Source organism: Ranitomeya variabilis, chromosome 4, assembly GCF_051348905.1.
Source record: "Ranitomeya variabilis isolate aRanVar5 chromosome 4, aRanVar5.hap1, whole genome shotgun sequence".
Classification (NCBI taxonomy): domain Eukaryota; kingdom Metazoa; phylum Chordata; class Amphibia; order Anura; family Dendrobatidae; genus Ranitomeya; species Ranitomeya variabilis.
In genome coordinates, this window is record NC_135235.1 from 449243722 (window position 1) to 449315810 (window position 72089).

General features: G+C 45.1%; 1 protein-coding gene across 1 annotated transcript; it reads right to left on the bottom strand.

Annotated features, from left to right (window-relative positions):
* Positions 1 to 7048: 7048 nt before the first annotated feature.
* ACTR5 (actin related protein 5) lies at positions 7049 to 56520 on the bottom strand. The gene is made up of 9 exons (XM_077251529.1): positions 56061 to 56520; positions 28611 to 28840; positions 28298 to 28467; positions 27908 to 28125; positions 22861 to 23022; positions 22672 to 22779; positions 22401 to 22540; positions 7923 to 8055; positions 7049 to 7790 (listed from the first exon to the last, which is right to left on the bottom strand). Exons 1-9 carry the CDS (start codon positions 56448 to 56450, stop codon positions 7530 to 7532), a joined length of 1812 nt encoding a protein of 603 aa, XP_077107644.1. The 5' UTR covers positions 56451 to 56520; the 3' UTR covers positions 7049 to 7529.
* Between the last annotated feature and the right edge of the window lie 15569 nt (positions 56521 to 72089).

A 72089-nucleotide genomic window follows, 5' to 3' on the forward strand; every position in this document is an offset into this window, starting at 1 on the left:
CAAAATCCTGAGGATATAACCATAGTATATTTCCATTTATTTCTGAAGATACTGTACAGTCTATGAAGAAAGTGAAGGGGACGATAATGGGGAGCAGCACTGTAAAGGGAAAACAAGCAGGTGTATATAAATGATAGTTGAAACCAAGTAGAGGCGCTCGGTGCTTCAATCATTGTGTTCTGACAGTCCCTTTAAAAAAAAAAAAAAAAGTACGGTATCTGCTGTTGAAAAAGCAGGGACAATTATTTTATTTACCAAATGATTGTCACCCAAATTTCCCTATGTGCCTAAACAGTAAATCCGATATGTCCTGTCTTGCATTATAGTTGACTGAAATGATTTTAAGGAATAATAGGGAAAAGAAAACTATAGATCTGAGCATTGAGACAATCAGCAAGAATTGAAACAATGGACTTCAATCATTATGAAGAAAATTGCTCCTTACGGATTAGATCATGACTACGTGGCAAGCACTGGGTGACCGCCAGCCACATAAGTTGTCAGCAAATAACATATCATGATTGTTAGTGCAATATATGTATAATTACAATAAAGTCCTCAGCAATGTCCTACCCGACAGACTCAATGCAAGGATTGATGAGAATACAGGCCTATAGTACATGACAGGGGTCAGCAATCTTCAGCACTCCATCTGCTATGAAACAAACCCCAATTGTGACTAACCATTATGTCTGTTATTATTGTGGGTTGACTTCCTGACCTTACTCTTTCACTAAGGCACTTTCTGTGACCATCTGAGAAGTAGGATATTGTAAAAAATGTACTGCATTAAGTCCAAGGAGTGGAGGTGCTGGAGGCACATGTGTAAAGGAGGAGAACACAGCAGTCTTTACAAGAACATACAAATTCAGGGTGCTGACCTCCAACAGCAGCAGGGGCTCAGAGCAGAAATGATAGGAATGTGTCGTTATTTATAGAAATCTTAAAGTATGTTTAGCCCAAAGCAAATGCCTCCTCTATTAGTTTGTTTGCATTAGTAAATAGTCCATTTGAAATAAGATTTCTGGAGCAACCCTTCTTAAAGCTTTGTGTTATGCTGCTCCTCTGTTATTCCTTTTGGAAATATATGAAACATACAAATAAAGTGACAATAACCTATGCAGAGGCTATTTTCACAAAGGCTGGACCTGGCAAAAAAAAAAAAGGAATCAAAACTGCTGTGCGAATCAGCAACAAATCTTAAATAGGCAGGTGATACAACACGAGTAGATGGAATGAATGACTTATTACAGAGTGTCAAGATGGGAAGCTACTCAACACAAAGATGTTGACTACTGCCAGGTACGCCCGGGACTCATTGGAGATGGACGGATGAGCTAGAAGTTGTTAAGAACTTCAACCTACTCGGATAGATGATCACTCAAGATGCAGAGACGACACAAAATCAATAGGAGAACAGCTATGGGCGAATCAACAATGAAGACACTGGACAAGATTTTCAAACTTGAACATTTCACTGGCGATCAAGACACGGCTCGTACATAGTCTGGTGATTTCTGTGGCAACATACAGTTGCGAAACCTGGATGGTAAAGAGACAAGACGAGAAGAATACACACCTTGGAAATGTGGAGCTGGGGACAGATGTTATCAATACCATGGATGGCAAGAGGAACAAATAGTAATCAAAAGGTGTACATAATTATTGCTCATAAATGATGATAAAGTTCATATGTAAGGAGCTCCACTGGTGATAAATATGCTGGGATGTGACGGCCTCCTGAATGGGACAGAAAGTATTTGGTGTCATGACTATTCTCTGTATTTTTAATTACTTTTTAATCAGTCAGGTAAATAATACCACAATACAAATATTTGTTGTGGCACTCATTTTTAAAGTTTTACACATTGCACAGTCACAATTCCCTTATAGTCCCATGTGGAAAGGCGGTCACATGACCAATGTATACGATTTAGATTCTAGTGGTTTCGTGCTGACTAGACCCATCAGGCTTCTCTCAACGGAAGATGATCGAGAGGTGCATCTAGTGGGTACGTGATGCAAGTGTGCAAATAGTGTACATGTGGTCACTGCCTACCTGCACAGGAATATATGAGAATCATAACAGTGTGCAATGTACACTTGTCAGGAACTGAAAGTCTGGACAACCGCTTTAACCCCTTAACAACCGCCGATACGCCTTTTAACGGCGGCCGCTAAGGGTACTTAAACCACAGCGCCGTTAATTAACGGCGCTGTGGAAAAAGTGAATAGCGCCCCCCAGAGTCGGATTTTCTCTGGGGTCTCGGTTGCCGAGGGTAGCCGAGACCCCAGAGAACATGATTCGGGGGGGTTTTACCGACCCCCGAGTTGCGATCGCCGGTAATTAACCGTTTACCGGCGGTCGCAACAAAAAAAAACAAAAAACGCGATTTGCCATTTCATTTCTCTGTCCTCCGATGTGATCGCACATCGGAGGACAGAGAAATAGGGTCCCCGATGGCTCCCGATAGCCCCCCAATACTCACCTATCCCCCCAATACTCACCTATCTCCCCCGGTGCTCCTCGTGGCTCCCCATGGGCGCCGCCATCTTTTTTCCGGGAAAAAAATGGCGGGCGCATGCGCAGTGCGCCCGCCGCCCGGAAGATCTTTGGGGTCTCGGCTGCCGGGGGTAGCCAAGACCCCAAAGAACATGATCGGGGTCGGTTTGCACCGACCCCTGTTTTGCGATGGCCGGTAATTAACAGTTTACCGGCGACCGCAAAAAAAAAAAAAAAAGCGATCTGTAATTCTCTGTTCTCTGATGTGATCACACATTAGAGGACAGAGAAATAGGGGGATTCGGGGACCCTGTCATACTCACCCGGTGTCCCTGGGTCCTCTTCTGTCTGCTCCTGCCGGCCTTTGTCCTCATGGCGGGCGCATGAGCAGTGCGCCCGCCATCTGCTGCCATCTGCCGGCCGGCAGGAGAAACGAGTTGGGGCTAAAATTAGGGTTAGGGTTGGGGCTAAATTTAGGGTTAGGGCTAGGGTTAGGCTATTTTCACACCAGCGTTTTTTGGCTTCCAACGCAATGCGTCGTTGGATAAAAAACGCATCCTGCAAAATTGCTTGCAGGATGCGTTTTTTCTCCATTGGCATGCATTAGCGACGCATTGCGACGGATTGCCACACGTCGCATCCGTCGTGCGACGGATGTGTCGTGCTTTGGCGGACTGTCGGCACAAAAAAAGCTACATGTAACTTTTTTGTGCGACGTGTCCGCCATTTCCGACCACGCATGCGCGGCCGGAACTCCGCCCCCGCCTCTCACAATGGGGCAGCGGATGCGTTGAAAAAACAGCATCCGCTGCACCCGTTGTGCGGCGCTTACAACGCTAGCGTCGGTACGTCGGCCCGACACACTGCGATGGGCCGAGTACGACGCTAGTGTGAAAGTAGCCTTAGGCTTCTTTCACACTTGCGTCGGTACGGGGCGGTCGCAATGCGTCAGCCCGACGTACCGACGCACGTTGTGAAAATTGTGCACAACGTGGGCAGCGGATGCAGTTTTTCAACGCATCCGCTGCCCAGTCTATGTCCTGGGGAGGAGGGGGCAGAGTTACGGCCACGCATGCTCGGAAATGGCGGACGCGACGTACAAAAAAAAGGTTACATTGAACTTTTTTTGTGACGACGGGGCTAAAGTTATGGTTAGGGTTGGGGCTAAAGTTAGGGTTGGGGCTAAAGTTAGGGTTAGAGTTGGGATTAGGGTTAGGGTTTGGATTAGGTTATGTTTGGGATTAGGGTTACGTTTGGGATTAGGGTTGGGATTAGGGTTAGGGGTGTGTTGGATTTAGGGTTTTGATTAGGGTTATGGTTAGGGTTGAGATTAGGGCTGTTTTGGGGTTAGGGTTGTGATTATCGTTAGGGTTGTGATTAGGATTATGGATCGGGTTGAGATTAGGGTTAGGGGTGTGTTGGAGTTAGGGTTGGAGTTATAATTTGGGGGTTTCCACTGTTTAGGTACATCAGAGGGTCTCCAAACACGACAGCCAATTTTGCGCTAAAAAAGTCAAATGGTGCTCCCTCCCTTCTGAGCTTTGCCGTGCGCCCAAACAGTGGTTTACCCCCACATATGGGGCATCAGCGTACTCGGGATAAATTGGACAACAACTTTTGGGGTCCAATTTCTCCTGTTACCCTTGTGAAAATAAAAACTTAGGGGCTAAAAATCTTTTTTGTGGGAAAAAAAAACATTTTTTTATTTTCGCTACTCTGCATTATAAACTTCTGTGAAGCACTTGAGCATTCAAAGTTCTCACCACATATCTAGATAAGTTCCTTAGGGGGTCTAGTTTCCAAAATTTGGTCACTTGTGGGGGGTTTCTACTGTTTAGGTACATCAGGGGCTCTGCAAACACAACATAACACCCACAGACAATTCTATCAAAGTCTGAATTCCAAAATGGCGCTCCTTCTCTTCCGAGCTCTGCCGTGTGCCAAAACAGTGGTTTACCCCCACATATGGGGTACCAGCATACTCAGGACAAATTGGAGAACAAATATTGGCATCCAATTTCTCTTGTTACCCTTGTGAAAATAAAAACTTGGGGGCTAAAAAATCTTTTTTGTGGAAAAAAAAATATTTTCTATTTTCACTACTCTGCACTATAAACTTCTGTGAAGCACTTGGGCATTCAAAGTTCTCACTACACATCTAGATAAATTCCATGGGGGGTCTAGTTTCCAAAATAGGGTCACTTTTGGGGGGTTTCTACTGTTTAGGCACATCAGGGGCTCTCCAAACGCGACATGGCGTCCGATCTCAATTCCAGTCAATTTTGCATTGAAAAGTCAAATGGCGCTCCTTTGCTTCCGAGCTCAGCCATGCCCCCAAACAGTGGTTTACCCCCACATATGGGGTGTCGGCGTACTCAAGACAAATTGTACAACTTCTGGGGTCCATTTTCTCCTGTTACCCTAGGTAAAATAAAAATTTGGAGACAAAAAAATCATTTTTGTAGAAAAAATGCGATTTTTTTATTTTCACGGCGCTACGTTATAAACTTCTGTGAAGCACCTTGGGGTTTAAAGTGCTCACCACACATCTAGATAAGTTCCTTAAGGGGTCTAGTTTCCAAAATGGTATCACTTGTGGGGGGTTTCCACTGTTTAGGCACATCAGGGGCTCTCCAAACGCGACATGGCATCCGATATCAATTCCAGCCAATTCTGCATTGAAAAAGTCAAACGGTGCTCCTTCACTTCCAAGCTCTGCGGTGCGCCCAAACAGTGGTTTACCTCCACATATGGGGTATCGGCGTACTCAGGAAAAATTGCACAACAAAATTTGTGGTTAAATTTCTGTTTTTACACTTGTGAAAATTAAAAAAAATGGTTCTGAAGTAAAATGTTTGCAAAAAAAAGTTAAATGTTAATTTTTTTCTTCCACATTGTTTCAGTTCCTGTGAAGTACGTAAAGGGTTAATAAACTTCTTGAATGTGGTTTTGAGCAGCTTGAGGGGTGCAGTTTTTAGAATGGTGTCACACTTGGTTATTTTCTATCATATAGACCCCTCAAAATGACTTCAAATGAGATGTGGTCCCAAAAAAAACATGGTGTTGTAAAAATGAGAAATTGCTGGTCAACTTTTAACCCTTATAACTCCCTAACAAAACAAAAAAATTGTTTCCAAAATGTGCTGATGTAAAGTAGACATGTGGGAAATGTTATTTATGAACTATTTTTTGTGACATATCTCTCTGATTTAAGGGCATAAAAATACAAAGTTTGAAAATTGCAAAATTTTTGCCATATTTCCATTTATTTCATAAATAATCGCAAGTAATATCGAAGAAATGTTACCACTATCTTGAAGTACAATATGTCACGAAAAAACAATCTCAGAATCAGCGGGATCCGATAAAGTGTTCCAGAGTTATAACCTCTTAAAGTGACACTGGTCAGAATTGTAAAAATTGGCTCGGTCATTAAGTACCAAATTGGCTCTGTCACTAAGGGGTTAAAACACACACGTCAAAAGAACTAATAGTACAAGAGTGTAAAACAAGAAAAGGAAATATTTAGTAGAGTGAAAATTACTTTGGGAAAGTGATAACAGATTTGGAGGTCCAACAGATAAAATGAGTCCACCTTAACCAGAAGAGATTTATTTTCATTGCATCTTAAAGAAAAAATGAAGCATCTGTGCAACAGCACTGTTAAGAAATAACCATATGCTATGTTTGTGCAGCCCCTATACAAGGCTCTGCAACTCCATGGTAACAGAAATCTAACAGACCCTCATGCAGACGTGCGTATCGTTGCCTTATTTTGCATCTAACAAAAAGAATCCGGCACTCCAATAGTGCTAACGAAAGTTGTGTTATCTTATTAGACCAGGCAATCTAAAGCGTAACCTGTTTCGGTCTATTTTTTAGATCCTCCTCCTCAGACACGCGTAGTGTAGACAGTCAGGAGTCAAATAGCAAAAAAAATGCTGCGTCTATTGCGACAGCCATCACTGTAGAAGAGGCGCTATTTCTACAGTGCTGGCTGTCACCCTACTCAAAGCACTTTTATACCTGTGTCCCAGGAAGATTTGATTGCCTGATCTAATCAGTGAACACAACTTTCTTTAGCACTTTTGGAGTGATGGATTCCTATAGTCTGTCATACCTACAGGGTGGGTTCCTATATCAGCTACAGGAGTACCATGTATCTAAGAAAGCACAAAGTATTTCGTTTTTGTATGGCAAGCTAAGACTGGGACACAAAACATATTATAAGAGACCAGCACATCTTCAGAGTCACTCCTGCCTCTGGTCTAATGATAGTGATGTCAAAAAAGAAACTAAATATACATGAACGAATGAGGCCCAACTCTGCAGTGCGATCCCGCAGTCATATCTTACTTATTAGCCTCCTAAATGTGCACAGATTGGATTTGGACCCGAGTGCCAACCAAGGCCAACGTCTGTATGGAGCTCGAACATGCTTTACTCTAGTGTCCTTAGGTATACAGATAAGCTTTGTATGTGTGATAGAAATAACGACATTAGACCGGCCACTGATCAGAGAAATTACACACTGTAGAGAATTACTGAGGTTTTCAAGTTTTATTAAAAAAAAAAAAATAAAAATAGAAAAGTAGAAGAATGACTGACATGTATCTGGATTACATGTTACTTAAGAGGTTTTCCACTATCGAATAAAACCTTTAACTGGTGTCCTCATAGAAGATTCTAGCTCCACTTGTTTCTTACCTCAACACTCCAGTTCTAGGCCCCATACTGGTCATGGATCTGAGGACCACCACATCTATAGTACTCAACATGGCAGCAGTCACGTGCTTTACCCAGGTGGCCACTTCTTTAGCGGTGCCCTAACTGGTGCCGGCAGTGAGAGAGTTCAATGCATGATCAGATAAATTAGATAGGGATAGCTTTCTGCACATGCATAGAAGGGTCAGAGTAAAGGACATATGCAGAGTAGCTGTCTTGTGGGCACATCTGGACAGGGCCTGCTAATCTGGTTCCAGGGTCTCTTATGTACAATGTTCAATAGGCATAAACCATTAGTGGCCTATGAAGGAGCAGCACCCGAATGACTCTGTGAAGCTGTCTCCATCTCTGGGTTGTTGGTTGGCGCTATGGTACGGGAAGCGGGTTTAGGCAATCGAATGGCTGTGTAGCGGTTCGATGCCACATGTTCTTTCAGGTACTCCCCTCCCATCTCTTCATATTCTTTACGACTTATCCAACCCTCCTCCTTTTCCAGATTCTGGAGAGCCCATTCAGAGGCTCCCTGCCATGCATCCAAAACAGGGTGAGCGGCCAAAGACACCTGTGCAATTAAATACGATAAAACAAATTACATACGGTATGTGAACATAATGCAATCCAATGTACACCATCAGTAAGCAAGGACTCGTTAGTAGAGAATGCCAAGGGCTATTAATATGCAGAATTATCATACATGGAAAGTGGAACCAAAAGGCCTCATCTGCAGCAGCTCCTTCTCCATCCGTGCCTTTATTCCTGGATACATAACATTGCCACCCGTCAGGAAAACATTCTGCACCAGCTCCTGCTGCACTTCTCGTGGGTAGCTGAGAAAGATAGAAATGGGTATAGAAATGCAGTATATACACTGTTCCACAACCTGCCATTAAAACATTACATTTCTGAATATCTCCATATTAAAACCAGAACAAAACATTTCCACCTAAACATTAAAAAAAAAAAAAGGGGGATTGTGGGTTTGTTCTTTCCTTCTTGTTTTTTGTCTGCCATAAATTCCTATAAAACGCCAGGTACATATAAAATTTTATAAAAATGAAACTATTATATAACGACATAAAGGTAGAAAGAGTAATTCCAATATGACTTGTTCCATATGTTGTGCCTCAGATGAGAATATTTGTTTTTTTGTGTTACGGCATTATCTTTTATAATTAAGTGTATTTTTTTAGTATATTTTTAGGACCTTTAGGTGATTTTTGTTCTTTAAGGGAATCTGTCACCACAATTGACCGATGTAAACTATTAATAAAGGCATACAGGTTATAGAGGAGAGTGATGCTTGTATGTCTCATATCAGATGCCTTACTGCTGAGAAATCATCTTTCATCATTTTATATAAATGACCTCTTCCAGGATCTGAAACAGATGCTTCCTGGAGATAACTCTGCCCCCAGAGCTTGTTTTAAATATAAATTGTTTATACTCACCTCTTTCGACAAGCCTGCAGTAATCCTCAACCTACTGAACCGCCACACAACCAGCTCTACCCTCTCCTGGTGTATCCTCACCCATCCCCTGCAGATTGAGCCCTCGCGGGCAGGGTCCTCCCTCCTTATGTACCTGCGTGCCTTGTTTTGTTGCTCATGTTCAATTGTATTTGTCTATATTTGCCCCCTTTTCACATGTAAAGCGCCATGGAATAAATGGCGCTACAAAAATGTATAATAATAATAATAATATTTAATATATAGTATATATTAACAGTTTACATAGGTCAAATGTGGTGACAGATTCCCTTTAAGGAAAAAAATTACATCTTACATTGAAGTAATAGAAATGTATTTTAATGTCTACAGGACAGCACTTTTTTTTTTTTTTGACTGCGCATATATAAATACCATACCTGGATAACCCTGGGGTCTTTTTTAGCTGGACTAACAAACTGGGCAAAGAGACTCATAGGCATAAACGTCCAGGGTCAGGGTTTTCTCTATTTCCTGCCCCACTCTATATATACACAGGTACTTCTCACAAAATTAGAATATCATCAAAACGTTAAATTTCAGTTCAATACAAAAAGTGAAACTCATATCTATAGCTCTATTTCAAGTGTTTACTTGTTAATGTTGAAGATTATGGCTTACAGACAATGAAAACCCAAAAGTCATTCTCTCAGTAAATTAGAATAATTAACACCTGCAAAAGCTTCCTAAGCCTTTAAAAATATCCTGAGGTCTGTTTCAGTAGGCTCCACAATCTTGGGGAAGACTGCTGACTTAACAGATGTCCAGAAGGCAGTCATTGACACACTTCACAAGGAGGGTAAGCCATAAATGGTCATTGCTAAAGAATCTGGCTGTTCAGAGTGCTGTATCCAAGCATATTAATGGAAAGCTTAGTGGAAGGAAAAAAAAAAAAGTGTGGTAGAAAAAGGTGCACAAGCATCCGGGATAACCACAGCCTTGAAAGGATTGTGAAGAAAAGGCAATTCAAAAATTTGGGGGGAGATTCACAAGGAGTGGACTGCTGCTGGAGTTATTGCTTCAAAAGCCAAAACACACAGACGTATCCAGGACATGGGCTACAAGTGTCATATTCCTTGTTTCAAGCCACTTATGACCAATAAACAACGCTAGAAGTGTCTTACCTGGGCCAAGGAGAAAAAGAACTGGACTGTTGCTCAGTGGTCCAAGGTGTTGTTTTCAGATGAAAGTAAGTTTTGCATTTCATTCGGAAATCAAGGTCCCAGAGTCTGGAGGGCGAGTGGAGAGGCCACAATCCAAGCTGCTTGAGTGTTGAGTGCTAGTGTGAGGTTTCCACAATCAGTGATGGTTTGGGGAGCCATGTCATCTGCTGGTGTAGGTCCACTGTGATTTATCAAGACCAAAGTCAGCTCAGCCATCTACCAGGAAATTGTAGAGCACTTCATGCTTCCCTCTGCCGACAAGCTTTTTAGAGACGGAAATGTCATTCTCCAGCAGGACTTGGCACCTGTCCACAATGCCAAAAGTACCAATACTGGTTTAAAAACAACAGTATCACTGTGCTTGATTGGCCAGCAAACTCGCCTGACCTTAACCCCATAGAGAATCTATGGAGTATTGTCAAGAGGAAGATGAGACACCCCAGACCCAACAATGCAGACGAGCCGAAAGCTGCTATTAAAGCAACCTGGGCTTCCATAACACCTCAGCAGTGCCACAGGCTGATCGCCTCCATGCCACGCCGCACTGATGCAGTAATTGATGCAAAATGAGCCCCGACCAAGTATTGAGTGCATTTACTGAAACATACATTTCAGTAGGCCAACATTTCGGATTTTAAAATCATTTTCAAGCTGGTGTTATCTCAGCAAATTCCTTTATAATGACTTTGGGGATATTCATTGGCTGTAAGCCATAATCATCAACATTAACAGAAATAAACACTTGAAATAGATCACTCTGCAATGACTCTCTCTTATATATATATATATATATATATATATATATATATATATATATATATATATATATATATATATATATATATATATATATATATATATATATATATATATATATATATATATATATATACATACATATATATATATATATATATCTCTCTACAGGTGCTTCTCACAAAATTGGAATATCAAAGAGTTATCGTTATTTATTTCAGTTCTTCAATACAAAAAGTGAATATATATATATATATATATATATATATATATATATATATCACCTTTTGTATTGAAGAACTGAAATAAATAACGATAGCTCTTTGATGATATTCCAATTTTGTGAGAAGCACCTGTAGTTGTATATAAATGTCATAATATGAGAAGGATAATTAATATTATATACGGTAACTACTTCTAAATTCTGAATAATCCTGTAGTACCAATATCAAGAGTTTACAGTGCACATGCAGGGTTTAATTCTCCAGCATCTCCCTGACTTTACAGTAGTTTTCCCAGTTGGTAAATAAACAAGAAGTAGTGAGTGAACAGTGCCAGACAGCCCAGGAGGACAGATAACAGTAAGGCTGGGGTCACACTTGAATGTGCAATGTGAGTTTCTCGTATTGCACACGCAAGTGTGACCCTGGCCTAAGTGTAAGCCTCCCATACACATCAGATGGCTGTCAACCGAATGATGCTTTGGCCGACTGTTGTCTCTCCCATCCTTACACAGGAGCGCTCGTTCAGCTGAGCGTTCCTGTGTCCTCTATGAGAAAGCCATCAGCTCTCAGAGAGAACCAAATGGTTGGCAATCTGAGAACGCACCTGCCAGATCAATGCCTTCTTCCGACAATTAGTTGGCTAGAGTCGCCATTCACAATAGTCAATATAGGTGGGTGTGGCCGATATTAGTTTCAGGTGTATGGGGGGCTTAACCCCTTCCCGATCTGTGACGCCACATAGGCGTCATGAAAGTCGGTGCCAATCCGACCTGTGATGCCTATGTGGCGTCATGGAGGGATCGCGTCCCTGCAGATCGGGTGAAAGGGTTAACTCCAATTTCACCCGATCTGCAGGGACAGGGGGAGTGGTACTTCAGCCCAGGGGGGGTGGTTTCACCCCCCTGTGGCTACGATCGCTGTGATTGGCTGTTGAATGTGAAACAGCCAATCAGAGCGATTTGCAATATTTCACCTATGAAAACTGGGGAAATATTACAATCCAGCCATGGCCGATGCTGCAATATCATCGGCCATGGCTGGAAACCCTGATCTGTACAGTACCATGTAAGCCTATGGAAAACCAAATCCGCTGTGCCCATGGTGCGGAAAATACCACGCGGAAACACTGCATTGTATTTTCCACAGCATGTCAATTCTTTTTGCTGATTCCGCAGCGTTTTACACCTGTTCCTCAATAGGAATCCGCAGGTGAAATCCGCACAAAAAAAACCAAACACTGGAAATCCGCAGTAATTCCACAGGTAAAACGCAGTGCATTTTACCTGTGGATTTTTCAAAAATGGTGCGGAAAAATCTCACACGAATCCGCAATGTGGGCACATAGCCTTAGGGTTGGAATTAGAGTTAGGGTTGGAAATAGGGTTAAGATTAGGCTTGTGGTTAGGGTTATGGGTGTCTTGGGGTTAGGGTTGTGGTTAGTGTTGGGATTAGGGTTAGGGGTGTGTCGGGGTTAGGGTTGTGATTAGGGTTATGGCTAGAGATGGGATTAGGGTTAGGGGTGTGTTGGGGTTAGTGTTGGAGTTAGAATTGAGGGGTTTCCACTGTTTAGGCACATCAGGGGTCTCCAAACGCAACATGGCGCCACCATTGATTCCAGCCAATCTTGCGTTCAAAAAGTCAAATGGTGCTCCCTCCCTTCCGAGCCCCGACGTGCGCCCAAACAGTGGTTTACCCGCACATACGGGGTACCAGCATACTCAGGACAAACTGGGCAACAACTATTGGGGTCCAATTTCTCCTGTTACCCTAGCGAAAATAAAAAAATTGCTTGCTAAAACAATTTTTGAGGAAAGAAAAATGATTTTTTATTTTCACGGCTCTGCGTTGTAAACTTCTGTGAAGCACTTGGGGGGTTCAACACACATCTGGATAAGTTCCTTGGTGGGTCTAGTTTCCAAAATGGGGTCACTTGTGGGGGGGTTTCTACTGTTTAGGCAGATCAGGGGCTCTGCAAATGCAACGTGACGCCCGCAGACTATTCCATCAAAGCCTGCATTTCAAAACATCACTACTTCCCTTCCGAGCCCCGACGTGTGCCCAAGCAGTGGTTTACCCCCACATCTATATATATAATTGTCTAAGGGTTTTTCTGTCTGTCTGTCTGTCCTGGAAATCCCGCGTCTGATTGGTCGAGGCCGTCAGGCCTCGACCAATCAGCGACGGGCACAGCATGGCGACGATGATGTCATAAAGGTTGCCTCAACCAATCAGCGATGGGCACAGTCTGCCGCAAATTGTGGAATCATCATTGTCCATATACTACGGGGACATGCATATCCTAGAATACCCAATGCGTTAGAATCGGGCCACAATCTAATATATATATATATATAAATAATTGTCTAAGGGTTTTTCTGTCTGGTTGAGGCCGCCTGGGCCTCGACCAATCAGCGACGGGCACAGGGTTTAATTGTCTGTCTGTCCTGGAAATCCCGCGTCTCTGATTGGTCGAGGCCGCCAGGCCTCGACCAATCAGCGACGGGCATTGTCCTTCACTGCTGTCAAGTGCCGCCATTGTGTTGTCTAAGGGTCTAATTGTCTGTCTGTCTCGGAAATCCCGCCTTGCTGATTGGTCGAGGCCAGCCGGCCTCGACCAATCAGCGACGGGCACAGTCTGCCGCGAATTCTGGAATCATCATTGTCCTCCACTGCTGTCAAGTGCCGCCATTGTGTAGGGTGTGTGCCTGCGTCTCCCTGTATGGGCGGCATCTCCCTGTGTTTCTATCTTAGAATGGGTCGTAAACGAAAATACGCCAATGAGTATGACAAAAGCAGCAGCAAGAAAACTACAACATCGGGAACAGGAGACACCACAACAAACTGCCGCCAGACAAGCCCAGGATGTGGAATCTCACAGACAACGTCGCCAACAGGAGACACCAGCAATATACTACGTGGCTGGGCAATATACTACGTGGACATACATATTCTAGAATACCCGATGCGTTAGAATCGGGCCACCATTATATAGTAGATAATTGTCTAAGGGTCACGTCCGTCTGTCTGTCCTTCTTTCTGTCACGGATATTCATTGGTAGCGGCCTCTGTCTGTCATGGAATCCAAGTCGCTAATTGGTCGTGGCAATGGTTGTGGGCGTTTTGCCACGACCAATCAGTGACACGCACAGTCCGGAAGAAAATGGCCGCTCCTTACTCCCCACACTCAGTGCCCGGCGCCCGCATGCTCCCCTCCGGTTACCGCTCACACAGGGTTAATGCCGGCGGTAACGGACCGCGTTATGCCGCGGGTAACGCACTCCGTAACCGCCACTATTAACCCTGTGTGACCAAGTTTTTACTATTGATGCAGCCTATGCAGCGTCAATAGTAAAAATAATCTAATGTTAAAAATAATAAAAAATCATTATATACTCACCTTCCAGTGGCAAGGATGGTATCCGCGAAGGACCTGCCATGACGTCACGGTCATGTGACCGCGACGTCATCACAGGCCCTGCGCGAGAAGGACCTTCCATGACGTCACGGTCATGTGACCGCAACTTCATCACAGGCCCTGCGCGAGAAGGACCTGGCATGAAGTCATGGTCATGTGACCGTTATGTCATGGCAGGTCCTTCTCGCGCAGGTGCGAAGAAGCTGCGGTACCATGGGACAGCGTCAGGAGCGCCAGGAGCAGGTGAGTATTTCATAGTCACCTGTAAGCGTTCCATCCGCCGGGCGCCGCTCCGTCTACCCGTCCTCTTGCAGTGACTGTGCAGGTCAGAGGGCGCGATGACGTATTAGTGTGCGCGCCGCCCTCTGCCTGAACAGTCAGTGCGGAGAGACGGGACGCTGAGGAGCAGCGACGAGAGGAGAGTATGTGATTTTTTTTTGATTTTTTTTTTTTAATTGCAGCAGCATTACATGTGGCACAATGCTGTATGGAGTGTCTATGGGGCCATAACTGCATGGAGCATCTATAGGGCCATAATGAACTGCATGGAGCATTATATGGGGCATCTATGGGGCCATAATGAACTGCATGGAGCATTATATGGGGCATCTATAGGGCCATAATGAACTGCATGGAGCATTATATGGGGCCATAATGAACTGCATGGAGCATTATATGGGGCATCTATGGGGTCATAACTGCATGGAGCATTATATGGGGCATCTATAGGGCCATAATGAACTGCATGGAGCATTATATGGGGCATCTATAGGGCCATAATGAACTGTATGGAGCATTATATGGGGCATCTATGGGGCCATAATGAACTGCATGGAGCATTATATGGGGCATCTATAGGGCCATAATGAACTGCATGGAGCATTATATGGGGCCATAAAGAACCGCATGGAGCATTATATGGGGCCATAAAGAACTGCATGGAGCATTATATGGGGCATCTATAGGGCCATAATGAACTGCATGGAGCATTATATGGGGCCCATAATGAACTGCATGGAACATTATATGGGACATCTATGGGGCCATAACTGCATGGAGCATTATACTACGTGACTGGGCAATATACTACGTGGACATGCAGATTCTAGAATACCAGATGCGTTAGAATCGGGCCACCATCTAGTGGGGTATAAGCGTACTCAGGACAAACTGGGCAACAAATATTGGGGTCCAATTTCTCCTGTTACTCTTGTGAAAATAAAAAATTGAGGGCTAAAATATAATTTTTGAGGAAAGAAAAATTATTTTTTATTTTCACGGCTCTGCGTTATAAACTTCTGTGAAGCACTTGGGGGTTTAAAGTGGTCACCGCACATCTAGATAAGCTCCTTGGGGGGTCTAGTTTCCAAAATGGGGTCACATGTGGGGGAGCTCCAATGTTTAGGCACACAGGGCTCTCCAAACGCGACATGGTGCTAATTTTTCATTCAAAAAGTCAAATGACGCTCCTTCCCTTCCGAGCCCTGCCGTGTGCCCAAACAGTGGTTTATCCCCACATGTGAAGTATCGGTGTACTCAGGAGAAATTGCCCAATAAATTTTAGGATCCATTTTATCCTGTTGCCCATGTGGAAATGAACAAATTGAGGCTAAAAGAAATTTTTTGTGAAAAAAAAAAAAAAAAGTACTTTTTCATTTTTACGGATCAATTTGTGAAGCACCTGGGGCTTCTAAGTGCTCACTATGCACCAAGATAAGCTCCTTGGGGGGTCTAGCTTCCAAAATGGGGTCACTTGTGGGGGAGCTCCAATGTTTAGGCACACAGGGGCTCTCCAAACGCGACATGGTGTCCTCTAAAGATTGGAGCCAATTTTTCATTGAAAAAGTCAAATGGCGCTCCTTCCCTTCCGAGCCCTGTCGTGCGCCCAAACAGTGGTTCTCCCCCCATATGAGGTATCGGAGTACTCAGGACAAATTGTACAATAACTTTTGGGGTCCAGTTTCTCTTTTCACCCTTGGGAAAATAAAAAATTTGTTGCTAAAAGATAATTTTTGTGACTAAAAAGTTAAATGTTCATTTTTTCCTTCCATGTTGCTTCTGCTGCTGTGAAGCACCTGAAGGGTTAATAAACTTCTTGAATGTGGTTTTGAGCTCCTTGAGGGGTGCAGTTTTTAGAATGGTGTCACTTTTGGGTATTTTCAGCCATATAGACCCCTAAAACTGACTTCAAATGTGAGGTGGTCCCTATAAAAAAAAAAATAGAATTAGTCTTACCGGTAATTCGGTTTCTAGGAACCTTCCACGACAGCAGTATCGGAGGTTGTCTCCACGCCCTAATAGGGGACAGGAAACAAAGAGGTTAAATACCCCTCCCCTTCCTGCAACCACCAGTGTTTTTTCTGGACACAGTAGCATGAATAGTTACCACTTAAGTGCAGGAAACAATTAATAAATACATCAGATAGGGAGGGAAATTAGTGCCGTCGTGGAAGGTTCCTAGAAACCGAATTACCGGTAAGACTAATTCTATTTTCTCCAGTCACCTTCCACGACAGCAGTATCGGAGTAATACCAACCGCTAATTTCTTTAGGGAGGGACAACCGCTTGGAGAACGCGTCTGCCAAATGATAGGTCCCTATTGAAGTTGAGCCTGTAGTGTCTGGTGAATGTATGGACTGACGACCGGTTGGCGGCTCTACATATCTGCTCCGATGATGCGTTTCCCCTCTCTGCCCAAGAAGTTGAGACTGAAAGGGTAGAGTGCGCTTTTAGAGAAGCTGGAGGTGTAAGCTTCTGGGATGAGTATGCAAGAGTAATTATTTATACAATTAGCAATTGTGCTTTTGGCTGCTTTCTTGCCCTTATTTCGTCCTGACCACTGGACGAACAGGTTTTGGTCCAACCTCCAACTTTCTGTCTGTTGGAGGTAGAATAGGACTACTCTACGGACGTCCAGGGTGTGAAAGGCTTCTTCTTTTGGATTAGAAGGGTTTGGACAGAATGAGGGTAATATGATGTCTTGATTTCTGTGGAAGTCCAAAACTACCTTAAACATACCTTAAACATAAAGGAAGGGTCTAATTTGAGGATTATACTATCCATAGTTATGGTTAGGAATGGTTCCTGGACTGATAAGGCCTGTAGTTCCCCTATACGCCTGGCGGTAGTGATAGCCACCAGGAAGACAGTCTTAAGAGTCAGGACTTTCAAGCTGAAGGCTGAAAAGGGTTCAAAGGGGTCACCGGTCAGCCCTTTTAAGACAAGATTTAAGTCCCAAGGAGGGGTGTGGACGTGAAGTCTCGGACGGATTCTGGTTGCCGATGTTATGAATCGCCTGATCCACCATCGGTGGTTTGCTAGATCTTGGTCGAAGAAAGACCCCAGAGCCGACACCTAAACCTTTAAGGTACTAGGTGAAAGCCCCAGTTCCATGCCCTTCTGGAGGAATTGAAGGATCTGCGCAATATTTGGGTTGAATGGATCCGGCTTATTGGGAAAACACCATGACGAAATTTTTTTCCAGATTTTGCCATAAATGGCATTAGTTATTGGCTTCCTACTCTTCTGTAGGGTTTCAGTTACTTCTTGTGAGAGACCTCTGGCTTTCAGGATCTCGGCCTCAGTAGCCAGGCAGCCAGTTTTAGCTTGCGTAGATCCGGATGGACCAGGGGACCCTGTTGAAGGTGGTCGCGTCTCTGGGGAAGCAGAATCGGGCCCTCTAGACACATGCCTGTTAGTGTGCTGAACCAGCTTCTTCCTGGCCACCATGGGGCTATCAGAATCGTTGTAGTTTGATCTATTCGGATCTTCTGTAATGTCCGGGGTAGCAATGGGATTGGTGGGAAGGCATATGCCAGGGTAAACTCCCAAGGGTGGGAGAAGGCGTCCAGTCCCCGTGCCTCGTTTGAGGGGGTCAGGGAGAAGAAGGTATTTGACTTTGTATTCCGGTTGTTGGCAAACAGGTCCACATCGGGAGTTCCCCACCTCTGGACTAAGGACAGGAATACATCCTGGTTTAGAGACCATTCTCCTGGATGGAAATCCCTCCTGCTGAGGTAATCTGCCTGGGAGTTGTCCAATCCCTTTATATGGACTGCGGAGATGGACAGAAGGTGATTCTCTGTCCAGGAAAAAATCCTTCCAGCCGTTATCTTTAGGCTCGAGTGTCCTGTGCCCCCCTGGTGCCGGAGATAGGCCACAGTGGTCATTGTCGGACATCACCCGTACATGGCATGGTGACCTTGAGCTGTCTCTTATGTCTTGGGGCCCACAGCCCCTGAAAGTGGGAGCCTTCGATCACAGCGCCCCAACCTCTCTTGCTTGCGTCTGTCGTGAGTATTCTGAGAGGAGTTTGATCCCAATTGACTCCCCGGTGTAGGTTTTGGGAGTTCAGCCACCATAAGAGGGAAGATCTCACCCGAGAGGGAAGGGGAATCTTCCTGGTTAGAGCCATCTGGTGTCCCCTTGAATATGTCAGGATATTTCTGGTTTGCCCTCCTTTGGGGTAGCTCCACCGTCCCGATTTGCCTTTGCCCCTGTAATTTTTACGAAAAAAACGCTTCTTAGGGTTCTTTTGTTCTGGAAGGATTCTCTTCTTATCCGAAGCCTTGGCCAAGATTTCATCCAGGACAGGCCCAAATACATAATGCCCTTGGAAGGGTATACCACAGAGCTTGGATTTTGAGGTAATATCCCCTCCCCAGGACTTAAGCCACAAGGCCCTCCTAGCCGAATTAGTGAGGACAGCTGATCTGGCGGCTACTCGTACTGATTCAGCGGAAGCGTCTGCGAGGAACCCAGTCGCCTTCTGAAGCAAAGGGAGAGAATTAAGAATCTCTTCCCTAGGAGTACCTTGTACAAGGTGATTTTCCAAGGTACACAGCCAGAGAAACAAGGATCTGGCTACACATGTTGAGGCCACGTTAGTTTTTAGCAAGTTGGTTGAAGTGTCCTAAGATTTCCTCACTAAGCTCTCAGTTTTTCGATCCATAGGATCTTTCAGCTGAGAGGAATCTTCAAAGGGTAGAGCCGTTTTTTTGGTTACCCTTGACACCTGAACATCCACTTTGTTCTTTCTTAGAAATGCCCAGTCTCCCTCAAGGGGGAAACGATTCTTAAACTTCAATGGGACGTTTAACCCCTTTTTCAGGTAGGCCCCACTCATGGAGGATAAGACTCTCAATATTTTCGTGAATGGGGAATCCCTTCACTGATTTGGGTCTCAAGCCCCCAAACATGTCATCCTGTACTGAATGGCCCTCATCTTCTACTCCCATGGTGCCCCTCACCATAGACACTAATTCTTCCATGTCTTCAGAGGAGAAGAGATATTTTTTATTGTCAGATTTGGGAGCGGAAGTAGAACCTTCATGCCAACTGTCTTCTGAACCCGTGTTATGTATCTCGCCCGAGTCAGAGTCGGACACTACCGGGGCCATTTTCCTTTTCTTAGGAGGGGGAGGCTGCGGTGTTGGGTTTTGAGAGAAGGCCGCCACAGAGGACTGAACCTCCTGCCTGATGAGGGTTCTTATGCTGTCCATGAGTGAGGGCTGTTCATTACGCAGAACTTCGTCTGTGCATGGTTGGCATAACTTCTTTTTATGCGTAGAGGGAAGCTTGGATGCACATGCAGCACACTTGCGGCTGGGCATTTTATCCTTCCTAGGGGCAGGGACCTTGTCTCCCTAAAACGAGAGAGAAAGGTGGATTAAGTCACTTGAATAAATAAATAAATGGACAGCAAGGGACATCATCCCACTACTTACAGTAGGGGGGTGTACGCTGGGCTCCGCAGAAGCAGAGAGTAGGGGTTTGTCACCGTCCATGTGGTAAGTAGTCCAGTCAGAGAGTCACCGACAGGGGGTCTTACCTGGAGGCTTTCCCAGCCAGGAATAAATAGTTATCGAGGCTCCCAGCGAATTTGGTGCTCCTCCTCCTTCTCGTTGGCGTCCGTGGGGGGTCAGAGACGCCCGTCATGGCTGCCGCTGAATGTCCTGGGTGCAGGGGAGGCCGGCAGGCGCGCGCGGGAGCTCCAGCGTATGGAGCCGAAGCAAACCGGATGTCCGGGTGCGCGTCACTTCCGGTGCGCGCGCGCCACCATCAGCAGCAGCGTGGAGGAAGGAGGAAGCCAGGGAGCTGCAGGGGGACCCCGGCGCACCGCACCGCTTTGCCTACCGAAACAGGCGCGGGAAGGGTGGGTGGAGGTCCCAAGTCACGCGGTGGACGCGGAGATGGGACAGTCCAAAGGAGGAGAGCGGAGCTCACGACCTCAACTGCCCGACTTCAGGTAACAGAGCTCCCGATCGCCGGCCACGGCAGCACTATCAGAGAACCTCTTCATGCCCCATAGGGCGGGGAGACAACCTCCGATACTGCTGTCGTGGAAGGTGACTGGAGAAAAAAAGGTTTTGTAAATTTCGTTGTAAAAATGAGAAATCGCTGGTCAAATTTTAACCCTTATAACTTCCTAGCAAAAAAAATTTTGTTTCCAAAATTGTGCTGATGTAAAGTAGACATGTGGGTAATGTTATCTATTAACTATTTTGTGTCACATAACTCTCTCGTTTAACAGAATAAAAATTCAAAATTTGAAAATTTTCAAAATTTTAGCCAAATTTCCATTTTTTTTTTTTCACAAATGAACGCAAAAAATATCGTCCTAAATTTACCACTAACATGAAGCCCAATATGTCACGAAAAAACAATCTCAGAATCACTAGGATCCGTTGAAGCGTTCCTGAGTTATTCCCTCATAAAGGGACACTGGTCAGAATTGCAAAAAACGGCCAGGACATTAAGGTCAAAATAGGCTGGGTCATGAAGGGGTTAACGTTGTCAACTACTTGGACAACGCCTTGCTATACTCCCCGGCACTGAAAATTGAAAAGATAAATAAATAAAAAAGCTTATACTCACCTCCTGTGCTGGTGCAGTTCCTGCAGTGTCCACACTCGCTCTCCCCTGTGACATGCGACTCGGCACCCAATCAGTGCTGGCGTCACTGTCCCCACCTTCTGTTCAATTGAATAAGAAGAAGTCAGAGCTCAGCTGCAGCCCGGACTTCCTACTCGTGTTCAAATTGACAAAAGGCAGGGACACCAGCGCTGATTGGGCACCGGGGGTCACACATCATAATCGCACGGGACGGCTCCACTGGAACGGCGATGGTACGGGAGGCGAGTATAAGCTTTTTTTATTTTATCGGGGCCAAACATTCAGATCAAGAAGGGGTTGTCCTAGTAGTGGACAACTTGTGTAAGGTGCAGTTACGTATGGCCTAAACTGTTTGTATAATCAGCAAATATAAAATACAGCACCTTTGGAATATATGTTTATCCAGTATAGTTTTGCATTTTAGCTTTTGTTATTCAGTGTGGCTTCACTTTTACAAGCCGGCAATATGCTGATGACTGATCTTTTTATGGATCTGTGTTATTCCTATAATTATTAATACATCATTAAACTGTATATATCCAAACAGTGTGACTGGTATATAAGTAGACAGTGCTTGCATTCAGATAGTATATAATAAGATACTGGTGATGTGGAAGGGGGGGATGGGGGGGGGGGGTTAGATAAGCCAGAATCACAAACTATTCACACAAATCTAAAAGTAGTAAAAGACGCAAGTTTAGAACTTTCTGCAACTGAAAAATCCATTTACCTGAATGGGGCGATTTATCCAACAGGAGCATGGATTTTACCAACCCCAAATCAGATTAATGATGGTTACAGAAATTAATGCATCAAATAAGCTGCACTCTAGTGTAACCAATAGTTTTAATGACCACAAGCTAAGAGACTTCTGCCAGGATCTCCCAATAGGACTCCAATGCATAGCATATACCAGGTGGTCACTTTTGGCATATGCTGGGTTAATGACGGCCAATGTAGCATATGCACGGAGAGCTTTCCTGGGCAATTTGCCGAACACAGAGCCAAAATGAGAAAAGTGAGCAGACCCCAAGGATAACAGATCTGTAAGAGGCATCTTATTTAATATACAGACGTGCATTCTTAAAAAATAAAAAGCAGAATTTTTTTTTTGAATATGTAACAAGAACTATTAATTTTACATTTACAGACAACACGCAACGATAACTATAAATTAACATATGTAGCATTCATCACTAACTAATGCTATATGTATAACTGCAATCTGTACTCACCGGTCAAGCATATATTGTATTGTCTCAGCCAGGCCGGCCTGGTCTTCCCCGATTAGAGACGGCTGAAATAAAACTTCAGGAACACGAATTCGCTCTGTTCCCAGATACATCTGATGATACTCTGCGACGTTAAACATGGGCTGGCAGGAATACAAAAGGATATATTGGTATGAATACAAATGATATATTGTCAGATAGAATAACTAAGAGAAGTTATGTTATTAACACAATGTAAAGGGGGGAAAAAAAAAATAAAAATCATCATCAGTACCTGGACATTTGGTGTCTTCTCAGGTTCTATTTGCTCCTCAGAGTCAAGAGGTTCCAGTTCAGAAATAGCCTCCATTTCGTCCATTTCTCCCCCCACTGTTTCTGGTGTCTAAAAGGTAAATAAATAAATGACAGCCAGTGCAAAGCCTGCACTCAGTAGCAGGATGGATCCTTGGTGTCAATGACATACCTGTGGTTTGCTGTCGATTGAATATCCCAGCACCCGATGCCTGCCCAGCTCAACGGCAACACTGAGCTTGTGAATGTAAGACTGTAGCTCCTCTGCAGAGTCCATATTCAGCTCCATCAATGCTTTGTGGAACTGCTCCACTTGTCCATCCTCCAAAAGTTCCTGTTCATCAAAACTAAAACGTTATGGAGGCAAAAAAAGTGGGCAAATCAGGAGTCTCACCTACTAGAACCATTGCCAGGCAAAAAAAACTAAAAACTTTAGCCTATTTAAAACTAGTGTTCAGGGCACTTTTGACCCCATTTAAAGGGAAGGTGCCGCAATTTTGTTTTTGTATTAAAAATGATTGTTTATATAAACAATTGTTTTTAATACAAAATTTTTTTTTTTTAACTTTAATATCTTTTTTATTATTAATTATTTTTGCAGCCACTGGGCGCTGCCATTTTGCTTTGCAAGTGTAAGAGTCCCAGCACGACACTTACACACTGCAAATATGGCAGCCCAGGGCATAGGACTCAGCGGTCGGCGTCCGACCCTATACTTTGTATTGAGCTGCTCCCTGCTGTGATCTGGGCACGCCCCCTGGGCCGTCCACATAACAGCAGAGGCAGCAGGTTGGCGCCATCTTTCTGGAGCTCACAGTGTGTCTGTGAGCTCCACTATGTAAAGGCACAGATGATTGGCCTCGGGGAGACCAAAACATCCAACACCGCGGAGACACCATCACGTGTTTCTCGACGCAGTGATCCAGAACACTGCCCCCATCCCTAAAGGGAAATATGCAAATGCATGTAGAGTAGCTGCGGAGACACCATCACGTGTTTCTCAACGCAAGCAGTGAATAGCCAGGCCTTTCCCCGGGAAGGAACAACCACGGGAAGGGCAGCATCCAATAAAGGAAAACATCCAATACAGGAAAACCACCTATGCCAAGCATGGTATCCATCCACAGACAGCTGTTTCGGGGTTTTTGCCCCTCATCAGTGTGGAGTAGGAATCTGGCTATTAGGAGCAGTGCCTAGTAAAAAGGCTGTAAAGGCACAGATGATTGGCCGTGTACCTAATCCTATCCTGTGTGATACTGTCTGCTGAGCCGTGTATCTAATCCTATCCTGTGTGATACCGACTGCTGACTCCTGTATCTAATCCTCCTGTGTGATACCGACTGCTGACTCCTGTATCTAATCCTCTCATGTGTGATACTGTGCTGAGCTATGTATCTAATCCTCTCCTGTGTGATACTGTCTGCTGAGCCGTGTATCTAATCCTCTCCTGTGTGATACTGACTGCTGAGCCGTGTATTTAATCCTATCCTGTGTGATACCGACTGCTGACTCCTGTATCTAATCCTCTCCTGTGTGATACTGTGCTGAGCTATGTATCTAATCCTATACTGTGTGATACTGTCTGTGTGCTGACCCATGTATCTAATCCTCCTGTGTGATACTGTCTGCTGAGTCGTGTATCTAATCCTATCCTGTGTGATACTGACTGCTGAGCCGTGTATCTAATCCTCTCCCCCTGCCTGTCTTTCCCCATTGCACTCACAACTCAATGTGTGCGATAACAGGAGCTGCGGGGGTCATGCTGTATTATGGCATTATGTGTGATCTATATGAAGGTATTATGTGATCTGTATGGTGGCATTATGCTTGATCAGTATTGTGAGTATTATATGGCAGTATTATGTGAGATCTATGTGGCGGCATTGTGAGAAATATATGGCGGTATTGTGTGATCTACAGTACAGACCAAAAGTTTGGACACACCTCATTTAAAGATTTTTCTGTATTTTCATGACCATGAAAATTGTAAAATCACACTGAAGGCATCAAAACTATGAATTAACACATGTGGAATTATATACTTAACAAAAAAGTGTGAAACAACTGAAAATATGTCTTATATTCTAGGTTCTTCAAAGTAGCCACCTTTTGCTTTGATGACTGCTTTGCACACTCTTGGCATTCTCTTGATGAGCTTCAAGAGGTAGTCACCGGGAATGGTCTTCCAACAATCTTGAAGGAGTTCCCAGAGATGCTTAGCACTTGTTGGCCCTTTTGCCTTCACTCTGTGGTCCAGCTCACCCCAAACCATCTCGATTGGGTTCAGGTCTGGTGACTGTGGAGGCCAGATCATCTGGCGTAGCACCCCATCACTCTCCTTCTTGGTCAAGTAGCCCTTACACAGCCTGGAGGTGTGTTTGGGGTCATTGTCCTGTTGAAAAATAAATGATGGTCCAACTAAACGCAAACCCGATGGAATAGCATGCCGCTGCAAGATGCTGTGGTAGCCATGCTGGTTCAGTATGCCTTCAATTTTGAATAAATCCCCAACAGTGTCACCAGCAAAGCACCCCCACACCATCACACCTCCTCCTCCATGCTTCACGGTGGGAACCAGGCATGTAGAGTCCATCCATTCACCTTTTCTGCATCGCACAAAGACACGGTGGTTGGAACCAAAGATCTCAAATTTGGACTCATCAGACCAAAGCACAGATTTCCACTGGTCTAATGTCCATTCCTTGTGTTCTTTAGCCCAAACAAGTCTCTTCTGCTTGTTGCCTGTCCTTAGCAGTGGTTTCCTAGCAGCTATTTTACCATGAAGGCCTGCTGCACAAAGTCTCCTCTTAACAGTTGTTGTAGAGATGTGTCTGCTGCTAGAACGCTGTATGGCATTGACCTGGTCTCTAATCTGAGCTGCTGTTAACCTGCGATTTCTGAGGCTGGTGACTCGGATAAACTTATCCTCAGAAGCAGAGGTGACTCTTGGTCTTCCTTTCCTGGGGCAGTCCTCATGTGAGCCAGTTTCTTTGTAGCTTTTGATGGTTTTTGCAACTGCACTTGGGGACACTTTCAAAGTTTGCCCAATATTTCGAACTGACTGACCTTCATTTCTTAAAGTAATGATGGCCACTCGGGATCCTTTACTTAGCTGCTTTTTTCTTGCCATAATACAAATTCTAAGAGACTATTCAGTAGGACTATCAGCTGTGTATCCACCAGACTTCTGCACAACACAACTGATGGTCCCAACCCCATTTATAAAGGCAAGTAATCCCACTTACTAAACCTGACAGGGCACACCTGTGAAGTGAAAACCATTCCCGGTGACTACCTCTTGAAGCTCATCAAGAGAATGCAAAGAGTGTGCAAAGCAGTCGTCAAAGCAAAAGGTGGCTAATTTGAAGAACCTAGAATATAAGACATAACAAAAAAGTGTGAGACAACTGAAATTAAGATTATAATTCCACATGTGTTAATTCATAGTTTTGATGCCTTCAGTGTGAATGTACAATTTTCATAGTCATGAAAATACAGAAAAATCTTTAAATGAGAAGGTGTCCAAACTTTTGGTTTGTACTGTATATGGCGGTATTATGTGAGAAGTATATGGCGGTATTGTGTGAGAACTATTTGACAGTATTATGTGACATCTATATGGCAGCATTATGTGTGATCTATATGGTCGTATTATGTGTGATCTACATGGCGTTATTATGTGAGAACACTATGGCAGTATTATCTTCAGAAAGGGGACCCATTCTAGGGTGCTTCTGGCTGAGCACCTGCACATGGGTCTGGGGTAATAGAGGGGGCAGCATGACCTCCAGTTAGGTGCAGTCAGGGGAAGGCTGGTGAGGCAGCTGAAGAGAGGGGTCTCATTTTTATCGTTACTATATGGCTACATTTCCCCCCAGCGTCACCCCGTACTTCGCCTGTTGCCTCGCTTTCACACATCGCCAGGACAAGATCTGAGGAGGGGAATGGGGTCTTTGCATGCAATGTCTGGATCAGAACAGGCCATCAATCCGCAGAAATGTTTCCTGGATTTCTGTGGAGCAGTCGGTCCATCCATGTGTATAAAAGACAGCGTCCAAGTACAATCCCTGGCTGCTCCGCGCACAGAACATGGTGCCTCCATACACCAGCACACTGCTCTCCTGAAATACTCTGTGCTGCTGTCACCCTGCTCCCTCCACCATATATCTCCCAGAATCCTTGTTGCCTGCCATCCTCGGTGACTGTCTTCTTGTCAGTATAACTTTGCAGTCACCAACAAAATGGCTGCTCACTGGGTTCCTGAATATCATCCTCTCTTATACCTTAGCAAACACCCAGAAGGGGAGGGGTGGAGACATCACACACACACACACACACACACACACACACACACACACACACACACACACACACACACACACACACACACACACACACGTCAGCAGACTCTGCCCATAATTACTGCAGTGCTGTAATGTGAGATAATTGTACACTAGGTTTTTGTCAAATTTTAGCAGCTGCTACCCCTAGTGTTTAAAAGTGGAAATGCCAAACCTTTTCAAATTATTTTTCATATTTTACTAAATTATAAACAAATGATAATATTTAAGAAAATGTAAACATTAATTCTTTACATTTTTTCAGTTGCTGTAAAAAAAATTTTTTTGATGGCACCTTCCCTTTAAATAAAGAAGTAGTGCCGCACCCTCACCTATCTGAAAGACATCTATCTTGTAGATAGGTGATCACCTTTTACTGGAAAACCCTTTTCAAGCACAGGGATGCAAAATGATCCAAGTCATGCAATGACTGTCTGCTATAGCCACATAAGATGACCCTACAACCCGAAAGCCAGTGGCAGAGGAGAAAATCTTTTTATGGCCGGGGTCACACTTGTGAGAAACTTGCACGAGTCTCGCATCTCAATACTCGGAACTGCTGTTGGCACTTGGACCTGCGCACTCAGCTACATAGAAATACATGCAGCCACACGCTCCAGTCCCGAGTGCCGGGTATGGAGAAGCGAGACTCGTGCGAGTTTCTCGCAAGTGTGATCCCAGCCTATAACCAAGTACTGTATATCTGTAAGGAGTTTGGGGAAAAAAGATTAAAAAGAAATGCTACAATTTATGACCAAAGATTTTCACTATCGTCCTATAATCTCAACTCTCATTTAGAATTTTTCCACATGATTTTGCAAGCGTGTAAAATGCACTATGTAGCCATAGCCGCATGCTGTACCTCCCAGCTGCACTTACCTGTATATACAGGAGTCTTTCCAGCCGTTCCTGGTCTTGCTGTAGCTTTTCCTCCCTACGTCGTGCATTTAGTTCCTGCAGACGTCTTAACTGCTGCTGCCTGCGCTCCTGCTTTTCTTCTGAAGGCACGGCACTGCCAAGGAGCTTGGAAGAAAAGGGCAGCTGCATCTTGTGGACGTTCTCCTCATAGTAATCAGGGCAGCGCCACTTCTTCAGCTCTATAAAGTATGACAGGGTAACAGATTCAGTATACTCACAGCTACAATAAGACTAAATTACATGTTAAAATATGGCTAACTGAGTATCTAGCAGGGCTCTATTCCCACCCCATTTATACTACAATACCCCAACAGTAGAAAAATCCCAAATATAAACCTTCTCCCATCTTACCTTCCAGATAGTCGTCAGGCACATAGCAGTGCTCATGTAGAATCTCCTCCATGCGGCTAAGTGTAATAGCCGAAAGGTGTCCAGGATACTTCAGCTGTAGCAGCCGATGCAGATAAGACACAGCTTGGAAGCCCCCGATATTTATACGTCTGGAGTTCTTGCCATCCAATCTGCATTAAAAGCACTGTGGGTAAGTCACTCACCCCATAAGGCATATGGGCAGAGGTGGACTTCTTGAGACCATTTAGTCTATCAAGATTTTTCTATACGGTTATTGAAGGCTAGCAAAATGCTGTCAACATGGTGGACTCACCTGCCATTCAGGACAGGAAGTATATGGGTACAGTGGTAGCCGGAGGACACAACAATGGCACTGGTGGGCAATGCTGCCCTTTTGTTGTGATAGAAGCTGTACAGTCCATCAATTCCAAATGACACTTTAGGAACCTGGTAACATTCGAACAGGAGCTCTGACACCATCTGCCGGACATGAAGTGGGGTGCAAGGAGATTCAGTAAACACAACGGGGTGATCAACACAGCCCTGTATCGGGAGACAAAAACATTGGTAAGAATAGATGAAGTGAGGATCCACCTCTGAAAAACATTAGCAAACAATAGTTATGAGCGATCAGGCGTTATCTGAGCATGCTCAGATGCTAATAGAATGTCTTCTGCATGCTCGAAAAATATGCTCGTGTCCAGGCGCCTGCATGTCTCATGGCTGTTCAACAGCCAAACACTTGCAGGGATTGCCTAACAAACATGTGTTCCGGCTGTCGAACAGCCACGAGACATGCAGCTACGGCGATAATAATGGAACCAGGAGCACTATTATGCAAAGATAATCAAGGGAGGTGCAAAAGCCAGTAGTAAACAAATAATGATGCCAAAAGAAAGAAAATCAATACTGTAAGGCATGCACAGTACAGAAAACACAAAACAAGTAAAAACATGTGAGAACAACCACTCAAGCCCACTGCAACAGAAAAAAAAAAAATATATAGTTCTTACCGATAACGGTATTTCTCTGAGCCCATGACGGCACCACGGAGAGAGGGGATCCGCCCACCAAGGACAGGAAACCTACAGATAAAAAGGGCGGTACCACTCTCCCGCATCAGTTGTTTACTAGAGAACAATGGGAGACTATGGAACAGCTTATTAGTTTCAATATTACTTAACTTAATTGAGATACCGCGTGACCTATCATAAAATAAACTATGGCACTATATTAACGTGCACACCCATGAGTGAAGGGAGGGAATGTACGGGTGCCGTCATGGGCTCAGAGAAATACCGTTATCGGTAAGAACTATATTTTTCTCTGTCGCCCATGACGGCACCACGGAGAGATTTCATAGATTTGTACATTCAGGGAGGGACCACCGCTTCCAGAACCCTTTACCGAAAGTAAGGTCCGAAGAGGAGATAAGGTCCAATCTATAGTGCCTATAGAATGTGGAAGGTGATGACCAAGTAGCAACTCTACATATCTGGTCAATCGAAGCTCCGGCCTTCTCGCCCAAGAAGCTGCCACTGCTCTCGTTGAGTGAGCCTTGACCTCCCCGGAAATAGACATTCCACTTGATGAGTATGATAGGCTGATAGCATCTGTGATCCATCTCGCCAGAGTAGCTTTGGAGGCTTTTTTCCCCTTCCAGGGATCCTGAAAGCACACAAAAAGAGAGGCATCCTCCCTATTCTCTCTGGTGGCTTCTAAGTACTACGTGAAGCATCTCCTGACATCTAGTGTATGCAATGATTCCTCCTCCCTATTTTTAGGGTGAAGACAAAAGGAGGGAAGAGATATCTCTTGAGTTCTGTGGAACCGGGATGCCACCTTCGGGAGGTATGCAGGATCTATTTTGAGAGTAACCCTATTCTCTAAAAACCATGTATGAGGAGGGTTAGAAGGTAGTGCCTGTATGTCGCTTATTCTACGAGCAGATGAGAGGGCGACGAGCAGGGATGTTTTGAAGGATAGGAGTTTTAATGGGATATCCTCTAAGGGTTTGAAGGGCGGTTTAGACAGGGTTTTAAGGACCAAAAATAAATCCCATTGAAGGGAACTTTTACTGGAAGTGGCCTCGAACTACCTGCTGCCCTAATAAACCTGGGAACCCACCGATTCATAAAGTGATGTTTTAAGGGACAGATTCCCAGAGAATCCTCTGACCGGGGTTCAAAAGGAGGTTTGGATAGGGATATAAGATCCAAGTTTAAATTCCAAGGAGGAGTAAACCGAGAGGGGATGGGTCTAGACCTGGCCAACGCTTTGATGAACCTGGATATCCCCGATACCCAGCCGGGTCGGAATTGTACAGGGCCCTTAAAGCCAAGACTTGAACTTTTAAAGTATTTGTGGCTAGCCCCTATTCCAATTCCTTGCAGAAACTCTTAGACAGCTGTTATTGGAAACTCCCTCTTCTAACTTGGAACCTGAAAGGTGGTTCCTATATGGTCTACTCCACTCCTGGAAACATTCACAATCAATATTATGGCTAATATTCTGAGGAGATGCACCAGAGAAGTCTGGGTGACCAGCCTTTTGACCATTTCCACATATTAGGCCTCAGAGTACCGGCCCCCGACCACCTGCTCTATATTTCCACGAGGAGGGGACTTGGAGAAGCAACATGTGCCTGTTCAGACTGGATTACCCAGTCATGCACCGCGGCGTCTGCTTGCGTCATAAGGGCGCGCTCTCACCCCCGCGCGTGCCACTAGCCTCCGGTCCTGGACTGTGGGAAGATCAAACCAATAACAGTTAGTACATGGATAATGGCAGAGCTTTAGGATGTACACACATTACTCATCCAGGAGATCACGTCTATTCCGAATCCTTAGGTGTCTAAACCCCAAACAAGGGTTGGATATTATTGCAACTAAGGAATACACAATCCGGCAGGTAATATTTCCTAACATTACCAGAGTTGGCCTCTCATTAGAAACGCTGAAAGGGAAACGTAGATCATCGCTCCTATTTTACTGACATTACACACATATGCATATCCTAAAAGGCAAGCTTGTCAGTGTTATCAGCCATGGAGGGAGTAACCATACTCCATGGCTAGAGAAAAACAGGATTCTTCCCACCAGAGAGGTGCTGATTCGCCACAAGGTGCCAAAGGCAGACATGCCGTCCCTGGTAACCATAGTACAATAGACTTATGGGACGGGAATCTGTCTACTGGATGTTAATCAAGGAAACCAGCCTGATTGTCACATGTGGAATTGTTAAGGATTTTTTCCTTCCACCTCTTGGTATTTTCTGCTCCCAGGACAGTAGTATGTCCCTTTATAGGTTGAGAAAAACTGTTCCATACGGAAGAACTGCTAATTTACTCAGCCAATTCAAGCAAAGCTCAGCTAAGCCCTGTTGTAAAGAATGAATCAACAGAAGTTGGAACTGGGTACAAAACCACTAGGACTCTATAAGCCAAAGTTGGGGCCCAAGACAAAAATGTGAAATGGTAGATCCACGATATACCTTGTGCGTGGCTGCATAACCTAAATCAGAAGGTCTAACCCAGAGCCAAAAAAGAAAATACCAAGCCCGAAGTACTAGGAAGCACAGAGGTACTATGATACTAATGATACCCCCTAAGGCACAGGGGCACTGAAGCAATAAGATGCCCGTAAGCACACATCTTGATGCATGGAGGGGCTATGCATCAATGTGCAATGTGAAGCAAAAAAGCACAATGAAGCACCACGATGCAATATAATGCAATACAATGTATAAAGGCAATATGAAGCACTAAGATGCGACATGATGCACAGAGGCACTGTGAACTATGATGCACACAGGCAATATGAAACACTATAATACAACATGAAGCACAGAGGCACTATGATGCAATATGATACACAGAGGCACTCGATATGATGCATAGAGGCACTAAGCCGCAACATGATGCAGAGGCACTCATTATGATGCATAAAAGCACAATGATGCAATATGAAGCAGAGGTACTCAATATGATGCATAAAGGCACTACAATGCAACATGCTGCACAGCGGCACTCAATATGATGCATAGAGGCACTGATGCAATATGAAGCACAGATGCACTCAATATGATGCATAAAGGCACTATGATGCAACATGATGCACAGAGGCTCTCAATATGATACGTAGAGGCACAATAATGCAATATGAAGCACAGAGGCACTCAGTATGATGCATTGATGCACTATGATACAATATGACACCCAGAGGCACTCAGTACGATGCATAGAGGCACTATGATGCAATACAACACGCAGAGGCACTCAATACGATGCCTAGAGGTACTATGATGCAAAATGATACATAGAGGCATGCAATATAATGCATAAAAGCACTATGATGCAATATGATACACAGAGACATGCCATATAATGCATAGAGGCACCATGATGCAATATGATGCACAGGGGCACTTAGTATGATGTATAGAGGCACCATGATGCCATATGACGCACAGAGGCACTCAGTAAGATGCATAGAGGCACCATGCCACAATATGATGCACAGAGGCACGCAATATAAGGCATAGAGGCACCATGATGTAATATGATACATAGAGGCATATAATATAATGCATAGAAGCACTATGATGCGACATGATACAGGGACACACGACATAATGCATAGAAGCAATATGATACACAGGCACGCAATATAATGCAAAGAGGCACCATGACATGCAGGGGCACTCGGTAAGATGCATAGAGGCTCTAAGATGCAATATGACACACAGAGGCACTCAATAAGATGCATAGAGGAAACATGATGCAATGTGTTGCACTCAATATAATGCATAAAAGTATCATGATGCCGTATGATATGGGGCAGCACGGTGGCTTAGTGGCCAGCCCTGCAGCGCTGGAGTCCCGGGCCCAAATCCCACCCAGGACAACATCCGCAAAGAGCCCGCATGCTCTCCCCGTGTTTGCGTGGGCCTCCTCCGGGCACTCCGGCCTCCTCCCACACCCCAAAGACACACCGACAGGAAATTCAGACTGTGAGCCCCACCGGGGACAGCGATGACAAGGTCCGCAAAGCGCTGCGTAATATGTTAGCGCTATACAAAAACAAAGACCATTATTATTATTATATGATGTTCAGCCACACACAATATAAAGCATAGAGCTACAGTCATGTTTGAAAATTGGCACATAGTTACAAGCAAAAGAGCAATCTCTCAGAGATACGGATAAGCCTCCACTCTGAATAGTACATCTCATTTGTCAGACTGACCCCACCCGAAGGAGCTAACTAATGAGTCGCAGCTGAAGGGCAGTCTTCATGGAGGCAAAGTGCTCCATTAACACTATATGTCCTCCCAAGGCGTAGAGTAGTTAAGTTGCAAAGAAAAGTGAGACACCTGTTTATCAGACCCCCCTCACAAAAAAAAAAAGTGAAAACCATGCTTCCAAAGGTCACTTTTGAAGTCTAATCATAAGGCTCTGCGCAGACCAGACATGCAACTAACTTAAGGCAAATCATGAGATGTAGCCTGGACATATGGCCTTATTATAGCCTAGAGGTCCAAGGACTGGCTGTGTATATGTGAAAACATACCTCACATATGAAGCTCTAGCACAGCTTTGCACAAAGGCATGAGCTATCAACAGAACATTCCACCATGCACTTACCTGTGCTGGCTCCATACCTGCTAAAAAACAGGGGGAGCTGGTGACGCCGAGAGCCCATCATAAGGGGAAGCGGCGTCCCATCAGGAATGCTGCATTGCTGTCAATGATTTTCTCTCCCCCATGAGGTCCAGGCCTGGCAACTGAAGTAGGCTGAGCTCAGGTGTTTCCCTGGAGAAGATTCTGGGAGAGGCAGCATGCGGCTTTTTTTTTTTTTTTTGTTTTTCCTTGCACACCGGGGCCCCCGGCTTTTGCAGATTGCAGGCTTATGCTTCAGGGGGGAGAGCGCCACTCTCCCCGTAACCACAGAGGGACCCCCCTGTATGTTTATCGCTGCTGTGGCATTTTTTTTTTTTTTTTTGTGGCTAGTGCTGCGGTTTGCGCTGCGGCCTGTGCCGCGGCTCGTGCTGCGGTTCCTTTACCGACGGATTACTGAAGCAGCCTCTTTTTATGCAGCGGCAATTCCCACCGCTTGATTCAATTATGCGCCTGCGCAGAAGCGCCTCTTCCGGCGCCTGCGGAGTGTGCCATTATCGCTCTTTCCAACGTGCAGTTTCAAGATGGTGCCGCACATGACCCGCTGCCCACCGAAGCTCCCGGTCTTTTTGCAGCCTGCAGCCTGCCCTAACGCGCGGTCCCTGCACGCCGGTCGGCTATGCAGTGTGCAGGCTGACGCTTCCAAAGGGAGAGCCGCGCTGCTCCTCCCGCAACCACAGAGGGACCCCCCTGGATGTTGCCGCTGCTGCATCTTACCTAGGGAGGTGACCGCGAACTCCATGTCACCTCCCCCGCACACCCTAGAGGCCCACTAGCCCCAGCGGTGGCGCTTCGGGTGACCACACCAGCCGAGGCAGAGGGACCCCAGCTGCCTGAGTCGGACTGACTGGCCCCGGAATCCCACGACGATCTACCTTCTGGTAAGTCTGTAGGTCTCCCATCAAGGACAGGAAACCAACTGATGCGGGAGAGTGGTACCGCCCTTTTTATCTGTAGGTTTCCTGTCCTTGGTGGGCGGATCCCCTCTCTCCGTGGTGCCGTCATGGGCGACAGAGAAAAAATGCAGCCACGGCGACTCAAAACATACTTCTTGAGCATGCAGAAAACACTCGGTTAACACCTCAGTGTCCGGGCACGTTCGCGCATCACCATTACAGAATTGCCCCTTTTCTGCTGTATTAATTCTTGAATGTTTGGACGATTTTTAGTCCTCTTTTTGTGGCTTTGCTATTAAGTTCACTACTACAGAAGTAATAAATCATGTCTGCAGCAAATGGCTGACAGTTTACAAGCCGTAACAGGAACCTGTATTTCTAACCTGAACAAATGAAAATGAAGTGAAAAGTGAGTGAATCAGGTGAAGGCTTTGTTCACATTATAATTTAGGTTTTCATTAGAAATATACACGGCTCAAAACAGATTTAGGGAACACCAAAATAGCACAAAATGAAATATTCTAGTTGCAAACCTTTATTACATAGTGGAATGCGTTGAAAACAAAGAAACAAAACAAAAAAAAAAAAAAAAAACATAAAAATTATCAACGTAAATCAAAATTAATATCCGATGGAGGTCTGGATTTGGAATCATATTCAAAATCAAAGTGGAAAATCAAATTACAGGCTGATCCAACTTCAGTGGAAATGCCTCAAGACAAGGAAATGATGCTCAGTAGTGTGTGTGGCCTCCACGTGCCTGCATGACCTCCCTACAGCGCCTGGGAATGCTCCTGATGAGGCGGCAGATGGTCTCCTGAGGGATCTCCTCCCAGACCTGGACTAAAGCATCCGCCAACTCTTGGACAGTCTATGGTGCAACGTGACGTTGGTGGATGGTGCGAAACATGATGTCCCAGATGTGTTCAATCGGATTCAGGTCTGGGGAACGGGTGGGCCAGTCCATAGCTTCAATGCCTTCACCATGCAGGAAATGCTGACACACTCCAGCCACATGAGATCTAGCATGGTTATACAGCAGAAGGAGACCAGGGCACAGTGCACCTTCATATGGACTCACAATGGGTCTGAGGATCTCATCCTGGTACCTCTGGCGAGCACATAGAGGGCTGTGCGGCCCTCCAAACAAATGCCTCCCCGCACCATTACTGACCGACTGCCAAATCGGTGATGATGGAGGATGTTGCAGGCTCTCATCTTTGAAGAGCACAGGGTGCCACTGCCAATCTTGGTGCTCTGGCAAATGCCAATCACCCTGCACAGTGCTGGTCTGTAAGCACAACAACCACTTGTGGACGTCAGGCCCTCACACCACCTTCCATGGTGTCGGTTTCTGACAGTTTGAGCAGACACATGGATGTTAATGGCCTGCTGGAGGTCATTTTGGAGGGCTCTGGCACAGCTCCTCGTGTTCCCCCTTGCAAAAAGGAGTGGGTAGCGGTCCTTCTGCTGTGTTGTTACTCTCCTACGGCCCCCTCCACGTCTCCCGGTATCTGCTCCATGCTCTGGACACTGTGCTCACAGACACAGCTCCCCTTATTGCCACAGCTCGCACTGATGTGCCATCCTGGATGAGCTGCACTTCCTGGGCAACTTCTGCGGGTTGTAGACACCACCTCATGTTACTGTACCTCGAAGGGCGAGAACATTTACCCTAATGAGTATCATTTCCTTGTCTTGAGGCATTTCCACTGCAGTTGGATCAGCCTGTAATTATTTGATTTTTCACTTTGATTTTGAATACATTTCCAAATCCAGAAAACAACGGGATATTAAAGGAAACCTATCAGCAGGATTGTGCACAGTACACTACAGACAGTGTCATGTTGCCGCTGTTATACTGATTAAAATGATACCTGGGGTTGTTGTGTAGTCAAGTGTTGGAAGTTTTCAGTTAATGATATGCTCGTGATCTGGGGCGGGACTGTACACAGAGTCTTATCTTCCTACTCTAAGGGTACTGTCACACAGTGGCACTTTTGTCGCTACGACGGTACGATCCGTGACGTTCCAGCGATATCCATACGATATCGCTGTGTCTGACACGCAGCAGCGATCAGGGACCCTGCTGAGAATCGTACGTCGTAGCAGATCGTTTGGAACTTTCTTTCGTCGCTGGATCTCCCGCTGTCATCGCTGGATCATTGTGTGTGACAGCGATCCAGCGATGCGTTCGCTTGTAACCAGGGTAAACATCGGGTTACTAAGCGCAGGGCCGCGCTTAGTAACCCGATGTTTACCGTGGTTACCAGCGTAAAAGTAATAAAAAACAAACAGTACATACTTACATTCCGGTGTCTGTCCCCCGGCGTTCTGCTTCTCTGCACTGTGAGCGCCGGCCAGCCGGAAAGCACAGCGGTGACGTCACCGCTATTCTTTCCGGCTGGCGCAGACACAATGCAGAGAAGCAGAACGCCGGGGGACAGACACCGGAATGTAAGTACTGTTTGTTTTTTTTTACTTTTACGCTGGTAACCACGGTAAACATCGGGTTACTAAGCGCGGCCCTGCGCTTAGTAACCCGATGTTTACCCTGGTTATCCGGGGACTTCGGCATCGTTGGTCGCTGGAGAGCTGACTGTGTGACAGCTCCCCAGCGACCACACAACCACTTACCAACGATCACGGCCAGGTCGTATCGCTGGTCGTGATCGTTGGTAAATCGTTTAGTGTGACAGTACCCTAAGGCCGGGATCACACATACGAGAAATACGGCTGAGTCTTGCATGTTAATACCTGGCAATGCCGCCGTCACTCAGTAGCGGAGCGTGGGGCCGCATAGCAATACATGGAGCCGCACGCTCCGCTCCTGAGTGACGGCGGCAATGCCGGGTATTAACATGTGAGACTCGGCCGTATTTCTCGCATGTGTGATCCTGGCCTGAGCCAGAAAAACCAAGGAAAGACTTGTCCGCAGGCCGCCCCAAAGCACAAACGGTCTGTCTCTCTGATGAAAAACGTCCTCAAGAGAAAAACACAAAAAAAAAAAAAAAACACGTACCATGTGAAAGATTTTTAGAAAGCTCATATTGCTGCTACTGTAAATTGCTGCATTTTTTTCTGCACAAAACACACACAGCAAAACCGCTATGTGTAAACAAGCCCTTACAGCGCCAACAGTGAGGCACCACATTTCTGCTATACATGTAAAGTGCACGCCACGAAAAAAAACAGACACCATGTTGAACATGGTGGTCTATGGATGACAGATGAGTCCTGGGAACATATACACCGTAACGTTCTACTGCAGTATGTGAGACATGGAGGGCACAGGTGTGTATTTTTCCAATCATTTTGCACCTCTTAGAGCCCCGCGAGTATAGAGGTGACCCAAGACGTAGATCCTAGTCAGAGCCGGCTGTATGCGTGTCTCTCTCCAAGCCTCAGGTGCACAGATTTCACTTCTGTGGTTGCACAAAGCCTCCAAATCTAAGGGCTTCAGCGGAATGGGGGTACCGTCCATACACAGACGCTGGGGGGCATGGTGACAAGACTCACCGCCCCCTTCACTTAACCCCTTCATGACCCAGCCTATTTTGACCTTAATGACCTGGCTGTTTTTTGCAATTCTGACCAGTGTCCCTTTATGAGGCAATAACTCAGGAACGCTTCAACAAATCCTAGCGGTTCTGAGACTGTTTTTTCGTGACATATTGGGCTTCACGTTAGTGGTAAATTTAGGTCGATAATTTTTGCGTTTATTTGTGAAAAAAAATGGAAATTTGGCTAAAATTTTGAAAATTTCGCAATTTTCAAATTTTGCATTTTTATTCTGTTAAATGAGAGAATTATGTGACACAAAATAGTTCATAACATTACCCACATGTCTACTTTATATCAGCACAATTTTGGAAACAAAATTTTTTTGGGGTAGGAAGTTATAAGGGTTAAAATTTGACCAGCGATTTCTCATTTTTACAACACCATTTTTTTAGGGACCACCTCACATTTGAAGTCAGTTTGAGGGGTCTATATGGCTGAAAATACCCAAAAGTGACACCATTCAAAAAACTGCACCCCTCAAGGTGCTCAAAACCACATTCAAAAAGTTTATTAACCCTTCAGGTGCTTCACAGCAGCAGAAGCAACATGGAAGAAAAAAATGAACATTTAACTTTTTAGTCACAAAAATGATCTTTTAGTAACAATTTTTTTTATTTTCCCAAGGGTAAAAAGAGGAACTGGACCCCCAAAAGTTATTGTACAATTTGTCCTGAGTACGCTGATACCCCATATGTGGGGGTCAACCATTGTTTGGGCACATGGCAGAGCTCGGAAGGGAAGGAGCGCCATTTGACTTTTGAATGAAAAATTAGCTACAATCGTTAGCGGACACAATGTTGCGTTTGGAGAGCCCCTGTGAGCCTAAACATTGGAGCTCCCCTACATGTGACCCCATTTTGGAAACTAGACCTCCCATGGAACTAATCTAGATGTGCGGTGACAACTTTAAAGGGACACTGTCACCCCCTCCAGCAGTTATAATCTAAAAGAGCCACCTTGTGCAGCAGTAATGCTGCATTCTAAGAAGGTGGCTCTTTTAGTTTTTGTTGCTGTTATTCCCAAAATAAAGCGTTTTATAATTTTGCCCAAATACCTATCTTTATACCTGGAGGCAGGTCTTTGAAGCGCCCAACTACCGTCAGTCATCTCTTCTGGGGCGCTGGTCGCCGCCCCCTCAGCGATGCTTTCCTCTGAAATCCGGCGCCTGCGCTGTGCTCTTCTGCCTGGGGCAGGCGCATGGAGCATTGGCCGTCATAGCTCAGATGCCGGGTTCCGGACTGCGCCTGTGCGGGCAGTGTGGCCACCCTGCTACTGAACCCCCGACCCGCAGTGTGTTATGCATTATGCACAGTGCGGGGCTGGGATTCCTAGGCATGGCACAGACGCAGTCCGGAACCCGGCATCTAAAATTGACAAATCTCCGGGCCCGGATGGGATACACCCCCGAGTACTGCAGGAATTAAGTACAGTCATTGATAGACCATTATTTTTAATCTTTAAAGAGTCCATAATAACAGGGTCTGTACCACAGGACTGGCGTATAGCAAATGTGGTGCCAATATTCAAAAAGGGGACAAAAACTGAACTCGCAAATTATAGGCCAGTAAGCTTAACCTCTACTGTGGGTAAAATCCTGGAGGGCATTCTAAGGGATGCTATACTGGAGTATCTGAAGAGGAATAACCTTATGACCCAGTATCAGCATGGGTTTACTAGGGACCGTTCCTGTCAGACTAATTTGATCAGCTTCTATGAAGAGGTAAGTTCCGGACTGGACCAAGGGAACCCAGTAGATGTAGTGTATATGGACTTTTCCAAAGCTTTTGATACGGTGCCACACAAAAGGTTGATACATAAAATGAGAATAATGGGGATAGGGGAAAATATGTGTAAGTGGGTTGAGAGCTGGCTCAGGGATAGGAAACAAAGGGTGGTTATTAATGGAGCACACTCGGACTGGGTCGCGGTTAGTAGTGGGGTACCACAGGGGTCAGTATTGGGCCCTCTTCTTTTTAACATATTTATTAATGACCTTGTAGGGGGCATTCAGAGTAGAATTTCAATATTTGCAGATGACACTAAACTCTGCAGGGTAATCAATACAGAGGAGGACAATTTTATATTGCAGGATGATTTATGTAAACTAGAAGCTTGGGCTGATAAATGGCAAATGAGCTTTAATGGGGATAAATGCAAGGTCATGCACTTGGGTAGAAGTAATAAGATGAATAACTATGTGCTTAATTCTAAACCTCTGGGCAAAACCGTCAATGAAAAAGACCTGTGTGTGTCAAGGTGAAAATATACTTTCTTATATACTTTTTGTACTTTTATATATCTTATACTGTGAAACAGTAAGTTTTCCCTTGCTAATGCAAATGTAACTGTATTAAAGATGGCTGCCAGTGTTCATTCTTCACTTCAGTTTAGAATCTGAAGGGTTAAATTTCATTTCTCCTGAAATCGAAACTTGGAAATAGAAAGAAGAGGAGGAATCCACCGGGAGACGTCCGAACGAATCAGAAGGACTGAGCACTAGACGTATACTGCTTAAACCCCGCCTATTGCATTCCTTTTTAGTACCGTGTATTAGGAAAATAAAGTTCAGTTGCTATGACCGTGGCTGACACATATAGTCACATGAGCATGCACTGAGATTGAACCAGCTACCTGTCTGACTCATTCTTACCCGGTACCACATGCTTATAGTTTAATTTGGAATGACTGGTGAATGAGGGTATATTGTCGTTACGACCCCGACAATTTGGAGCCCAACGTGGGGCGTGGCCAGCAAACCGAGACCCCCTGGACCCATACCTGGATGTCCGTGGATGATACCCGTAGTGGCTGACCTCGAGGACTGATCACCCTCCGCACACGGTAAGTGGCGATCATATACACTGTATGTGTCACACTTGCTAGTGTCTCAGCCGTTATTGGTTTGTCTGTGGTCTCCTTGGGTCCGAGAGGTGACCGGTCGAGTGGTGAGACCGAGCGCGATCCTGTGCCACGCTCTGAACCAGCAACTGAGAGACGTCGCATCCGGCGCGTCCTCGTGTACACCACACCTCCTCCACCGGTCATTGTACTCCGTTCAACCACCCTACCCGTGACTATTGTCTAGTAGAGAAGTGGACTGAAAAATTGAGCCAGTTGTAGATTGTGGGGCAGCTTAGAGAAAGGGATAGGAGACGCAGCCTCTGTGATATTGTGCTGACAGGTAACTAAGACGTTCCGAGAGGGGACCACCTGTGCTGACAGGTAACTAAGGTGTTCCGAGAGGGGACCACCTGTCCAGATAGGTAACTTAAGATGTTCCGTGAGGGGACCACCTATATTTTTGTGGAGGGGTCTCATTAGGAGGCTGCCTCCCAACGGTTTGGAATATCGTGGCAGGATAGTCTGTAATCACTGTTGTTCAGGTTAGGGACAGACAGGAAACATTGAGCGTGAGGCTCTTTTCCTAGTACGTCGAACGTGAGGCTCCGTAATATATATATATATATATATATATATATATATATATATATATATATATATATATATATATATCACCAGTGTTGATATCGCTGCTAGTGGTTTACTGCAGAAAACCATAGTATTCTGGGAGTCATGCTGCGTATCTTAAAGCAAAAGAATTCTGTGCCCCACAAGTTAGATGAGGATGCTGTGGAAGTCAAGGCAATAGTAGAGTCACGGGAGGACAAGAGGCAGTCAAGAAGCTTATCTGCGAGTTGCGCGAGGCTTAAAGAACAAAGGATGAAAAGTGGTTGATGGAGAGGGAGGATCAGAGAATGTAGAACCCGTGTTTGGTTATAAAATGCCTTTGAACTGTGATCTTACAGATTGTAAAATGGCCGCCGTGCCACAGATGATGAAAATGCAGTCCCAGCCATTGCCCTGTAATGGCGGCGGGACGAGCTCTCCAGAAGCGTAGGTGTGTCCTGTTTGTGTTGTGCAGAATCCAACCTGGGTGGAAACCTGCCGTGTGCGTGTACGGACCGTCCTTGGGGCTCCGCCCAGACCACGGAGGATCATAGGAAAGTTTTGTAGAAATTAAGTTTGAAAACTGCTGCAATTTGTTACTTTGTAGAAGATACGGAGCTTTTTATCAGTGCTGTGTAGGCGAGGGGAGGGGCGAGTGAGCCCCTGCGCGACCTGCTTGAAATTTCTCCCTTCAGTGCTGTGAGCCGGAGAAAGAGGGGGGCAAAGAGCTGGGCTTTGTATTCTCCCTTGTGCGCTGAGGAATGTTGTGATTTCCTTATCTCCTGTGTCTGGTGAGGAGGGGGGCGCACGCGCGTAGCTGCGCTCTTGAGTCTCTCTGTTTTCTTGGTGTAAATTAAAACTTGTAAATAATTGAAAGATTGGTATGCATTGAAAATAGTAAAGAGTTTTCAAAAGAATTTAGCCCAGCAGGAAAGGAAAGGGGTTAAATCAGCAGCTCACTCACTGGCCCCCACTGCAGCTGCAGGTCACAGCTATGTTCCTTATCTCTATGTAACAGAGTTCAGCCTCTGCCCTCCCCCCACCTTACACGCAAGTCCAGCTTCACACTCCAATACGCCTTTAACCCTGTATAGGAATCTCACTCCCTCCCAGCTTCGTCATGTCAATTTTCAGACCAAGAGCTTGCTTTAATCGGTGTAAATGGCAGACCCCCCAGCCCGGAAAGGCCCCTACATCTCCTCTTCCCGTGAAACCTTCACACTTACAAGGCCAGATTTTCCAGGAATCTGAAGTTTGGTTCCCTGTCATTCACGTTGCTACATCACACCCCAGGGCTCCCAGGTTCTTTTCTCAGTAGGGGTATGGGGACATAATTACCCACCAGGTAGGAGCCATAGTAAACCCAGCTAACTCTACCTTGTCACATAGAGGTGGTTTGGTCCAACAGATAGCTAAAAAGGGGGGCCCAGCCATAGCCCAAGAGTGTCAGGCCTACCTTGCCGCTTATGGCCCCTTGTATCCAGGAGACGCTATGTCCACCCAAAGAGGGAATTTGCCCTGTGATATGGTGTTACACGCCGCAGGCCCCGTATATGATTACAAGACACCCGAGCACTGCCGTACAGTATTGCAGACTGCCTTGCAGACAGAGCTGACCTATGCAGGACATGCTACAGGTGTGCTGATTCAGCTTTATGGAGGCAAACAGACCTGTTGCTTATTACAGAGGCCGCCTGGATAGGGTGGCAAGAGGAAGTTCCTCCTATGTTTGGGCTGTGTTGTCTGTCCAGCTGTTGCTACACAAATCTTCAGAGATTGTTTTGGATCACCCACTGATGGTCCATACCCCATATGATGTACATCGTATCCTTAACCGTGTACAAACTAGCCACATGTCTATGGCCAGACAGCTGCGACTTCAGTGTGCTATTCTCATGCCTACTAATGTGACTTTGAAAAGGTGCACTGTCCTGAACCCCGCTACTCTTCTCCTAGTTCCTATGGATCCAAAGGGGGGAGGAGTAGGTGACATAAGGAGTAGGTGACATGAAAAAGGAGACTCTTTTTCTTTCTAGAATGGATCCAGAGGAACAAGATTAGGTTTCCAAACCACATGATTGTCTAGAATTGATGTCTCAGGAAACGGCTGGTCTCTAGTGTGCCTATTCTAATGCTGATTTTGAGCTTTTTGTAGATGGATCCCGTCACCAAGATGACCAAGGACGCTACTGTACCAGATATGCTGTGGTCTCAGAACATGAGGTAATCAAGGCAGCGTCAATGCCAGCTCATATGTCTGCACAAGAAGCAGAGCTTAAAGCGCTCACAGAAGCGTGCAAACTAGCAGAAGGTAAGACTGTAAATATCTACACTGATTCCAGGTATGCTTTTGGCATTGCACACGATTATGGGCCTATCTGGAGAGCCAGGGCTTTCCTGACAGCAAATGGCCACCCCTTTAAACGTGCTGAGGCAGTCCAGCACTACAGCTTCCCACCCAAGCAGGCATCATAAAGGTAAAGGCACATACCAAAGGCACTGATGGACGGACAAAGGGTAACGCACTGGCAGACCAGGCTGCCAAGAAAGCAGCAGGCACTCCTGTAGCCTCTAAAGTACATCACCTAGACACCCCACCATCTCCACTTGTGTTGAAAGACATCTTAGCCCGGTTACAAGAACAGGCAAGTAAGGAGGAGAAAAATAGGTGGCAAGAGATGGGGGCTTGCTCTGATACCGTCACTGGACTATGGGGGAGGGGTGAAAAGGTCTGCCTACCACAGGTACTGTACCCAATGATGGCACAGGTTCTGCACGGGAATGTGCACCACTCGAAGACGGCCATGTGTGACACCCTACAGAAACAATGGATTGCCCTCCGGGTTTTCCACCTGCGCAGAAAGGCAGGTACAGAGCTGCATGATATGTGCCACACATAATCAGGGTAGGACAGTGAAAACCCCATCCAAACACACTCCCCGGCCACTTTACCCATTCCAGAGACTGCAGATTGATTATATTCGGTTACCCAGGGTAGGGACGTATGAGTATGTGTTGGTCTGCATTGATTTATTTTCAGGTTGGCCAGAAGCCTACCCAGTTGCCAAAGCTATGGCTAAGACAACGGCGAAGAAACTGATGGCTGAGATCATATGCAGGTATGGCGTTCCTGAAGTCATTGAAAGCGATCGGGGTTCCCATTTTCCTGGAGAGATCATGTCAGAGGTAATGGCAGCACTGGGGGTAAGTCAAGCATTGCATACCCCATCCACAGAGTAGTGGAAGAGTGGAGAGACTAAATGGAACTCTCAAGCTTAAAATCCAGAAGGCAATGACAGAGACTGGTAAACCATGGACAGAATGCCTCCCTCTAGCTTTGTTTTCAGTAAGATATACCCCAAACAGGAAGACAGGACTGTCACCGTATGAGATTCTGTTTGGCAGGAGCCCCAATCTTGAATGTTTCTTTCCACAACAGTTGCAGATCAAGTACCAGGACTTGACTAGCTATGTGCAGGCCTTACATGGACACCTTGCCAAAGTGCATTTAACTGTCTTCAGTTCTCTTCCAGACCCAGACAAGGTTCCTGGACACCATCCCTTTGTGCCAGGAGACCTGGTGTATGTGAAAAAGTTTGTGCGCAGAGATTGTCTCCAGACAAGATTTGAAGGACCACACACGGTGATCCTGGTCACCCCCCACTGCAGTAAAACTTGAAGGAAAGAGCACCTGGATCCACGCCTCACATTGTGAAGAGACCGAACCAGTGTTTAGTCACAGTAGTGACTGAAGGGAAATGTTGCTGTTGTTTTTGATCCTGGAAATGGGGGCCATCCTCACCCCTACCTCCTCGGCCCCTATTGTAAATAAGAATTCTGGCCCCACTATTCTCTGGGTAAATCTGACAGCCCCGGTGAATATCTGGCGATTTGATTTCTGTGATGTAGTCAAGTGCCTTGAGACTGAACGGGTGGTAGAGGGGATCATCCAGTTTTATATGTGTGTTACCAGACAATACAACAATAATTGTCATTATTGGACAGATTCTGCCTGGAGTACGGGGAATGATTGGGGATATAAACCTAGCAAAGCCATGTTCCCTAAGGATAGGACGGGTAGGAGTCTTCGTGAAAGAATGCATCTAACAGCCCTTCTGCAACCACCTAGAGGCTGTAAATGGGGTAGAAGCTGTCACCCCCTCCTCCTGAATCTTGAAAACCCCCAATCTGCTGATCTGCAGACGTTCGTATTGGGAAGGCATTATAATTATGTATTTAGTGCTGGACACTATGGGAATTTAGGCCATGTACAGCTCCAGGATATTAGCTTCAGACCAACCATGACCCCTGTTACCAGTACAGCTAAAACAGGCCCAGGTGAGCGTTTGCAAAATGTAGTTAATGAAGTGATACCCATTCCAGGTCTCAGTTGGCAAGAGGTTTTCTCCATAGAAACACAAACAGCCCCAAGGAAAAACCTATGGTTAGAATGGGTGAGATACAATGTAAGAGTCCAGAATATCTCTGTAGGATGTATTGCTTGTGCTGCTGCGAATACACACCTATACACACATGCATTGCTTATTCCTGATGACAACACCACTGCCTGTGTCATGATTCTGTTGAAAGGTTTGAAGCCCACTGATTGCCCAGATTACGTCCCACTAATTCATAAGGAACCCAGACTAAAGGTCCCAGGAGAAGTAACCGTATTAGCTGACAATTACACCTGCTATAACTCCCACGACATTACAATTACACCAGTAGGGATCTTCGAGACAGGTTTCTGCAAGGAGAACAGTTCTTTAGACACTGACTTGCTAGTTAAACATACACAATATATGTACGACATTTATTGGTTATGTGGAGATGGTAAGCTCCGTCCCAGGTTGCCTAATGCCTGGATAGGCCAATGCACTCTTGTTAAACTAGCCATGCAGTTCAAGATTTTACCTTGGGATCCAAAGATACCCGATGAACCTACCAGAAAGAGGAGAAGCCTTGATCAGCTCCACATGAGTTATGAAGAAGATCCACTAGTATATATTGATGCCATTGGAGTGCCAAGGGGGGTGCCTGACCAGTTTAAAGCCCAGAACCAGACTTATGCTGGCTTTGCTTCTATAGTCCCACAGGTGCAGATTAATAAAAATGTTGAATGGATCAAATATATATATATAATATATATATATATATATATATATATATATATATATATATATATATATATATATATATATATATATATATATATATATTACAGTGAACAAAGGTTCGTCAATTATAGCTGTGATGCCTTTCAGGATATAGTTGAGGACTTGGGCCCTAATACTTGTATGACCCGTGCTGCAACCCGACCTAAGAGAATTATACTGAATCCTGTCCAGACAAGATCACATGTAGTGATATAAGAAGCTGACACAGGATTGTGGTTGGTGGATAGTGGAGACATTAATTTTTGGAAGTAGGCTGACAGTAATCCTTTTGGGAAGGAGCTGTAGACCAGCATGTCATGTCACCCCCACCACCCGAGAACCAACCACATCAGGTAGGGTAAGACAGATACAGGAGTATTATCCCTGGAGGCCCTCTGACTAGCTAGCTACACAAAAGCAATTGGCTGACCCGGAGAACCAACCTTTCTCATTCTACAGACAAATACTGATTATATGATGGACGTATAAGTGCACCTAGGCAGGCCTAGGTAGTTGGTGAGCACAAAAGCAGGTGACGTACTAGGACGCAAATTAAGATTTTCTACAGATGTGACAAAGGAGAGAGTGTAGAGCTATACTTTGGACGGTTACAGCTGAAATGGGAAGACATGGAGTACAGTCCCATAAACCCACTTGATGTTAGAGTATAGGTAAATACATTCATTGACGGTATGACCAAAGACTTACGAGACGAAATATAGACAGCCAGACCTGAATGGCGAAATGTAGATCCGAAAGACCTGAAGGTTGCTAAAAGAAATTGAACAAATTAGGACAATAAGACGACGTGTCATGTATGCTGGAGTGGACACATCTTTCTTCTCCAGTTGGTTAGGTGGGATCAAGGGATTCCTTCAATAAGTTTGTTTGATACTAATTGCCCTCCTTATAATTGAATCGATAATTCTCTGTTGTGCTATTCCCTTGTATAAAAGGTTATTGCCAAAGCAACTCCAACTGGCACCTTCCTTAATCAAGAAATAGATCCACCAGAGTACAATGGTACTGATCCAGGGGAGATCCCGAAGTATATTCCTCTCAAGAGAGTAGACAAAACCCCCCATTCTCAGATGATGCTAAGAGACTTAGTTTAGGGACAGTGGGAGAACTCCATGTGAGGTTAGTGAAGGGTTCAGCTGCCTGGAGGCCTCTCGCTAGGGGAGAGTTTCTGAGGTTGAAGAAATCCACCTCCCCTTTTCCCATCACATGGACAGTCTCGAAGGATCTTTCTTTAAGGGAAAAACTTAGTGTTTAGGGGGGATTGTCAAGGTGAAAATATACTTTCTTATATACTTTTTGTACTTTTATATATCTTATACTGTGAAACAATAAGTTTTCCCTTGCTAATGCAAATGTAACTGTATTAAAGATGGCTGCCAGTGTTCATTCTTCACTTCAGTTTAGAATCTGAAGGGTTAAGTTTAATTTCTCCTGAGATCGAAACTTGGAAATAGAAAGAAGAGGAGGAATCCACCGGGAGACGTCCAAACGAATCAGAAGGACTGAGCACTACACGTATACTGCTTAAACCCCGCCTATTGCATTCCTTTTTAGTACCGTGTATTTGGAAAATAAAGTTCAGTTGCTATGACCGTGGCTGACACATATAGTCACATGAGCATGCACTGAGATTGAACCAGATACCTGTCTGACTCATTCTTACCCGGTACCACATGCTTATAGTTTAATTTGGAATGACTGGTGAATGAGGGTATATTGTCGTTACGACCCCGACATGTGTATGGGTGGATGACAAACTCATATTCAGTGGCCAGTGTCAGGCAGCTGCTACAAAGGCAAATAAAATAATGGGATGCATTAAAAGAGGCATAGATGCTCATGAGGAGAACATAATTTTACCTCTATACAAGTCACTAGTTCGACCACACTTAGAATACTGTGCACAGTTCTGGTCTCCGGTGTATAAGAAAGACATAGCTGAACTAGAGCGGGTGCAGAGAAGAGCGACCAAGGTTATTAGAGGACTGGGGGGTCTGCAATACCAAGATAGGTTATTACACTTGGGGCTATTTAGTTTGGAAAAACGAAGGCTAAGGGTTGATCTTATTTTAATGTATAAATATATGAGGGGACAGTACAAAGAACATTCTGATGATCTTTTTAATCATAGACCTGAGACAGGGACAAGGGGGCATCCTCTACGTCTGGAGGAAAAAGGGAATTAGACCTACCGGTAATTCAGTTTCCAGGTAGTCCCTCAGGACAGCACAATGGAGGACGTCCTTCCTTTGACCTATAGCGGGACAGGATCATAGAGAGGTTAAAAGGACCCTCCCACCTCCACCCTCCAGTGTTTTTTCAAAGTACCACAGAAGGATGGAAATAAATGGTCTAAACATGCCCTTACAAACACGTGTGTTATAATCCATTTAACGGCTTCATCTTAATTTTGAGCCATGGTGACTCAAAGGACGAACGATCTGCCGGTAGATTAATCCCGTACAAGCCTAAAAACAGAAACATAAGGGAGGGAACTAAGGGTGCTGTCCTGAGGGACTACCTGGAAATGGAATTACCGGTAGGTCTAATTCCCTTTTTCCATTACGTCCCTCAGGACAGCACAATGGAGAATACCAAAGAAACTCTCCCAGGGTGTGTACAGAAGCCCAGGAATCAAAGTCCCAGGCTAAAACCAGACTAGATGTATAAATGATCTGAAAGATCAGAAAAACCATAGATATCTAAAGAGATCCGCAAAGAGAATCACCGTAGTGAGTGTCTGATATACATCTATAATGGTCAATTTCAGTATGAATGTGGTAAACGAAATAAGCATCAGAAACAGAGAGGGAAATTCACCCATTGTACTCCAATACCAATAATGAACCACAGCAAGTTATTTATTGTGATAGATACTTATAGACATCACCGCCCCAGAATATGGTTAGAGAACCTTACTGCCCAGCAAAATATGGTGAAAGTCACAGCCACCACACAATGAGGACTGTACCGACCAATAATAAGCTGGATGTGCTTATAACAGGACTGTTCCTTCATCGGACCTTCTGGGCTCAGGTTAAGTCTTGGTTACCGACCAACTACCGTACTACAAGGAGACCTGCAGGACAGAGGCCCTGGACTGCGGGAAGATCAAACCAATAACAGTTAGTACATGGATAATGGCAGAGCATTGGGATGTACACACATTACTCATCCAGGAGATCACGTCTATTCTAAATCCTTAGATGTCTAATCCCAAGTAAGGGTTGGATATTATTGAAACTAAGGCATACACCATCCGGCAGGTAATATCTCCTGCCATTACCAATGCTGGGCTTCTATTAGAAGCGCTGAAAGAGAAACGTGGATCATCACTCCTGTTTTACTTGATGTTAGACACAGGGAGTCCGGACTCTGAATCAATGAAGGTGGTGGTGGTAGTGCTATTAAAAATCTTCCGACACTTGAAATTATTCGAAACTGCATTTATACGAGTCATTAGTCCAGACATTATAAGTATGTCGACTATTTGTCCATATATGCATATACGCACATACATATCCAAGAGGCAATCTTCTCAGGGATCTTTATACACCCAGACTGCCATTGTGGGAGTAACCATATTCCATGGCTACAGAAAAAGTAGGTCTCTTCCCCATTACGGAGGGAGGTTATCTACTGTGAGGCAGTGAGACTATGGGGTCTTAACAGTAAGAGCCCTGGATCCAGTTTCATTTATCTTAGGAGCCGTGACTGCTGTAAGAGCCGCGAGTATGAGATCCTCTGCCACACGGCACAGTGCTGCTGCTTCACCACAAGGTACAGAAGGCAGTGCTGATGTCCCTGGTAAACATAACGCAACAGACTTATGGGACAAGAATCTGTCTGATTGCCGAATGTAGAGTTTGGGAAGGATCAATAATAACAACAATAAACTTTATATAAAGTCAACATATTCCGCAGCACTTTACAGCTTGACAGTTTCAAACGCAACAGTCATAAGTAACCACCATATAATAATTAAAGCAAAATAAAACGACCCTGCTCGTGAGAGTTCAATCTACAATGAGGCGGGGAAGATACAATGTACAGGTGTGTATTAACAATGTTGTATAACAATGATGGCACAGCCATCTTTAGGGGGTGGGGATAGATGGAGATAGTGAATGGGCTACACACACCCAAAATGACTGATTAGGGAACGTGATAGGCCGCTCTGAACAAATGTGTTTTGAGGGAGTGCCCAAAACTATGCAAATTGTAGATGGTCCTAATATTTTAGGGCAAATCATTCCAAGGAGGAAGGAATCCTTCCTTTCAACTCGTGGGATTTTTCCCATTCCCCGGACAGTAGTATGTCCTTTTATAGGATGTACCAAAATGACATATGTCATCTTTTAAAGCTAATTATGTATTAGACTTGCCTTTAGCACTCAAGGTAGAATCTACCTGACAGATCTGTTCCAAACAGAAGAAATGCAAATTCTACTTAGACAATTCAAGCATATCTGTTTGCTTGACTAAGCCCTGTTGTAAAGAATGAAGTAACAGAAGCTGGATCTGGGTCCAAAAACACAAGGACTCTATATCCAGAGTTGCGGCCCAAGACAAAATGTGAAGTGGTAGGCCGATGATACAATGTGCAGCCACACAAGGCACAAGACAGAAGGTCTAACACAGTGGTTCACCGCCAGAGGCGAAAAAAGCACCAAGCCTGACACACTAATGATACCCCCTGAGGCACAGGGCACCAAAACCCTATGATGCAAAATGATGCATATAGGAACTATGAAGCAATATAATGCAATATGATGTCCAAAGGCACTATTAAGTAATCTGATTCAATACGATGCAATATGATGCAAAGTCACTATGAAGCGCTATAATGCATATAGCAACTATGAAGAAATATGATGCACAAAGGCAATCTGAAGCACTATGATGCATACACGAACAATGAAGCAATATGATGCATATAGGAATAATGAAGCAGTATGATGCATGAAGTAACTATGAAGCGCTATGGTGCATATAGGAACAATGAAGCACTATAATGCATATAGGAACTATGAAGCAATATGATGCATGAAGTAACTATGAAGCACTATGGTGCATATAGGAACAATGAAGCAATATGCTGTAATATAATACACAAAGTCACTATGAAGCGCTATGATGCATATAGGAACAATGAAGCAATATGCTGTAATATAATGCACAAAGGCAATATGAAGCACTATGGTGCATATAGGAACAATGAAGCAATATGCTGTAATATAATACACAAAGTCACTATGAAGCGCTATGATGCACATAGGAACAATGAAGCAATATGCTGTAATCTAATGCACAAAGGCAATATGAAGCGCTATGATGCGTATAGGAACCATGAAGCAATATACTGTAATATAATGCACAAAGGTAATAATGAAGCGCTATGATGCGTATAGGAACCATGAAGCAATATGCTGTAATCTAATGCACAAAGGCAATATGAAGCGCTATGATGCGTATAGGAACCATGAAGAAATATGCTGTAACCTAATGCACAAAGCCAATATGAAGAGCTATGATGCGTATAGGAACCATGAAGCAATATGCTGTAATTTAATGCACAGAGGCAATATGAAGCGTTATGATGCATATAGGAACCATGAAGCAATATGCTGTAATATAATGCACAGAGGCAATATGAAGCGTTATGATGCATATAGGAACCATGAAGCAATATGCTGTAATATAATGCACAGAGGCAATATGAAGCGTTATGATGCATATAGGAACCATGAAGCAATATGATACACAAAGGCAATATGAGCACTAAGATGCATATAGGAACAGAGATGCAATATATGATGCAGAAAGGCAATATGAAGCACTCTGATGCATAAAGGAACCATGAAGCAATATGATGCAATATGATACACGAAGTAACTATGAAGCGCTATGATGCATATAGGAACTATAAAGCAATATGATGCCGTATGATAACCCAGAGGCACTCAATATGTTGCATAGATGTACTATGATTCAGTATCATGCACAGAGACCCTCCATATGATGCATAAAAGCAGTATGATGTAGTATTATGCACGGAGGCACTTGATATGATGCACAGAAAGACTAGGCCATGCTTGAAGGTGCCAAACAAGAGACCAGGCCTACACTTTTAAGCAAAAGAGCAATCTATCAGAGGTCCAGATAAATCTCCACTCTGAACAGTACCTCTCATTTGTCAGACTGACTCCACCCGAAGGAGCTAATTAATGAGCCGCAGCTGGAGGGCAGACTTCATGGAGACAATGTGCTGAATAAACACCTGGTGTCCTCCTACGGACGGAGTAGTTAAGTTGCAAAGAAAAGTGAAACACTTGTTTATTGAACCAAAAAATGGAAAGCATGCTTCCAAAAAAATCACTCTGAAGCCCAATCATAAGGCTCTGTGCAGACAAAACCTGCAACTAACTGAAGTCCAGTCATGAGATGTAGCCTGGACATATGGCCCTATCATAGCCTAGAGGTCCAAGGCCTAGCTGCAAATGGGTTCCAGGTACAGCTTTGACACAAAGGCATGAGACTAGAGTCAGCCCAGAGGCCCAGGCCATCAATGCAACATTTAAACCATGCACTCACCTGTGCTGGCTCCATACCTGCTAGAAGACAGGGGGAGCTGGTAACGCCGAAAGCCTACCGTGGAAGGAAGCGGCGTCCCCATTACTCTTCTCCTGTGCCCCCTTCCGTGTTCCATCGTGGAACGCACGCCAAACCTATGTGCCGGCGCTCCTCTCTGGCATCACTGTAAGCGCCACGGCCTTCTCCACCACACGACTTTCGGACGTAGAGGTGTTTTGCCGGTTGGCGTCCGAGCCGAGAGCCCCCCACCGGGAGGAAACGGCTCTACCCAGGAGCCCGTCCGCTCGACTGGTCTCTGGGGCTGAGGGACTCCCCACCGGGGAGTTTCCACCCTGGGCTACTTGACAGGGGGAAGGATTGGACCAGCCGCACGATCCCCCTGAGCCCATTGCACAGGCTGACTGTTGGCTGAGGAACCTCTCAAAGAGGAGTCGGCCACGGTCCACTTGACAGGGGTGAGAGAATCCACAGGCCATCTTCGCTCTAGGAGCAACCTCTCATACAACTGTCCCCTGTAGGGACAGGAAAAACACTGGAGGATGGAGGTGGGAGGGTCCTTTTAACCTCTCTATGATCCTGTCCCGCTATAGGTCAAAGGAAGGACGTCCTCCATTGTGCTGTCCTGAGGGACGTAATGGAAAGAAGGTTTAAGCATAATAACAGAAGCGGATTCTTTACTGTAAGAGCAGTGAGACTATGGAACTCTCTGCCGTATGATGTTGTAATGAGTGATTCATTACTTAAATTTAAGACGGGACCGGATACCTTTCTGGAAAAGTATAATGTTACAGGGTATATACACTAGATTCCTTGATAGGGCGTTGATCCAGCGAACTAGTCTGATGGCCGTATGGGGAGTCGGGAAGGAATTTTTTTTCCCCCAATGTGGAGCTTACCCTTTGCCACATGGTTTTTTTTTGCCTTCCTCTGGATCAACATGTTAGGTTAGGCTATGGGTTGAACTAGATGGACTTAAAGTCTTCGTTCAACCTTAATAACTATGTAACTATATGTAACTATGTTTCCGCGCGGTATTTTCCGCACCATGGGCAAAGCGGATTTAGTTTTCCATAGGTTTACATGGTACTGTAAACCTGATGGAAAACTGCTACGAATCCGCAGCGGCCAATCCGCTGCGGATCCGCAGCCAAATCCGCACCGTGTGCACATAGCCTAATTCTACGGGTATGTGCACACGCTGCGGAAAATGCTGCGGGTCCCCAGCAGTTTCCCATGAGTTTACAGTTCAATGTAAACCTATGGGAAAGAAAAAACGCTGTGCACATGCTGCGGAAAAAACTGCGGAAACGCAGCGGTTTACATTCCGCAGGATGTCACTTCTTTCTGCGGATTCCGCAGCGGTTTTACAGCTGCTCCTATAGAAAACCGCAGTTGTAAAACTGCAGTGAAATCCACGGTAAATCCGCGATAAATCCACAGCGGTTTTGCACTGCGGATTTATCAAATCCGCTGCGGAAAAATCCACAGAGGACCAGAATACATGTGCACATAGCCTTTCCCTAACCCTAATTCTAACCCTAGCCCTGACCCTAGTTCTAACCGTAACCCTGGTTCTAACCCTAACCCTAGTGGAAAAATAAAAGTAAATATATTTTCTTTATTTTATTATTGTCCCTACCTATGGGGGTGATAAAGGGGGGGGGTTCATTTACTATTTTTTTTATTTTGATCACTGTGATATGTTTCATCACAGTGATCAAGATGTACATGGAACAAATCTGCCGGCTGATTCGGCAGGCGCACTGCGCATGCGCCCGCAACTTTGGAAGATGGCGGCGCCCATGGAACAGACGGACGGACACCGGGAGGCTCGGCAAGTATGGGGGGGGAGAATCGGAGCACAGGGGGAGCGGACTGGAGGACGGAGGGGAGCGGACCACAGAACGGAGGACTGGGGAGGCGATCGGTGGCGGTGGGGGGCAGATCAGGGTTTCCAGCCATGGCCGATGATATTGCAGCATTGGCCATGGCTGGATTGTAATATTTCACCACTTTTCATAGATGAAATATTACAAATTGCGACAAAGAGCGATCGTAGCCACGTGGGGGCGAAGCCGCCCACCCCGGGCTAAAGTACCACTCCCCCGTCGCTGCAGATCTGGTGAAATTGGAGTTAACCCTTTCACCCAATCTGCAGGGACGCGATCCCTCCATGACGCCACATAGGCGTCACAGGTCGGATTGGCACAGACTTTCATGACGCCTACGTGGAGTCATAGGTTGGGAAGGGGTTAATATAATTTCAAGGGCATCTGCATCCATGGGGTGACAGCAATGATCCGCTGCAATCTCCAGTATTACAGGATAACGCAAACATACACTGATATAAACACAGCCTTAAAAGACATGTCCACCCAGATGAAGCTCGGTCCCCTTATATACTTCACCTGTGACGTCACTCCCAGTCTCTGGAACACGTGATCACACAGCAGTTCCTGCAGCTCAAGATTCACGGGCAGGTTTCTGTCAAACGGCGTCCGCAGCAGCCACCTCAACGGCTCCAGGCTGGGTATATCGTTACCCACACGGCTCAAACTACGAGGCCCGCCGCGGCTCCGGGCGACCACTGAGCGGAGCTGCATCTGAGGCCCCGCTCCCGCCCATCCTGCACGGAGCTGGAAGGAGCCATTGTCCAACACGAGAGCAGCAGGTCCATCTAGCACCGGCTCATGTACCGGGTCAGGAACGGCCCGGGCATCCCTGAACGTGAATACATTACTCGCCGGCCTGGGCGCCGCCATCTTGCACTCTTTGTCCGTCCATAAACACGTCCGCATGTTCTCTGAAACAACGTTCCGGAGCAGAAGTGTTCCTAGCGGCAGACTGCGGGGATTCGGGGCTGGTGAGGTGGTGAAGCGCCAATTTATTGCAGAGTGGGGGGAGCTCCCATTAGTGTGGCAGCATGTTACTTGTACACCAAAGGGAAAATAATGTGCCAGAAATATTGATAATGATGAATTAATTTTACAGGGACATAGTTTAATTAATTATAATTGTGACAACTTCATATAAATGAAGAGTTCTTTTTATAAGTTTACTAATTACTTCTTGGGTTTTTTTCTATTAAACTCCATTTTTAATAACTAATGTATGAATACAGGTAAGAAAAGTCACATTCTGTGGTACCTCAGATTTTTGTATTCGTTTGAAGAAAAAACAAACTTCACTTCCCTTGTGAGCGCCGACCATGGCCTGAAAATGTTTGCTGTCTTCTCAGGAGATCAGGAGTGAAATCCACAATAAAATACCTGTTGTGCCCCTTCCACATTGCGTTCTTCCCCTCGTCTCGGCGGGCTTACGTTCCAACCACCCTGAATAATGGCATCATTGTCTATAAATGGTGCAGACAGTCACAGTGCGCTCCGTCGTGTATCGTTTTCGGGAGTGTACCCTTACTGGTAGCGGACACTCAGACGCAGTCTACTACATCTGAGTGTCCGTCTCCAGAAGGCATACACGCCTGAAAATGAACGACAGAGCGCACGGTGTCTGTCTGACCCATTATAGTCAAAGGCCCCATAGGTGCATATGCCCGAACCCGTTATGCAGAATTTTGGACGTAAGCCTTTACGGGACCACTGAACTCAGGGAAGAACGTAGTGTGAAAGGGCCCTTACACATTGGTGTCAGAGTTTTGGGTGTTTCCGCAGATAACAAACACGCTCTATGTGGACCATGTTTAAAGGAGCCATACTGGGTTATTGCCAGTGTTTATGAGTAATAGAAACCCCAGTGACCATTTCATAGTGGTTTCTGCAGTTACAACATTGGGAAGGGAATGGGAGAAGCTCTCTGTACCTTGCTTATATCCAGCCGCTGCCAGAACAGATATCAGCTGAGCAGTGGGGGCACAAGTTTTTCGACCCCCATGAATCTCATGTTGATATCCTTTCCTATAGATAGGTTATCAATACGTGAGTTCTAGATATCACCTTTAAAGCAGATCTGTGTGTTTTAAACTGGATTCACACAGCCATGTTTTGCTGTCAGAGTATGAACTTTGATTTGTCTAGTTCAGGTCAGGAAATCCATCCAGATCATTTAGGGTGGTCTGTGCTCAGACCGTGAAACACAGATATGTGAATCCAGTCTCAAAGAGGACCTGCCACCAGTATCCCAGCTGTGCCTACGAGTATTCTTATTCTCTCCTGTTCGTCATACTGTTCCAGAGATATTTATATATTTTTTTTTTACCAAGGAGGATGGCTCACAGGACTCTGGGGGCATGTCTTATGGCTACTCTGTATAATTACTCTGTGATCACAGGCCCTTGTAAAGGCCATAAAAATTAGCACTAAGTAAAAAGGCCCATATTTCTGAAACTGTATGGATTTAAAAAAAAAAAAAACATTCAGGGGAGCAGCGGGATTAAAATGAGAGCAAAATGTGACAGTTTTTGTCCTGGCAGCAGGTCCTTTTTTAAATAAATGAGTATTGAACAGCTACCATTAACCAAATGGCATCTCTAAAGAACAGAATTGGAAGGCAACAGATCCAGTTTAAAGGATAATTTCTGACATAATTGTCGGACCTGGGGTTCAGATAAGGACTAAAGTATTTAAACCTTTTTCCAACATCGGGTGTGATAGTGTTGGACTTTCCCTGTTTGGTGCGTGCCCTGGCGCTGAGCCCGTGCCTTTCCGGGCATATGACAGCTGATAACTACAGGAGGACAAAAAGAGCAAACTGATTATATCTAAAAGATATCATATCATTTTATTATATCATAGAAAAGGTAAAATGTCACAACAATATATAGAACACCAAAAAACAATGCAGACTGTTATGAACCCCACCCACACCTATCCCCACCCCACATATACACTTCAATTCCTGGAAAAATAAATAAATAAAGGTCCAAAGACCGTAACTCAAGGAAAAGACAGTGCGTCCAAACATAGATGTCAAGGAAGCAGCATGCATGAACCAGATGATCGGGAATAAAGTTACACCCGTCTATCTAACATTTAAGGTGCAATAGTGCATGGCAAGAAATGCAGCGCTTACCAACAGATGAGTGGAAACAAGGAGGGGGGTGGATGGAGGGACCTGGGGTTCAGATAAGGACTAAAGTATTTAAACCTTTTTCCAACATCGGGTGTGATAGTTCACCGATGTTGGACTTTCCCTGTTTGGTGCGTGCTCTGGCGCTGAGCCCGCGCCTTTCCGGGCATATGACAGCTGGTCTATATAGCTGACATATGCCTGCGGCAGTTAACTAGTTAAATGCCGCTGTCGGTTTCTGACAACGGCATTTAACTCACGCTTGCCGGAAGTGCATCACTAATCCCGTCCATCGGTGACCCCGTCACATAATCGCGGGTAACCGATGGGTCAGCTTGACAACCAGAGGTCTCCAGCAGACCTCTATGGTTGTCATAGCCAGATTACTATGAGCGCCACCCCGTGGTCGGTGCTCAAATCACGGTAAGTGAGCATTTCTGTTAGGCCGGTTTCACACGTGAGTGTCTCCGGCACGTGTAGTGACAGTTTTCTCACGTACCGGAGACACTGGCACACATAGACCCATTCAAATGAATGGGTCAATGCACATTTCAGCGTGTTTTGACGGACCGTGTGACTGTGTGCAAAACACGCAGACGCAGACATGTCCGTTTTTACCCAGATATATGGTTCGCCAAACATCCTGCACACGTGCATACTGTGAACAGTGTACACTGTCCTCCATGCGCACGGACGGCCGCGGGGGAAGCAGCACTACTGTAAGCCGCTGTTCCCCTGCGTGTGGTGCTGAAGCCGGCTTTCATCCATTGTCCCCTGCTCTGCCGGCAGCAGCGCAAGCAGGGGACAATGAATGAAAGAAAAAACTGACGTGGTGTCCTCCCTATATTTTACAACCAACCCGGCAAAGCTCACAGGTGTGGGCTGGTAAGGGGCCATTGATATAGCCCCCCCCCCCTCCAGCCTAAAAACAGCAGCCCGTAGCTGCCCAGAAAAGGTGCATCTATTTGATGCGCCAATTCTGGAGCTTTGCCCGGTTCTTCCCACTTGCCCTGTAGCGGTGGCAGGTGGGGTAATGAGGGGTTAATGTCACCTTCCTATTGTAAAGTGACATTAAACCGGCTTAGACACCTCTCCATTACTAATCCTATAGTTTTTAAAGGGTTAATCAAGCACACCACACAGTAAGAAAAAAGTCTTTTAATGAAATAAAACAATATACACATTTTTTTCCAGCTTTATTAGTCTGCCATTCCAAGCGAAGCCCTCGATTTCCTGGAAAAAATGTCAAAATAACAAACCAACAATATACCAGACCTGTCCAGCATACAGTCAGTCAATATCTAGGGGAATTTACAGTTTACAACTGGGAGCGCTGCTAATGCGACTGCTCCTGGCTGTAAACTACTGGTGAATGAATGAAATTCTGGGAGCGGAGCTTCGGTGACGTCACCGAAGCTGCGCTTCCTTGCGGCCCGAACTAAAATGAACTCTTCAGCATAGGCAATTAAGGGTATTAAGGGTAGCCAGGGCCCCGGGCTGTTCAGACACTGTGGGCCCCGCCGGTCATGTGACGGGGTCATCATATACCTGAACCAGATTATTCCAGAAAAATAGTTCCTGTGTGAAACTATAATCTGTCAAACATCTATTGATCTAGTCAATTTACCCTTCAGTTCAGTATATAGTATACAGTGTATAGTGTCAGTGTATAGGTAACACTGCCTCAGCAGTGACGTCTCTAGTTGAAGTCCTTCATCTTTCATCCAGCACAGACCGCCATCACTTCAATCAGCCAGGACTCATCTCTGCAGGAAATAACACAGTTATCTCGAGCTCCGCCTGTAGAACACATTACTTAATTTTTCCCAACTTCTACATTACACCACATGAAGAAAAAGAGGCAACATAGTGTCACTCTACACAGTAACAGGACCGCCCCCCCCCCATTTAAAACAGTGTCCTCAAAAAATAAAATGAATACATCACTGCAGTAATAATATCCCTTAATTAGCCCCTATGGTAATAATAATATCCCCCATCCTGGCCCCATGTATCTCATTCCTGACTTCAGCCATATGTTCTCCCATCCTGCCCTCATGAGTATCCATCCTGTCCCATATGATCTCCCCATCCTGCCCCATCAGTCTCCATCGTATCCATCCTGTCCCATGATCCTGCATGATCTGTCTCCAATCCTGCCCCATGTCTTTCATTCTGCCCCGTGTCTCCAATCATGCCCCGTATCTACATTCTGCCCATGTCTCCAGTCCTGCCCCCAGTGTGTCCAGCATCTCTGCGCCCAGTGTCCAGCATCTCTGCCCTCAGTGTCCAGCATCTCTGCCTCAGTGTGTCCAGCATATTGCCCCCAGTGCGTCCAGCATTGTTATGATCCCAATGGCAAGGGATCTCAGAGATTAAAGCAAAGTCTGCAAACATAAATACCAGCTCATAGGGAAGTGGTAACTAGGCTGACCATATAGCTGATCCTAGCACAAACACTAACAGTAGCCGGGGAACGTGCCTACGTTGATCCTAGACGTCTCGCGCCAGCCGGAGAACTAACTAACCCTATCAAGGAAAATAAGACCTCTCTTGCCTCCAGAGAAAAGACCCCAAAGAAATACAAGCCCCCAACAAATAATAACGGTGAGGCAAGATGAAAAGACAAACATAAGAATGAACTAGATTTTAGCAAAGAGAGGCCCACTGACTAAATAGCAGAAGATAGTAAGATGACTTATATGGTCAGCAAAAAACCCTGCAAAATATCCACGCTGAATATCCAAGAACCCCCAAACCGACTAACAGTGAGGGGGGAGAATATCAGCCCCCTAGAGCTTTCAGCGATATCAGGAATCACATTTTGTAGAAGCTGGACAAAAATAAGAACAATGCAAATAAACAAAAGTAAGAAAGCAGGACTTAGCTTATCTTGAAAGAACCAGGACCTGAAGACAGGAGCAAACAGAAATGAACTGATTACAACGATGCCAGGCACTGGACTGAGAATCCAGGAAGTTTAAATAGCAACACCCCAGACCTAACGAAGCAGGTGAGTACCAACCTGGGAAAAGACAATCCAAGTGCCAAACCACAAGAGACCACAAGAGGGAGCCAAAAAGTATAGTTCACAACAGTACCCCCCCTTTAAGGAGGGGTCACCGAACCCTCACCAAGACCACCAGGGCGATCAGGATGAGCAGCGTGGAAGGCACGAACCAAATCGGCCGCATGAACATCCGAGGCGACCACCCAGGAATTATCCTCCTGACCATAGCCCTTCCATTTGACCAAATACTGAAGCCTCCGTCTAGAGAGACGAGAATCCAAGATCTTTTCCACCACGTACTCCAACTCGCCCTCAACCAACACCGGAGCAGGAGGCTCAACAGCAGGAACCACAGGCACAACGTACCTCCGCAACAAAGACCTATGGAACACGTTGTGAATGGCAAACGACACAGGAAGATCCAAACGAAAAGAAACCGGGTTAAGAACTTCCAAAATTTTATAAGGACCAATAAAGCGAGGCTTAAACTTAGGAGAGGAGACCTTCAGAGGGACATACCGAGAAGACAACCAAACCAATTCCCCAACACAAAGTCGGGGACCCACACCGCGGCGGCGGTTGGCAAAACGCTGAGCCTTCTCCTGTGACAACTTCAAGTTGTCCACCACATGATTCCAAATCCGCTGCAACCTATCCACCACGGAATCCACCCCAGGGCAGTCAGAAGACTCAACATGACCCGAGGAGAAACGAGGATGAAAACCAGAGTTGCAGAAGAATGGCGAAACCAAAGTAGCGGAACTAGCCCGATTATTAAGGGCAAACTCAGCCAATGGCAAGAAGGTCACCCAATCATCCTGGTCCGCAGAAACAAAACATCTCAAATAAGCCTCCAGTGTCTGATTAGTTCGCTCCGTTTGACCATTAGTCTGAGGATGAAAGGCAGATGAAAACGACAAATCAATGCCCATTTTAGCACAAAAAGATCGCCAGAATCTGGACACAAACTGGGATCCTCTGTCGGACACGATATTCTCCGGAATGCCGTGTAAACGAACCACATTCTGAAAAAACAAAGGAACCAGATCGGAAGAAGAAGGCAACTTAGGCAAGGGTACCAAATGGACCATCTTGGAAAAACGATCACACACCACCCAGATGACAGACATTCCTTGAGACACCGGCAGATCAGAAATGAAATCCATGGAAATGTGTGTCCAAGGCCTCTTCGGGACGGGCAAGGGCAAAAGCAACCCGCTAGCACGAGAACAACAAGGCTTAGCCCGAGCACAAGTCCCACAGGACTGCACAAATGACCGCACATCCCGTGACAAGGAAGGCCACCAAAAGGACCTAGCCACCAAATCTCGGGTACCAAAAATTCCCGGATGCCCTGCCAACACCGAGGAATGAACCTCGGAAATGACTCTGCTGGTCCATTTATCAGGAACAAACAGTCTGTCGGGTGGACAAGAGTCAGGTCTACCAGCCTGAAATCTCTGCAACACACGTCGCAAATCAGGAGATATGGCCGACACGATTACTCCCTCTTTAAGAATACCAGCTGGCTCCGAGACTCCAGGAGAGTCAGGCACAAAGCTCCTAGAAAGAGCATCAGCCTTAACATTCTTCGAACCAGGCAGGTACGAGACCACAAAGTCAAAACGAGAGAAAAACAATGACCAACGAGCCTGTCTAGGATTCAGGCGCTTAGCAGACTTGAGATACATCAGATTTTTGTGATCAGTCAAGACCACCACACGATGCTTAGCACCCTCGAGCCAATGACGCCACTCCTCAAATGCCCACTTCATGGCCAACAACTCCCGATTACCAACATCATAGTTCCGCTCAGCAGGCGAAAACTTCCTAGAGAAAAAGGCACATGGTCTCATCACAGAGCAACCAGAGCCTCTCTGCGACAAAACAGCCCCAGCACCGATCTCAGAAGCATCCACTTCAACCTGAAAGGGAAGTGCGACATCAGGCTGGCACAAAACAGGCGCCGAAGTAAACCGGCGCTTCAGCTCCTGGAAGGCCTCCACGGCTGCAGGAGCCCAATTAGCCACATCAGAACCTTTCTTGGTCATATCCGTCAAAGGTTTAACAACACTAGAAAAGTTAGCGATAAAGCGACGGTAGAAATTAGCAAACCCCAACAACTTCTGAAGACTCTTAACAGACGTGGGTTGAGTCCAATCATGAATAGCTCGGACCTTGACTGGGTCCATCTCCACAGCAGAAGGGGAGAAAATAAAACCCAAAAAGGAAACCTTCTGCACTCCAAAGAGACACTTTGAGCCCTTCACAAACAAAGCATTATCACGCAAAACCTGAAACACCATCCTGACCTGCTTTACATGAGAATCCCAATCATCAGAAAAAACCAGAATATCATCCAGATAAACGATCATAAATTTATCCAGATACTTCCGGAAGATATCATGCATAAAGGACTGAAACACTGAAGGGGCATTAGAGAGCCCAAAGGGCATCACCAAGTATTCAAAATGACCTTCAGGCGTATTGAATGCAGTTTTCCATTCATCTCCCTGCCTAATGCGCACAAGGTTGTACGCACCACGAAGATCTATCTTGGTGAACCACTTGGCACCCTTAATCCGAGCAAACAAGTCTGACAATAGTGGCAAAGGATACTGAAACTTAACAGTGATTTTATTCAGAAGCCGATAGTCTATACAAGGTCTCAAAGACCCGTCTTTCTTGGCCACAAAAAAGAATCCCGCACCAAGAGGGGAAGAGTATGGACGAATATGCCCCTTCTCCAAAGACTCCTTGACATAAGAACGCATCGCGGCATGCTCGGGTACTGACAAATTAAATAATCGTCCCTTAGGAAATTTACTGCCAGGAATCAAATCTATAGCGCAGTCGCAGTCCCTATGAGGAGGAAGAGCACTGGACCTGGACTCACTGAATACATCCTGATAGTCACACAAATACTCAGGAACTTCTGAAGGAGTAGAAGTAGCAATAGACACCGGCGGAGAATCGCAATGAATTCCCTGACAACCCCAACTCGACACAGACATAGCCTTCCAATCCAAAACAGGATTATGGGTCTGTAACCATGGCAGACCTAAAACGACCAAATCATTCATTTTATGCAGAACAAGAAAACGAATCACCTCCCGATGTTCAGGAGTCATGCACATGGTCACTTGTGTCCAATACTGCGGTTTATTTTCCACCAGTGGCGTAGCATCAATTCCTCTGAGAGGAATAGGAACTTTTAAAGGCTCCAAAACAAAACCACAGCGCTTGGCAAACGAAAAGTCCATAAGACTCAGGGCAGCACCTGAATCCACAAATGCCATAACAGGGTAGGAAGACAATGAACAAATTAAAGTCACAGACAAAATAAATTTAGGTTGCAAATTACCAATGGCGACAGGACTAACAACCTTTGCTAGGCGTTTAGAGCATGCTGATATAACATGTGTAGAATCACCACAGTAAAAACACAACCCATTCTGACGTCTATGATTTTGTCGTTCGGTTCTAGTCAGGATTCTGTCACATTGCATTGAGACAGGTGTCCGTTCAGACAACACCGCGAGAGGATTAGCGGATTTGCGCTCCCGCAAACGCCGATCAATCTGAATAGCCAGCGCCATAGAATCATTCAGACTTGTAGGAATTGGAAAACCCACCATCACATTCTTAATGGCTTCAGAAAGGCCATTTCTGAAATTTGCGGCCAGAGCACATTCATTCCATTGAGTAAGCACGGACCATTTCCGAAATTTTTGGCAGTACACCTCAGCTTCATCCTGGCCCTGAGAGATAGCCAGTAGAGCTTTTTCTGCCTGAATTTCAAGATTAGGCTCCTCATAAAGCAATCCGAGCGCCAGAAAAAACGCATCAACATCCGCCAATGCCGGATCTCCTGGCGCCAACGAGAAAGCCCAATCCTGAGGGTCGCCACGTAAGAAGGAGATAACAATTTTAACTTGCTGAGCTGAATCTCCAGACGAACGAGGTTTCAAAGATAGAAACAATTTACAATTATTCCTAAAATTCCTAAATTTAAATCGATCTCCAGAGAACAGCTCAGGAATAGGTATCTTAGGCTCTGACATAGGACTGCTAACAACAAAATCCTGAATGCCCTGCACTCGTGCAGCAAGCTGATCCACACTAGTAATCAAAGTCTGAACATTCATGTCTGCAGCAAAGCTTCAAGCCACTCAGAGATAAAGGGGAGGAAAAAAGGAAAAAAAAAACAAAACTCAGAACTTCTTTTCTTTTAACCCCTTCACCCCCAAGGGTGGTTTGCACGTTAATGACCGGGCCAATTTTTACAATTCTGACCACTGTCCCTTTATGAGGCTATAACTCTGGAACGCCTTGACGGATCTTGGCGATTCTGACATTGTTTTCTCGTGACATATTGTACTTCATGATAGTGGTAAAATTTATTCGATATATCTTGCGTTTATTTGTGAAAAAAATGGAAATTTGGCGAAAATTTTGAAAATTTTGCAATTTTCCAACTTTGAATTTTTATGCCCTTAAATCACAGACATATGTCACGCAAAATACTTAATAAGTAACATTTCCCACATGTCTACTTTACATCAGTACAATTTTGGAACCAAAATTTTTTTTTGTGACGGAGTTATAAGGGTTAAAAGTTGACCAGCAATTTCTCATTTTTACAACACCATTTTTTTTTAGGGACCACATCTCATTTGAAGTCATTTTGAGGGGTCTATATGATAGAAAATACTCAAGTGTGACACCATTCTAAAAACTGCACCCCTCAAGGTGCTCAAAACCACATTCAAGAAGTTTATTAACCCTTCAGGTGTTTCACAGGAATTTTTGGAATGTTTAAATAAAAATGAACATTTAACTTTTTTTCACACAAAATTTATTTCAGCTCCAATTTGTTTTATTTTACCAAGGGTAACAGGAGAAAATGGACCCCCAAAGTTGTTGTACAATTTGTCCTGAGTACGCTGATACCCCATATGTGGGTGTAAACCATTGTTTGGGCGCATGGCAGAGCTTGGAAGGGAAGGAGCGCCATTTGACTTTTCAATGCAAAATTGACTGGAATTGAGATGGGACGCCATGTTGCGTTTGGAGAGCCCCTGATGTGCCTAAACATTGAAACTCCCTACAAGTGACACCATTTTGGAAAGTAGACCCCCTAAGGAACTTAGGCTACGTTCACATTAGCGTTAAGCGCGTCATGCGCCCCCTATACTTAACATGTGGGACGCATGCGGTTTTTTTTGTTGCGTTGTGCCACACATGCGTCTTTTTTGCCGCAAGCGTCGGACCAAGAAAACGCAACAAGTTGCATTTTTCTTGCGTCCGATTTTCGGCAAAAACCGACGCATGCGTCGCAAAACGCAGCGTTTTTGCGTGCGTTTTGCCGCGTTTTTGCGTGCGTTGTGCGTTGCGTCGCCGACGCAGCGGCGCACAACGCTAGTGTGAACGTAGCCTTATCTAGATGTGTGGTGAGCACTTTGACCCACCAAGTGCTTCACAGAAGTTTATAATGCAGAGCCGTAAAAATAAAAAATCACATTTTTTCACAAAAATGATCTTTTTGCCCCCAATTTTTTATTTTCCCAAGGGTAAGAGAAGAAATTGGACCCGAAAAAATGTTGTGCAATTTGTCCTGAGTACGATGATACCCCATATGTGGGTGTAAACCATTGTTTGGGCGCATGGCAGAGCTTGGAAGGGAAGGAGTGCCATTTGACTTTTCAATGCAAAATTGACTGGAATTGAGATGGGACGCCATGTTGCGTTTGGAGAGCCCCTGATGTGCCTAAACATTGAAACTCCCTACAAGTGACACCATTTTGGAAAGTAGACCCCCTAAGGAACTTATCTAGATGTGTGGTGAGCACTTTGACCCACCAAGTGCTTCACAGAAGTTTATAATGCAGAGCCGTAAAAATAAAAAATCATATTTTTTCACAAAAATGATTTTTTCGCCCCCAATTTTTTATTTTCCCAAGGGTAAGAGAAGAAATTGGACCCCAAAAAATGTTGGCCAATTTGTCCTGAGTACGCTGATACCCCATATGTGGGTGTAAACCATTGTTTGGGCGCATGGCAGAGCTTGGAAGGGAAGGAGCGCCATTTGACTTTTCAATGCAAAATTGACTGGAATTGAGATGGGACGCCATGTTGCGTTTGGAGAGCCCCTGATGTGCCTAAACATTGAAACTCCCTACAAGTGACACCATTTTGGAAAGTAGACCCCCTAAGGAACTTATCTAGATGTGTGGTGAGCACTTTGACCCACCAAGTGCTTCACAGAAGTTTATAATGCAGAGCCGTAAAAATAAAAAATCATATTTTTTCACAATAATGATCTTTTTGCCCCCAATTTTTTATTTTCCCAAGGGTAAGAGAAGAAATTGGACCCCAAAAAATGTTGTGCAATTTGTCCTGAGTACGATGATACCCCATATGTGGGTGTAAACCATTGTTTGGGCGCATGGCAGAGCTTGGAAGGGAAGGAGCGCCATTTGACTTTTCAATGCAAAATTGACTGGAATTGAGATGGGACGCCATGTTGCGTTTGGAGAGCCCCTGATGTGCCTAAACATTGAAACTCCCTACAAGTGACACCATTTTGGAAAGTAGACCCCCTAAGGAACTTATCTAGATGTGTGGTGAGCACTTTGACCCACCAAGTGCTTCACAGAAGTTTATAATGCAGAGCCGTAAAAATAAAAAATCATATTTTTTCACAATAATGATCTTTTTGCCCCCAATTTTTTATTTTCCCAAGGGTAAGAGAAGAAATTGGACCCCAAAAAATGTTGTGCAATTTGTCCTGAGTACGATGATACCCCATATGTGGGTGTAAACCATTGTTTGGGCGCATGGCAGAGCTTGGAAGGGAAGGAGCGCCATTTGACTTTTCAATGCAAAATTGACTGGAATTGAGATGGGACGCCATGTTGCGTTTGGAGAGCCCCTGATGTGCCTAAACATTGAAACTCCCTACAAGTGACACCATTTTGGAAAGTAGACCCCCTAAGGAACTTATCTAGATGTGTGGTGAGCACTTTGACCCACCAAGTGCTTCACAGAAGTTTATAATGCAGAGCCGTAAAAATTAAAAATCATATTTTTTCACAAAAATGATCTTTTTGCCCCCAATTTTTTATTTTCCCAAGGGTAAGAAAAGAAATTGGACCCCAAAAAATGTTGTGCAATTTGTCCTGAGTACGATGATACCCCATATGTGGGTGTAAACCATTGTTTGGGCGCATGGCAGAGCTTGGAAGGGAAGGAGCGCCATTTGACTTTTCAATGCAAAATTGACTGGAATTGAGATGGGACGCCATGTTGCGTTTGGAGAGCCCCTGATGTGCCTAAACATTGAAACTCCCTACAAGTGACACCATTTTGGAAAGTAGACCCCCTATGGAACTTATCTAGATGTGTGGTGAGCACTTTGACCCACCAAGTGCTTCACAGAAGTTTATAATGCAGAGCCGTAAAAATAAAAAATCATATTTTTTCACAAAAATGATCTTTTTGCCCCCAATTTTTTATTTTCCCAAGGGTAAGAGAAGAAATTGGACCCCAAAAAATGTTGTGCAATTTGTCCTGAGTACGATGATACCCCATATGTGGGTGTAAACCATTGTTTGGGCGCATGGCAGAGCTTGGAAGGGAAGGAGCGCCATTTGACTTTTCAATGCAAAATTGACTGGAATTGAGATGGGACGCCATGTTGCGTTTGGAGAGCCCCTGATGTGCCTAAACATTGAAACTCCCTACAAGTGACACCATTTTGGAAAGTAGACCCCCTAAGGAACTTATCTAGATGTGTGGTGAGCACTTTGACCCACCAAGTGCTTCACAGAAGTTTATAATGCAGAGCCGTAAAAATTAAAAATCATATTTTTTCACAAAAATGATCTTTTTGCCCCCAATTTTTTATTTTCCCAAGGGTAAGAGAAGAAATTGGACCCCAAAAAATGTTGTGCAATTTGTCCTGAGTACGATGATACCCCATATGTGGGTGTAAACCATTGTTTGGGCGCATGGCAGAGCTTGGAAGGGAAGGAGCGCCATTTGACTTTTCAATGCAAAATTGACTGGAATTGAGATGGGACGCCATGTTGCGTTTGGAGAGCCCCTGATGTGCCTAAACATTGAAACTCCCTACAAGTGACACCATTTTGGAAAGTAGACCCCCTAAGGAACTTATCTAGATGTGTTTTGAGAGCTTTGAACCCCCAAGTGTTTCACTACAGATTATAACGCAGAGCCGTGAAAATAATTTTTATTTTTTTTCTCAAAAATGATTTTTTAGCACCCAGCTTTGTATTTTTACAAGGGTAACAGAATAAATTGGACCCCAAAATTTGTTTTCCAATTTGTCCTGAGTACGCTGATACCCCATATGTGGGGGGGGAACCACTGTTTGGGCGCATGACAGAGCTCGGAAGGGAAGGAGCGCCATTTGGAATGCAGACTTAAATGGATTGGTCAGCAGCCGTCACGTTGCATTTGCAGAGCCCCTGATGTACCCAAACAGTACAAACCCCCCACAAGTGACCCCATATTGGAAACTAGACCTCCCAAGGAACTTATCTAGATGTGTTGTGAGAACTTTGAACCCTGAAACACTAAACAAGAAAAAGGATATGCATACTACTGGGATCAACCAGAAAATAATTTTATTAATGCAAAAAACACACAAAGCAAGGTAGAACATACACTTAAAAACATTTAAAATCCAAAAAACAAACACATGGTCCATACACTATGTGTAAAACCCCCAGCAGGTGGAACCCAAATGCCACCAGCACCCAATAAATTACAATATATCAAACAAATGGCATTTATATATACACATCCAATCAAAGACCACCCATCTGCTATCGGCTATACCCTTCCTATATCCTGCAAATGGAACACTCAATAGTGTAAGGAACCGGACACAAATTTCATATCCTAGGCATAGTTACCAAAGTCGTGCCCCACCAAGGCATGTGCCATGAAGTAGTTAATAGGCGTGACCCCCAAACCTGGGAGCAAAACAAATACTAAGGTCCAGGATCCTAACAGTAAAACTCACAAAGATAGGCGCCAGGTAGAGATGCAGCAGTAAAGATGCTAATAAAGGTGCTCGTGCTGGGGGGCATGAAAACCCCACGCGTATCGACGCTATGTAAACGTCTTCATCAGGGGAGATAAGAACTTTGAACCCCCAAGTGTTTCACTACAGTTTATAACGCAGAGCCGTGAAAATAAAACATCTTTTTTTTCCCACAAAAATGATTTTTAGCCCCCCAAATTTTTATTTTCCTAAGGATAACAAGAGAACTTGGACCCCAGAAGTTGTTGTTCAATTTGTCCCGAGTACGCTGATAACACATATGTTGGGGTAAACCCCTTTTTGGGCGCACGGGAGAGCTCGGAAGGGAAGGAGCACTGTTTTACTTTTTCAACGCAGAATTGGCTGGAATTGAGATTGGACGCCATGTCGCGCTTGGAGAGCCCCTGATGTGCCTGGACAGTGGAAACTCCCCAATTCTACCTGAAACCCTAACCCAAACACACCCCTAACCCTAATCCCAACGGTAACCCTAACCACACCCCTAGCCCTGACACACCCATAATTCTAATCCCAACCCTAATCCAAACGTAAATGTAATCCTAACCCTAACTTTAGCCCCAACCCTAACTTTAGCCCCAACCCTAACTTTACCTCCAACCCTAGCCCTAACCCTAACCCTACCCCTAACCCTAACCCTAAACGTGACTGAAATACGTGGCACTGAAATACGTGGCACTGAAATACGTGGCACTGAAATACGTGGCACTGAAATACGTGATACGTGGCACTTAAATACGTGGCACTGAAACACGTGGCACTGAAATACGTGATACATGGCACTGAAATACGTGGCACTGAAATACGTGGCACTGAAATACGTGGCACTGAAATACGTGGCACTGAAATATGTGATACGTGGCACTTAAATACGTGGCACTGAAACACGTGGCACTGAAATACGTGATACGTGGCACTGAAATACGTGGCACTGAAATACGTGGCACTGAAATACGTGGCACTGAAATACGTGATACGTGGCACTTAAATACGTGGCACTGAAACACGTGGCACTGAAATACGTGATACATGGCACTGAAATACGTGGCACTGAAATACGTGGCACTGAAATACGTGGCACTGAAATATGTGATACGTGGCACTTAAATACGTGGCACTGAAACACGTGGCACTGAAATACGTGATACGTGGCACTGAAATACGTGGCACTGAAATACGTGGCACTGAAATACGTGGCACTGAAATACGTGGCACTGAAATACGTGGCACTGAAATACGTGGCACTGAAATACGTGGCACTGAAATACGTGCAACTGAAATACGTGGTACTAAAATATGTGGCACTGAAAT

Excerpts from the sequence above, each read along its gene's own strand:
- ACTR5 (XM_077251529.1), bottom strand. The coding sequence starts at position 56,450 with ATGCGGACGTGTTTATGGACGGACAAAGAGTGCAAGATGGCGGCGCCC. Across the intron at positions 22,780-22,860 it reads CAATCGACAGCAAACCACAG|ACACCAGAAACAGTGGGGGG; the intron begins GTATGTCATTGA and ends TTTACCTTTTAG. Across the intron at positions 22,541-22,671 it reads AGAAGACACCAAATGTCCAG|CCCATGTTTAACGTCGCAGA; the intron begins GTACTGATGATG and ends TATTCCTGCCAG.